The sequence below is a fragment of the Homo sapiens genome, chromosome 9 (genome assembly GCF_000001405.40).
Source record: "Homo sapiens chromosome 9, GRCh38.p14 Primary Assembly".
Lineage (NCBI taxonomy): Eukaryota > Metazoa > Chordata > Mammalia > Primates > Hominidae > Homo > Homo sapiens.
The window spans coordinates 88,099,603-88,171,527 of record NC_000009.12 but is presented as its reverse complement, the minus strand read 5'-3'; the positions used below and the strand labels follow the sequence as shown (position 1 = coordinate 88,171,527).

The window sequence follows — 71,925 nt, the reverse complement described above, 5'->3', positions numbered from 1 at the left end:
TGACCAAGGAGCCAATGTACTTTCTTTATCTTTTTTTCCTTGAGAGGGAAAGGAGTTGGGTGTATTTAATATTATTATGTATTTAGTATTATTATAAACCAATATGTTTAAACATATTTGATGTGCTTCAATCAATTGTGATTATTGAGCATCAAATTGTTCCACCATTTATCAGTGGGAGGTTTTTAGGTTGGCTCCTGAGGCCTTCGGATGCCACTTTACTTCTTTGTTATGTGGTTGGCTAGATGTTTCAGGTCATTTCTGCCCCTGACCAGGAATCAGCCATCTTTCCAAGGAGCCCTTGTTCATTCAAGTGAGCAATGGCCACAGAGACCACAGTCTGGGGCAAGGGCTGCTTCTAGCTTCAGGGTTGGTCAGTGGTTCTCTATTTATCAGCAGACAGAAACAGGACCTAAGTTGAGTTATTTTTGTTTCTTAAGGAAAAAAATACATCATAAATTAATACTTATATTACCAGTTCAAGTTCAGCAGTTCTCCTGTAGCTGGGCACAGTGGCTCATGCCTGTAATCCCAACACTTTGGGAGGCCAAGGCAGGCGGATCACCTGAGGTTAGGAGTTCAACATGGCAGAAATCTCGTCTCTATTAAAAATACAAAAATTAGTGGGGTATGGTGGTGGTCACCTACAGTCCAAGCTGCTGAAGCTGAGGCAGGAGAATCGCTTGAACCCAGCAGGCGGAGGTTGCAGTGAGCCAAGATCGTGCCACTGCACTCCAGCCTGGGCAACAGAGTGAGACTCCATCTCAAAAAAAAAAAAAGTTCTCTTGTAGAGCAGCATATTCACAGGGATGATGCTGATGATGATCACAATTTGCTTTCTTAGGTTATGCTTTTTTTCATAATAGATTCTTTGTTTATCTGTTTCATGCTATGTTTTCTTTGCTTTATACTTTCTATAAAATGTTTGCTCAGTTACATACGTCACCTTACCAAATTTAGCTATTTAAATAGGTAATGTACATACATGCTATAAAATTAAAAATAAAAAAGGGTCCATGTGAAAGGAAAATATTACTACCCCCAGGTCCAGGCCCCTCCGTCCCCTCAAGTAGCAACCTTGGATATAAGTTTCTGCTGCATCCTTCCAGAGATAGTGACAGTGCATTCCAGTATATGAGCGTCTTTCGTTCATAAATTATAGCACTCAATAGAAATGACCTTTTGCTTTCCCTTAAAAGTTGTATCTTTCAAGGTTCAGGGCACAAAGAAAAACTGCTCCAGGCATTTTAAACAGAAAAGGATTTAATGGAGGGATTTAAAAATTGTTAGGCTTCTAAGAACAACTCCTAGAACACAGCCTAAATGACTTCTCAAGAAAGCTTCTACCTCTGCAGAAAAGGAAATAGTATGTAAGTGCTGCCTGTTACTATTTTTATTATTATTGGATAGACAGATAGATGATTAAAAAGATTATATGATAGTAGAGTAACAATAATAGCAATAATAGATAGATGAAGATCAATAGATAGTTTTTCATTGGTGGATCAATAAGTTACTCAAAGTTCCTCTGCTGATGAGTATTATGTTGTGACCCATTTTTGCTCTGATGAATAATGCTGCATTAAGAGCCCCTGTATATTCACCTCTGTGCTCCTGAAAGCATAGATGTTACAAAATTTCTGGGTCTTAAATCACATCCATGTTAATATTTGACAGATATTGCCAAATTGCTCTCCATAGAAACTATAACAAATATTTGAAATTACTTGTTTCTCCATACTTCCACCAACAGTGTGAACAGTTTTTTAAACATTTCAAAATAAAATGGATGAGATGATGGATCTCACTGTGGTTTTCCTTTTCATTTCTCTTTTGGAGGTTATTCTTACATTAAGGAAGTAATACTTTGTCACATGCATTCAGTATTTTCCCGTATTATATTTATCTTTTAAACTTTGTGTTCAGCATTTTTTTAATTTTATGAAAAAGTGTGTCTTATTTTTAGACTTCTAGGCTTTGTATTATAATCAGAAAGTCTTTCTCACTGATATTATAAAATTAAAACACAATCATTTTCCCTGAATGTTCTGTATTTTAATTTTTTACACCTAAATTTTTATCTGGGCTATATTTATATTTTTACAGGAAGGCTTTTGATATTTGTATATGAATTGTATTTCCACCACCCTACTGAAATGTCTTAATTTCTTTACCAGTGTTTTTCTAGTTCATTCCTTTCAGATTCCTTGATATACACTGTGTCTCCAGCACTAAAAGAATATTTGCACCACCTTCTCAATTTCCTTCCATTCGTCCTTCTCTGTTTTCTTCTTTTACCTTCTTCCCTCCCTTCCTTCCTCTGATTTTATCAGCTAGTGTCTCCAGAACAATACTAAATAATGGTGTATATCCTTGTCATATTTCTACCTTATTGGTAACCTTTCAGTACTTCTCCATTAAATATAATATTGGATTTTACATCAATTATAAGGAAAATATTTTTCCATTTTATTAAGAAGTTTTAAGGAATAGATTTCAAAATTTGATCAAATCTTTTTTCAACATCTATGGAGTTGATTATGTTTTTCCAATTTTATCTATAAATATGATTAATTTTATTGATAGATTTTCAGTATTGAGCCATCCTTGTATTCCACTTATGAAAACAATTTATCATGATATAAAATGCGGCTGGATTCGATTTCCTACTATTTTACTTTGAATTTCTGCATTAGTAATTATACTTCAAATTGCTTATGAGATTATTTCTTAGTGCTATCCACTTCAGAATTTGGTGTCAGCATTATGCTGACTACATAAAAATTTTATGTTTCCCTTTCCCCCTGTGCTTTGGAAGCCATTTAAATATCTTTGGTTTACCTCAACCTTAAAGGTCTGTAGACTTCATTTGTAAAACCATCTGTGTTCTTTTCTCCCCATGGGGGTAGTCTTTTGAAACCATTCTCTCATTACTTTTTGATACTCGAATTGTTAATATTTTCTAAATAGTTTCCATTTATTTTTCCTAGAAAATTATCAATTTTATTTACTAGGTATTCTAATATTCTTTTATATATTTTAGCTGATTTTAGGTTTATTAGTTTTTTTGCTTTTTGTTTTGAGATGGAGTCTCATTCTGCTGCCCAGGCTGGAGTGCAGTGGTTTGATCTCTGCTCACTGCAACCTCCACCTTCCAGGTTCAAGTGATTCTCCTGCCTCAGTCTCTGGAGTAGCTGGAATTACAGGCATGCCACCATGCCCAGCTAATTTTTGTATTTTCAGTAGAGATGAGCCATGTTACCCAGGCTCCCCTCAAACTCCTGACCTCCAGTGAACGGCTTGCCTCAGCCTCCCAAAGTGCTGGGATTACAAGCATAGCCACCATGTCCAGCCCCATCTTTTATTTTAGTGTTTCAGTTAGTTTATTTTAGATCTGTCTTTTACATATTACATATACATTAGGTTTTGCTTTGTGATTCCATCTGAGATTTAAAAAATTTTTAAATTGTGGTAAAACATACATAACATAAATTTTACCACTTTAACTTTTTTTTTTTTTTTGAGACAGAGTCTTACTCTGTTGTCCAGGCTGGAATGCAGTGGCACAATCTCGACTCACTGCAACCTCTGCCTCCTGGGTTCAAGCGATTCTCCTGCCTCAGCCTCCTGAGTAGCTGGCATTATAGGCGCCCACCACCATGCCTGGCTAATTTTTTTATTTTTTGATATGTTGGCCAGGCTGGTCTCAAACTCGTGACCTCAGGTGATCCGCCCAACTCGGTCTCCCAAAGTGCTGGAATTACAGGCATGAGCTACCTCGCCCAGCCCCACCTTAACCATTTTTAAGCATACAGTTCAGTAGTGTAAAGTACATTCATCAGTCATCGGAACTCTTTTCATCTTGCGAATCTGAAACTCTGTACCCATTAAACAATAACTCCCCATTCCCTCTTCTCCCAGCCCTTGGCAATCACCATTCTACTTTCTATCTCTATGAATTTGGCTAATCTTGGTACCGCACGTAAGTGGAATCATACAGTATTTATCTTTTTGTAACTGGCTTATTTCATTGAACATAATGTCCTCAGGTTTCATCCATGTTGTGGTAGCATGTGTCAGAATTTCCTTCTTTTTTTTTTTTTTTGAGATGGCGTTTTGCTCTTGTTGCCCAGGCTGGAGTGCAATGGCGTGATCTTGGCTCACCGCAACCTCCACCTCCTGGGTTCAAGCGATTCTCATGCTTCAGTCTCCCGAGTAGCTGGGATTACAGGCGTGCACCACCACGCCCAGCTACTTTTGTATTTTTAGTAGAGGTGGGGTTTCATCATGTTGGCCAGGCTGGTAACTGGCCTCCTGGCCTCAGGTGATCTGCCCACCTCGGCCTCCCAAAGTGCTGGGATTACAGGCGTGAGCCACCACGCCAGGCCTCCCTCTCCAGACTGTTTCTCCTCTGCCACCTGGATACCAGAGAAAAGTAAACCCTAGGGATGGGTGGATCTACATTCCAAAAGAAGCCTAAGTTACTGAATGACCACACAGAAGAGTAGTGAAAACATTGCTGTAACCTTACTAGGGAATCAGAAAACTATGGAAAGTATAATTTTCCTGCTTGGACTATGGGAACCAAGATAAACCAATGTGAAACTTACCATTGTGTATGTGTCCTTGGGGGACTAGTGAGTCACAGCAGATGGTCTCCATCCGTCCCCTAATTAATTGCTGCAAATGAATATGAGTGTTTTGTCCTTTAAGATTTTAAATTCTGTTTTGTAACCACCATATGGTGTCCTGTCATCTGCATAGTTATCTATCACTTGAACAGTGACTTATTTATTATATGGCAAAAATATTTGCAGAATGAATAATGACTTGATACTAGTAAAAATACTCATTAGAATCTGGTTTCTGAAAGCAATCACTGAGTGTCTCAGAGCATCACCCCATGTCCCCAAAACCTAATAACTCAAAAAGGGAGGGTTTGCTGTGGTGTGAAGTATGCAGCACACCTACTTTTATGTTTCAACGTCAGCTTCATGAGAACACCCTGTGCTTATTAATTTTTACTCATTTTGCACAAATCGAAATGAAAGCTTAGCTTAATCATTGGAACTCATGCAATCTCCTTGCCTATAGCAACCTCACACACTTGTCACCCGGGAAAACATTGGATTCCTGTTCAGCTTGTTCACCTCATCCCTCAGAGTCCTGCAGTGGCTAAGTTCCAGAAAAGCTGTTTCCTTATCATTCCACAAATGTAGCTCTCTTACAGCTGTGGTTTTGTTTGTGTTTTATCTTTTTCTTTCTTGAAATGGTGGGTTTGTGAGCATTAAGGCCCTTTCTTGCTAAGACCCACCAGCAAAGCTGCAGCTGTTCCTGATGGCCACTACATTGAGATGTTTAAAATGAACAGCTAGGTCACCTCAAGAAGCAAATCAAATCTGACTTTATTTGGACAGCAAAATGTGGAGGCAGGTGCTCACAAGATTAAAGTTATTGTGCCACAAACAATTTATTTGCTTGTTTGTTAACTAGCTCATTCTCTTCCTGGAAGTTTTGTTTGTTTGTTACCTAAAACTGATTTTGTTCCCCTGAAGTAATGCTAACTGAATTTGACTGTAGCATCAGTCTGTGCTGCATTTATTTGCATAACTGAGCTTTTCCACTTTCCTTTTAGGAAAATGGTAAGCGCTGAAGCACAGATGATGGGAGAGACAGCCAAAGGAGAAGAAATCAAGAAAGACTGCATCACACCTAGTGTTGCACTGTTTTCAACTTGGGCATGAAAGAGAGAGTCTTCCAGGGCATAGCTAGTTTTAGGTTATGCATGTGGTGGTGTGCTGAGACACTTCCACAGGCAAGGATGGGACTGTGGCACTTTTAGAAAAGAAAATAACTCCTTAAAAATATTATACTATTGGCTGGGTGTGGTGGCTTATGCCTGTAATCCCAGTACTTTGGGAGGCCGAGGCAGGTGGATCACCTGAGGTCAGGAGTTCAAGACCAGCCTGGCCAACATGGTGAAACCTCATCTCTACTAAAAATACAAAAATTAGCTGGGCATGGTGGCGTGTGCCTGTAATCCCAGCTACTCAGGAGGTTGAGGCAGGATAATCACTTGAACCCAGGAGTCGGAGGTTGCAGTGAGCCCAGATCGTGCCTTTGCACTCCAGCCTGGGTGACAAGAGTGAAACTCTGTCTCAAAACAATATATATATTATATATATATAAATATATAAAAATATATATAAATATATATATATATATAATCTAGAAAATCACATCTACAACTTCCAGAAAAAGAAGGCTGAGAGATGGTTGTAGGGTTATCTCTACAACATCTGACAAAATGAACAACAGAGAAAAGAAACAAGAAGCACACACACGCATGTGCACACACATGAGCTCTCATTCCTCAGCCAATGATGAGAAAGGAGACTTTATGGCCATGACCTCTGCAGAGTGGTGCTCACAGAAAGAAAGAAGCAGAACAGCCTGACTTGGTTTGCAGAAGTATCTAGCCTCAGAACACTCCCCCAAATAAGGGGAAAGAAGTGGGTGAACAAAATCTTGAGAATTTTCACTGATATTTAAAACTTTAGAGGAAGTAATGACATTGATTCTTGCCAACACACGTTATTGAGAAAGGGAGGGAGACGAGGGAAGATACAAAGAAAACCTTAGAAAGGAGACACCCTTCACTCTGACTGCAGGGACAGGTATAGGGAGAGGTAATTGGGATCTTCTGAACTCACCACTTTCGTTTCTTCAAGGTGGGGGGAAAATAAAGGCAAAATTATTAAAATCACAAAGATCTAATAATTCTCCTGAATAGATAGAAACCTAACAGAAGGGAAGAAAAATGAGAACAAAAATCACATCTGTAATCTCAACACTTTGGAAGGCTGAGGCTAGAAGATCACTTGAGCCTAGGAGTTTGAGATCAGCCTGGGCAACACAGTGAGACCCCCATCTCTACAAAAAATTAAAAAATTAGCCAGGTGTGGTGACACACGCCTGTAGTCCCAGCTACTTGGGAGGCTGAGGCAGGAAGATTGCTTAAGGCCAGGAGGTCGAGGCTGCAGTGAGCTATGATCACACCACTGCACTGTCACCTGGGTGACAGAGCAAGACCCTGTCTCAAAAACAAAACAAACAAAAATCTCCAAAAGTAGGAGAGATGGTGGAGGGGGAGGAGGAGGATAGATCTCAGGAAGGAGGTGAAATGTCAGCCCCAGCCCTGGAGGGACTGAGCCATAAAGGCCAACTCAGGTGGAAACGAAGGCGCCCCGTGGCAGGCCACAGGAAACTGAGTCCAAAACCCATGGGCTCAATCCCACAGCAATAAACATCTCTGACACAAAATGTAGCCAAATTGCAGAAGAAATAGGAGTCTTGGTAGGGCAGTCAAGGTTGTGCCCATTCCCAGCTGAGCTCCCTATCCTGAAGTGGCCACCATCCAAGAAGGCAGGGAAGACATTGAGGATGTGGCATATACAGGCCTCACTGCCTGTGGGAGTGGCCTCAGGGAGGCTTCAGAGGCAGTGGGAGGATAGTGGGGCCTGTTTCAAAGCCTCAGAGCTGCCTCAGGTGAGCAGGACTTAAATATGGCAAAGTAAGGACTTCTCAGACCCCTCTTTTCTCTTAAACCATAAGAAAATGACAAGGAGACTAAGAACAGAAATGGCAATCTTGGTGTTAATAAGAGAACATCTCTAATGCCCAACTTCAATATGCTCGAAGCAGGGCTGCCAAGGGCAGGGGAAACTCGTAAACCTGAGCACACAACAGGACCAGACCTTGTACACAGCTGGGGAGCAGGGAAAAGGCACAAGTGAGAAGGCACTCCCTACAGTGTGCAGATCCAGCATGGCATGGGAGATCACGGGAGGAGCTGGTGAGAAAACTTTAGAGGAAGTAATATGACATTGATTTAAGTCTTTTGAGAATTCAAGAACTGTGATGGCTACTGCAACTACCAGCAGAAATACAGTAGAGCAGGCTGGAGAATGTTCGCGTCTTGGTTGCCATGAAAGCACACTCAACAGAGACAGCAAGCCAGGCAGCACCAGGGCATGTACAATTCAAAAGCAGTCTTATCTTCAGTGTTTGCAAGAAAACCTCCCAGGTCAGGGGCTTTCAGACTGTTTTGCTCTAGACCATTGGTAAGAAATACATTTTCATCACACACACACACACACACACACACACACAATTTACATTACTAAATACAATTTTTATTTAGAAGTACATACTCCTATTACATGTGATACATTCTGGTATCTTCTATATAATCCTATTCGATTTTCTAAATATAGATGTGGTGATAAGACCCTAAGATGATCCCCAGTGAACTGTACCTGCTGGTGTTGACACCTTTGGATACTCCCCTCCCCTCAACTCTGGGCAGGACCTGTGACTTATGCTCCTATGGGTTAATAGGACATGACAAAGGTGATCATGTGCCACTCCCAGGACTATATTATGTCATCAGACTGGAGTAAGAGAGCATCCTTGCTGGCTCAGTAAATGGAGTGCCACGTTGAGGAAGCCCATGTGGTAAGGAGCTATGGATGGCCTCCAGCAACTGTGGGCAGCCTCTAGGACCAAGGGTGGGCTCCCACCAACAACCAACAAAAGGCAGGAGTCCTCAGCTATACAGCCACAAGGAAATAAATTCTGTCAAAGGCCTGAATGAGCTTAGAAGTGGATTCTTCCCCAGTTGAGCCTCCAGATAAGAATGGAGCCCAGATGGCATCTTGATTGCAGCCCTATGAAACCCTGAACAAAAGACCCAGCAAAGCTGTTTGCAGATTCCTGACCTACAGAAACTGTGAGATGATAAATATGTGTTGTTATAAGCTGCTCACTTTGTCATAATTTGTTATGCAACAGTAGGAAACCAATCCAGCAGATTACAATCCACTAAATAGATTTCATGACCCCATCATGAGTTGCAGGCTGCAATTTGAAAAACACAGACTTGGCTTGGTGTATTGTGTCACACCTGTAATCCCAGCACCTTGGGAGGTCAAGGCAGAAGAATTGCTTGAAGCCAGGAGCTTGAGACCAGCCTGGGCAACAAAATGAGACTTCATCTCTACAAATTTTTTTTTTAATTAAAAAATATTAGCTGAGCATGGTGTTATGCCCCTATAGTTCCAGCTACTCAGGAGGCTGAGATGGGAGGACTGCTTGAGCCCAGGAGTTAAGAGACTGTAGCGAGCTATGATCACACTACTGCTCTCCAGGCTGGGTGACAGAGCAAGACCTCTTCTCTTTAAAAACAAAAAATGCAGACAGTAAACTGAAAGCTACACATATTTCTATATTCTACAGGAATGTGACCTTGTGATAACAGTAAATCTTATAAGTGTATTTGTTTAAAAAAATGGATTTATGTGCCTATAGAAGAGGACTAAACAAATGTAACATGTAAGTATTTAGGATGATGATTCAAAATAATTTTTTTGAAATGAGAGAAGAATCAAATCTGCAGATTTAAAAAGTGCACCATGTTATGGAGGAAAATGATATAGAAAAGTCATCACTCAGCCATACCCTGGTAAAGCAATTAGACTTCAAAAATAAAGAGAAGATAATTTGGGCATCTTCTAAAAAAGATCAAGTGACTCAGAAAGAGAAAAATAATAAGACTTGATTCCGATATCTCCTCCTCCACCATGGCAGAGCCTGCCAGCTGTCCAACAAAACCCCATTTTCTCTGCTTCCTGGGCACATAGCTCAACATTCCTACCCCCCCACAACCTCCCCCACCCCCTGCCAATGCAGATAGGTGGCCAGTAGTGACTTAGTAGCAGAAGTGATTGTGCTATTTGGGGCCTAGTGTTAAGAAAGCTGCAGTCCAGTCCCCTCTCCAGACTCTTTTTTTTTTTTGTAGTGGGTGCTGAGGTCCTTAGGCTTGTTTTCAGGGTTTCTTCCTCTCCATGTTGTTTTTTTTTCTGTTCTGACTCAGATCCAAGGTTCTTTACCCCCTTGTATTCTTCTAGCATCTCTTCATGTCCCTTGGGAGGAGCCAGGGATAGAAGAGGAAGCACCTTGTTATGTTAGGTATAGCTTTCTTCATATTATCAGACATAAGAGCAGGCATTGAAAGAGATGCTAAAATGTGTATCATTGCACAAGACTTCCTGGGCAATTTGAATGGCGATAATGTACCTTCCGAGAAAAGGTCTCAAGTCCCAAGTATTTATCACGTCAAAGCTTTAATCTCCCTAGTGCCATATTGTTCTGCTCAGCGGGAGACTTCTAGGCTAAAAATACAAAGTCAAAGCAAAAAGGATTAGGGGAGAGGGCAAGCAATTACCTAAGCATCTGGTACTGTATAGGAAAATGTTAAAATGGATCGTTCAGGGGAAGGAAAGTATTCCTGTAACCTCACCCAAATGACTACGAATTTCTGCTTCATTTTAGCATTTGCATGTTTGTGTTCGTTTTTCTTGTCCCCCACGTTCCTATGGGGCTGGTCTGGAGCATCCAGATGACACCGGCACATAAAGTAAGTTGTACGAGAAGAATATGAACATGAGAAATCCATCGCTTTAATAGCAAGCAGCAAACAAGCCTCCTCTTTGTCCAGAGAGAGACATTACCCCATCCCTCAAGGTTGCCTGCTGCGAACAGCCCTGAGAAAAGACGCAGATAAAGCGTGATCGGGGTTTGGCATTTGTGGAAATCAGAGTAACCGGCAGTGGTGTGAGAGACCCAGGAGGGCTATCTTTCCTCAACAGGGAGGAAGTGGAGGTGGCAAGAAAAGCATTTTTAAATGGAAAAGTGAAGAGGCTGTGGGAGCAGGATGGTCACTCAGTACTGGTGGAGGCCCCAGGTGCAGCTTTTGAGGCAATGTGGCAGTGACTCCAACTGGTCTACCAGGCCTGACCTTTACCTGACAATGTCTAGTCATTGAGGGAGGGAGGGAGAGAGACGGGAGGGAGAAGATATAAGAACAATTTGGAAGAGTAGAAAGGAAATAAAGTGAATCTGAGGTGTTTGCAAAGGAGGCAGAATAATGTTTAGGGAGACACAAGATTATGGGAAGAGTGGCTAGGGTTTGCTTCTTGGATGTGAGTTATTCGGCAGAAAGTTCTGTCAGGGCATGGGAGAAAGTCAGGAGAGAGACGAGCAACAGCAGAGCTGAGGATACCAGTTGGCAAGGAAGGTATCTGTGCAGGTCCCCATGGCAGGGCAAAGACTTCCGTAATCATATGCACTAGAGGCTGAGGTAGAAAATGCCTGGGAACATGGCCCATGTGCCAGCCCACAATAGGTCACACACAGAAGCAAAGAGGAGCAGGGGCTGGAGGGAGCTGGGGCTGGGGAAATTCTGTGCAGGATGGAACCTGTAGGAGAAACGAGGGAGTCCCAGGGCCACCCAGTGACCTACACAGAGGAGCCAGCATTGGATGCTGCTGAGTCTGGAGATCTCAGGCTAAGGAAGGGGACCACAGACACGTGCCTGATTGCAGGAGCCCACAGGCCCTCCCTGCCCTCTGCTAATGAGCAATGGGCCCTTTCATACACCAGGAGGAAGGAGGAGAAGAACCAAGAGTGGGAGAAGACTCCCTCAGGAGCATCAAGAATGGGGGGAAAGTGATTAGGTTTGGCAGAAAAGCTCTCTGAAGGAGACAGCATTTTAAAACTCAAAGTGACTAAAGAACCAAAATGAAGCTAAAATATAAAATTGATTCCTCTTAGCAGAGAGAGAGACAAGAAAATTTCATTTTCTAAACACATCTTGACTTTATATTTTTAATTTTACTGTTCATACCTCTTTCACCCAGTGGTAGAAGGTGACACAGGCCCATGTAATCACAGTCCCCTCATCCCAGAGCAGAGGCAGCCCAGACAGGGGCTTTCCTCCCACAGTGGGACAGGTAGAGGTCCCTTTGGCAGCGCAGAGAAAAATAGGCAAGGGGCACACTGCCCTGCAGAACCTGATGCCTCCAGATCCCCTTTCACCTGCACGGACGATGAAAGCTGGCACCAGGTGGCTGAGAGCAAATGAGGAAAATGCTCTCGTCGCAAGTGCTGGTATTTCCCACCGACACCCAGTGTACCGGGGAAGTGCACTCCACCAGCTCGGACCAAGGGAAGGACACGGGCAAGAACAGCACCGCGGAGGTTTCGAAAACTCTACTGTCATTAGAACCACAGACCACAGGCCGGGCGTGGTGCCTCAAGCCTGTAATCCCAGCACTTTGGGAGGCTGAGGTGGGCAGATCACCTGAGGTCAGGAGTTTGAGACCAGCCTGACCAACATGGAGAAACTCTGTCTCTACTAAAAATACAAAATTAGCCAGGTGTGGTGGCACATGCCTGTAATCCCAGCTACTCGGGAGGCTGAGGCAGGAGAATAACTTGAACCTGGGAGGTGGAAGTTGCAGTGAGCCAAGATCATGCCATTGCACTCCAGCCTAGGCAATGAGAGTGAAACTCTGTCTCAAAAAAAAACAAAAAACAAAAACAAAAACAAACAAACAAAACACAAAAGAACCATAGCCCACAAAAGCAGGAATAGGACCTATGCACTAAACTTAAACAGGGTGACTGACTGCTAGGAAAGGAGATTTAAGTAGAATCTAAAGTCATAATGTGCAAATGTTTAGGATACAATCAAAATTCACTTGTCATACCAAGAACCAGGAAATTGAAAATGGAATGAGAAGAAACAATCAACAGACACCATACCAGGGTGAATCAAGGTTGGAACTATCTCACAAAAATTTTAAAGTAGCCATCTTACAAAAATCATTCAAAAGAGCAATTACAAATATACTTTGCAAATGAAAAAAAAATTAGGTCTCGCTAAAGAAGTAAAAGATGTAAAAAGGAACCAAATGAAAACTATAGAAATGAAAAGTACAATAGTTGAAAAAAAGAGACTTATTGGATGGGTGCAGTGGCAGAATGAATATGACAGAAGAAAGAAATCAATGAACCTGAAGATAAAACAATAAAAATTACTCAATCTGAACAACAGAGAGAAAAAGACTTAAAAAAAAAAAAAGAACAGAGTTTTCAGGACCTGTGAGACTATAACAAAAGATCTAACATTCATAAGCAGACAAAGAGAATAGGGCTGAACAAGTATGCAAAGAAATAATGGGCCAGGCACAATGGCTCATGCCTGTAATCCCAGCAGTTTGGGAGGCCAAGGCAGGCAGATTACCTGAGGTCAGGAGTTCAAGACCTACCTGGCCAACATGGTGATAACCCTGTCTCTACTAAAAATACAGAAATTAGCTGGGCGTGGTGGCATGTGCCTGTAGTCCTAGCTACTTGGGAGGCTGAGTCAGGAGGATCGCTTGAGCTTGGGAGGCAGAGGTTGCAGTGAACCGAGATTGCACCACTGCACTCCAGCCTGGTAATAGAGAGAGACTCCATCTCAAAAAAAAAAAAAAAAAAAAGAAACAGAGAGAGAGAGAAAGAAATAATTGGTGAAGACTTTCTAAACATGGCAAAAGAACTAAGCTTATAGATTAAATTACCTAAGTGAACCCTAAATAAGATAAACCCAAGAAAACTCATGCCAAAACACATCATAATTAAATGAAAGGCAAAGAAAAAATATCCTGAAAAGAGTCATCTGGAGCCATGATACTACAAGGAAGTGGAAACAATTTTTCAAGTTCTGGAAGAAAAAACTATTCATTGTGAGTTGTATGTTTGGTGAAAGTATCCTTCAGGAATGAGGAGGAAATAAAGACACATTCAGATGAAGGTAAAATAAGAGAATGTGTGGCTAGCAGACTGACTCTTAAAGAATGGCTAAAGAAAATTCTCTAAACAGAAAGGAAATGACAACAGAAGAAGACTTGGAAATCAGTAAGGAAAGAATAACAGAATGGACAAAAATAGGAGTAAATAGACGATCTTCCTTGTGAGTTTCTAAATCATATTTCATGGGTGAAACAAAAAATATAACACCATCTGATGGGGTGTTTAATGTATGTAGAGGAAATACTTAAGACAGTTAAACTTAAAAACTGGGCAAGATAAAAGAAACTAAGGAGGAGTAAGGTGTCTACAGTTCACCTGAAGTGGTAACACTTTGTGTGACAGTAGACTGTCACAATTTATGTATAAATACTGTAATGCCTAGAGAAACCACTAAGAAAACTATCCAGAGCAGTATACTAAAAAATCACATACATATTTATATATCTCATTAAAATAAAGAAAATGTTGGCTGGGCGTGGCTGGGTGTGGTGGCTTACACCTGTAATCCCAGCTCTTTGGGAGGCAAGGGGGGCAGATCACCTGAGCTCAGGAGTTCCAGACCAGCCTGGCCAACATGGTGAAATCCCGTCTCTAATTTTAAAAAATACAGAAATTAGCCAGGTGTGGTGGTGGGCGCCTATAATCCAGCTACTCGGGAGGCCAAGACGCAAGAATCACTTGAACCTGGCAGGGCAGAAGTTGCAGTGAGCTGAGACAGTGCCACTGCACTCCAGCCTAAGCGACAGAGTGAGACTCTGTCTGAAAAAAAAAAAAAAAGTTAAAGAGAAACAGAGAAATAAGAAACAGAGAGAACAAACAGAAAAAAAAAAGATAGTAAAATAAAGACTTTAGCACTAACATTTTAATAATTACTTCAAATGAAATGATCTAAATACACTAAACAGAGATTGGAACAGTGGGTTAAAAAAAAACACAACCTAACTGTATGTTGCCTACAGGAAACTCAGCTGAAAAGCAATGACATAGGTAGGTTAAAAAAACATGTAAAATGATTATGCAAACCTTCATTTTTAAAAAGTAGCCATGGCTATATTAATATCAGATAAAGTAGACTTCCAAGCACAGGAAAACATTAGGGACAAAGGAACATCACTTAATGATAAAAGGATTAATACACAAAGAAGACCTAACTGTGCATGCACCAAACAGCAGAGCATCAAAACACTGAAGCAAAACTGATAGAGCTGAAAAGAGAAAAAGATACATTCACAGTTAGAGTATGTTCTCTGATCACAGAATATCAACTAAGAAATCGGTAATAGAAATTCAATAAAAATATTCCCAAACTTGTATATTAAACATCACAATTCTAAATAATCCATGAGGCAATAAAAACTTTCAAATAAAAATTTAAAATACAGAGAAGAAGAAAGAAAAATGAAAATATCATGAGTTAAATTTCGTGGAATACAGATAAGGCAGTACTGAGAAGGAAATTTAAGCAGTAATTGCTTATGTTTAAAAGAGAAAAGATCTCAAATTAGTGATCTTAAGTTCTTACCTCAACAAGGTAGAAAAAGAAAACCTAAATTAAATCCAAACAAGCAGAAAGAGAGGAAATAATAAGAGCAAAAATCAAAGAAATTAATACAGGAAAACAATAGAGAAAATCAATGAAACAAAAGCCGGATCATTAACAAAAAATAATAGGTAATTGAAAAACCCCTAAGAAGGTTGATAACAGTAGAGAGAATATACGAATCTCCAATGTCAGAACAAAATGGAATATCACCGTATCTGTTGTAGTCATTAAAGAGAAAGTAAGGGACTACTACGAACAAGTTTATGCCCATAAATTCAAGAATATAGAAAATCAGACTAATTCCTTGAAAAGCACAAACTATCAAAATGCAACCAAGATAAAATAGATCACCTGAACAGTCACATAAGCATTAAAGTAATTTAATTTATAGCTGAAACACCTGTGAGAAAGTTTCCAGGCCCAGAGAGTTTCACTGGAGAATTCTACCAAACATTTAAAGAAGAATTAATAGCAATTTTACACACTGTCTTCCGGAAAAATAGAAGAGAAAGCCCTTCCCCACTCTTTGTGTAAGGCAAGTATTACCCTGATACCAAAATTACACAAAGACAGAAGAAAGAAGAGAGGAAATACAGAAAGAGAGCAAGGGAAGAGAGAAAGGGAAGGAAGGGAGGGAGAAAAGGAGGGAGGGAGGAAGGGAGGAAGGGAGGAAGGAAGGATCCATATCTTGTATGAACTTAGACATAAAAATCACCAAAATACTGGCAAATTTAATCCAACAATGAAAAGAATTACACGTTATGATCACTTAGGATTTATTTCAGGCATGCAAAGTTGACTCGATATTCAAAAATCAATCAACATATCACTAGGCTAAAAAACCATAAGGTTTTATGAGCATATCAGCTGACACCAAGAAAGTCTGACAAAATCCACCATCCACTCATGATGAAAATTTGCAAGACACTAATACTAGAAAGGAAATTTCTGAACTTGACAAAAAGCGTTCACCCAAAGAATTACAGCTAACATCGTAGTTAATAGTGAAGAACCAAATGCCCTTCCCTAAGATCAGGAGCAAGGCAAAGATGTCCAAACTTACTACTCATATTCAACGTAATACCGGAAGTTCTAGCAAGTACAACATGGCAAGAAAAAGAATTAAAAGGCATACAGACTGGAAAGAAAGAAATAAAACTGTCCCTATTGACAGATGACTTGATCATCTATACATAGAATCTAGAAGAATTTTCCTCAACAAACCTCTTAAACAAGAGAGTTCAGCACATTTGCACAATACAAGATCAACACACAAAAATCAACTACATTTTTATATACTAGCAACAAACATGTGGAAACTAAAATTAAAAACACAATGCTCTTTACAATTGTACCCTCCCCAATGAAAATAGGTATAATTCTAAAAGAACATGTACAGAATCTACATACTGAATGTTGCAAAAATGCTGACAAAAAAACAAAATAAAAGAAGAGCTAGTTAAATGCAGAGACATACTGTGTTCATGGATTGGAAGACTCAACATAATAAATATGTCAGTTCTCCACAAACTCATTTGAGGATATAACAAAATGCCTTTCAAAATCTCAGCAGTTTTTCTTTTTTTTCTCCCTCCCTCCCTCCTTTCTTTCTTTCTTTCTTTCTTCTCTTTCTCTCTCTTTCTTTTGAGATGGAGTCTTGCTCTATTGCCCAGGCTGGAGTGCAATGGCGCAATCTCAGATCACTGCAATCTCTGCCTCCCGGGTTCAAGCAATTCTCATGCCTCTGCCTCCTGAGTAGCTGGGATTACAGGCGCCTGCCACCACACCTGCCTAATTTCGTAATTTTATTAGAGACAGGGGTTTCACCATGTTGGCCAGGCTGGTCTCGAACTCCTGACCTCAAGTGATCCGCCTGCCTTGGCCTCCCAAAGTGCTGAGATTACAGGCTTGAGCCACTGTGCCCGGCCTCAGCAGTTTTTCATACTGAGACAGGAGGCCAAGCTGGTCTTGAACTCCTAACCTCAAGTGATCTGCCTGCCTCAGCCTCCCAAAGTGCTGGGATTACAAGCGTGAGCCACCGCGCCTGGCCTCAGCAGTTTTTCATACTGAGGCAGGAGGACATAGAGAAGCAAATTCTAAATGTGTATGGTAAGGCAAAGGACCTAGAACAGCTAAAACATTTTGAAAAAGAACTAGAAAATGGAGCTGGGTGCAGTGGTGCATACCTGGAGTCCCAGCTACTCAGGAGGCTGAGGTGGGAGAATCAGTTGAGCCCAGTCCAAACGTAGCCAGGCAACATAGCAAGACTCTGTCTCTAAATAAGTAAATAAATAAATCGAGTGGGAGAAATCACTTTACCTGATGTTTAGACTTACTATAGCTACAGCTGTTAAGACTGTGATATTGGTGAAGGTATAGACACATAGATTAATAGAACAGGATACAAAACCCACACAGCCATGCCCATCTGATTTTTCTTTTCTTTTTTTTTTATTTTTATTATACTTTAAGTTTTCGGGTACATGTGCACAACGTGCAGATGAGTTACGTATGTATACATGTGCCATGTTGGTGTGCTGCACCCATCAACTCGTCATTTAAAATTAGATATATCTCCTAATGCTATCCCTCTCCCCTACCCCCAACCCACAACAGGCCCTGGTGTGCGATGTTCCCCTTCCTGTGTCCATGTGTTCTCATTGTTCAATTCCCACCTATGAGTGAGAACAAGTGGTGTTTGGTTTTTTGTCCTTGCGATAGTTTGCTGAGAATGATGGTTTCCAGCTTCATCCATGTCCCTACAAAGGACATGAACTCATCATTTTTTATGGCTGCATAGTATTCCATGGTGTATATGTGCCACATTTTCTTAATCCAGTCTATCATTGTTGGACATTTGGCTTGGTTCCAAGTCTTTGCTATTGTGATTTTTCATAAAGTGCAAAAAATAATTAAATGGAGGAAGGATCACCTTTCAACAAATGATGCTGAAACAATGGGACACCCACGGGGAAACGAATGGACCCAAACCTCACATCTTATATAAACATTCACTGAAAATGGATCACAGACATAAATGTGAAAGGTAAAATTATAAAGCCTTTAGGAAAAATAAATAGGAGAAATCATCTGGATTTAGGGTTAGGTAAAGAATTCTTGGACTTGGCCCCCAAAGCACAATACATAAAAGGGAAAATTATAAATGGAACATCATCAAAATTTTAAAATTTTGCTCTGCAAAAGCATAAAAAAGAAACAATGCAATTAGAAAATGGGCAAGACTGGGTGCTGTGGCTCACATCTATAATCCCAGAGCTTTGGGAGGCTGAGGAGGGAGAATCACTTGAGCCCAGGAGTTTGAGACCAGCCTGGGCAACATAGTGAGATGCCGTCTCCACAGAAAAAAAAAAAAAAATTAATCAGCGGGGCATGGAGGCACACACCTGTGGTCCCAGCTACTCAGGAGGCTGAGGTGGGAGGATCAGTTAAGCCTGGGAGGTCAAAGCTGCAGTGAGCCCTGCCACTGCACTTCAGCCTAAGTGACACAGTGAGATGAAAGAAAAGAAAGAAAAGGAAGAAGGAAAGAAGGAAGGGAGGGAGGGAGGAAGGAAGGAAGGAAGGAAAGAAGGAGAGAATGAAAGAAAGAGGAAGAAAGGGAGAGAGAGAGAGAAAAAAGAGAGAGAAAAGAGAAAGAGAAAGAAAGAGAAAGAGAAAATAAAGAAATTGAGCAAAAGGCAATGAATAAACATTTTTCCAACGGCCTATGTGTCTGGCAAATAAGCACATGAAAAGATGTTTATCACTCTCCTTTAGGCAAATTAAGACCATGCTGACATATCACCAGACACCTATTAGGACAGCTTTAAAAAGCAATGATCCACCAAATGCTGGGGAGATTGCAGAGAAACTGGATCTCTCATATTAATATAAATGTAAAACGGTACCAGCCACTCTGGAACATAGCTCGATAGTTTCTTTTCAAACTAAGAAATGCACATAAGATATGATCAGTAATTTCACCACTGGTCCTGTATCCCAGAGAAGTGAAAGCCTATGTCCACAACAAAATACATACACACAGGTTTATAGCAGCTTTATTTGCAGTAACCCAAAACTGGAAATAATCCTGATGTCCTTCAGTGGATGAATGGTTAAACAAAGTGTGGGAACTTCCACACCACGGACTATTACTCACCAATAAAAAGGAATTCAGGGCCTGGTGCGGTGGCTCACGCCTGTAACCCCAGCACTTTGGGAGGCTGAAGCAGGTGGATCATGAGGTTAGGAGTTCGAGACCAGCCTGGCCGACATGGTAAAACCCCGTCTCTACTAAAAAATACAAAAATTAGCCAGGTATGGTGATGCGCACCTGTAGTACCAGCTACTCAGGAGGCTGAGGCAGGAGAATCGCTTGAACCCGGAAGGCATAGGTTGCAGTGAGCCAAGATCACACCACTGCACTCCTGCCTGGGCAACAGAGTGAGACTCCATCTCAAAAAAAAAAAAAAAAAAAAGAAAAAGAAAAGAAAAAGCAATCAACTACTGCTATGGCAACAACTTGGATACATCTCAAGGGAACTATGCAGAATGAAAAAAGCCAGTCTCAAAGGTCACATACAGTATGATTCCATTTATAAATAATCTTGTAATAGCGACATTATAGAGATGGAGAGTGGATTACTGGTTGCCAGGGGTTAGAGATGGGAGGCAAGGAGGGCAGACCTCTTATGTCTTTTCCCCCTAGCTGCTCTGAGCCCACATGAGCACTTTCTTTTAATTCCCCAAGACAGTTCTAACTTCACAGCATACGAATGGTGTGCTGATGTTTTCCAGCGAGAAGGACAGGAGAATCCGTATTGCACACTACAGTTAAGAAGCCTCATCGCAATCCTTCTCATTGGCTCCATGTTTCTTCCCATGGTTCTATCAGTTTTCTCACCTCTTGTCTCCTCCTCACCTCCACCCAGCATAACCTCTAAAATCCACATCATTGCCCATGGACACACGGGAACTCAATTCTTGCCTGTACTTTTCACACCCTACTCAGCAAAACAAAAGCGTGTAGCTTCTAAATGACTGCCATTTATGATTTCAGGCATACCTGGGTAGCAGGTAAGGATCATGCTTATTTGGGGTTGTTGGGGAGGTCTCAGTGCATCTACTTATTATGATTATTATTACATGAATATATCCCCTTCTAGCCCATATGCATCTTGAGTGCAGGGACTCTCTTATTCAACTTTTTATCACTCTCTCTTTTAAAAATCTCGAGTGCTTAGCACAGTGCCTGAAAATATAAGTTTAAAATATTTGCCATGGGAAAAAGTGATTAAGTGAATGAACACTATAAGGCACCTGTGACTTATCTTCTTTCCTTCCTTCCTTTTTTCTTCCTTCCTTCCTTCCTTCTCTCCTTCCTTTTTTCTTTCTTTTCCCCCTTTCTCCATTTCTCCTTTTCTTTTGACTTTGGTCTAACATATTGTTTCAGTGCCTAAAAGACGTTGACCAACTACAGCCCACTTTGCCTGTTTTTGTAAATAAAATTTTATTGAAACATTGTGATGTTCATTCATTTATGTATTGTCTATGGCGTGTTCATACAATAGAAGAGTTGAATAGCTGTGATGGACAGTAGAGTCCACGAAACCCAAAATATTTACTATCAAGTCTTCTACAGAAAAACTTTGCCAACCCCTGCTTTTCAGGGATTGGGTAATGAGAAATTTTATATTCCATTCCTGAGTGATAACTCAAGTACAAAACTCATTATCTCATAAAGATATTTTACATTATTTTTCCTACTGTGCCCAGAATATCAATCATTCATATAATTTGAGTTAAGAGGAATCTTCCACATCATCTATTCTGTCTCCCTTGTCTGCAGCTGAGGAAAATAAAGTCTGTATGGAAAGACTTTCATGAAACCTTCCCCAAAATCATCTTACCTGTTTTACGTGTGTTCCAACTTCAAGAAGCCTGTGTGAATTAGTCTTACTAGTAATTCCAAAAACTAAATTCGGGGCAAAATTTCTACCCATGCATTTGGATGGAACATTTGTACTCAATAGGAAAGCTAAGGCACAACCCAAACAAGTTGCAATTTGCCTCTGAACATTGTTGCCTCCAGAACACACGATGGCTTCCTACTCCAAAGGGAAGCAAAGGACCGCTAATGCTTCCTTGCCCCACTATTACTTTTATATTTTATTATTTCTAATCAATAAGATTCTATTAGTAATTTTTAAAAAGTTTTAGATACTCATGAGAAGTAGTTTTATCAAATGCAGCCTGTGATACTTCTGCAGCATATATTTTATTAATTGACATTACTTTTAGGTCAGTTTTAGGTTTATAGAAAGATGAGCAGGAAGTAAATATAGCCCTCTCTTTCCACTGCGCCCTAACCAGCAGTTTCCTGTATTGTTAACACCTTGCTTTGGGATGGCACGTTTGTTTCCATTGATGAACCAATATTGATGCATTACTATTAATTAAAGTCCATCATTAACATTAGGGTTCACTCTTGTGTTGTTCATTCTACAACCAAATGCATAATACCCTTGTGTCATCATTATAATACCATATAGAATAGTTTCACTGCCTTCAAAATCCCATGTGCTCTACTGTATTAATCCCTCTCCTCTTCCTCCTGTGCTTCCCAAATCCCTTTATATCATTGATGTATAGTTTTGCCTCTTCCAAAATGTCATATAGTCGAAACGATACATTACATAGCCTTTTCACATTGGCTTCTTTCACTTAGCAATACGCATTCGTGTGCAGGTTGTGTAGACATAAGTTTTCAACTCATAGGGTAAATACCAAGGCGTGTGGTTGCCTGATGTATGGGAAGAATAAGTTTAACTTTGTAAAAACACTACCAAATTTTCTCCCAAAGTAGCTGGGCCATTTTGCTTTCCCACTAGCAGTGAATGAGAGTACCTGTTACTCCGCATCTTTACTAGCATTTGGTATCATCAGTATTTTAGATTTTAGTTATTCTAATACGGGTCTCCTTATCGCTTGAATTTGTGTTTCTCTGATGTGTTACGCTGCATTTGCATCACTATAAAGAAATATCCGAAGCTGGCAATTTATAAAGAAAAGAGGTTTAATTGGCTCATGGTTCTACATGCTGCACAGTAAGCATGGCACTTGTACCTGCCCGTTAGGGCCTCAGGAAGTTTACAGTCATGGGGAAAGAGAAGGAGGAACAGGGGCATCACATGGTGAGAGTGGGAGCAGAAGAGTGGGGAGGTGCCACACTCTTTAAACAACCAGATCTCCCGTCAACAGAGTGAGAACTCACTCATTATTGTGAGGACAGCACCAAGCCATTCATGAAGGATCCCCCCCATGACCCAAACACCCCCCACCAGGCCCCACCATCAGCATTAGGGATTACAGAGATTACATTTCAACATGAGATTTGGAGAGGACAAGCATCCAAGCTATATCATCTAATAGCATATGATGTTGAGCATATTTTCCTATGCTTGCTTTTAAGCTGTATATCTTCTTTGGTGAGGTGTCTGTTCAGATGGTTTGTCAATTTAATTGGGCTGTTTTTTTTTTATTGTGAATTTTTAAAGAGTTCTTTGCATATTTTGGATACACGTCCTTTACCAATAGTGTTTTGCAAATATTTTCTCCTAGTCTGTGACTTATCTTTTCATCGTCTTAACAGTATCTTTCACAGATGAGAAGATTCTAATTTTTTTTTTTTTTTTTTTTTTTGAGATGGAGTCTCGCTGTGTTGCCAGGCTGGAGTACAGTGGCGCGATCTTGGCTCACTGCAACCTCCGCCTCCTGGATTCAAGCGATTCTCCTGCCTCAGCCTCCTGAGTAGTTGGGACTACAGGCGCGTGTCACCACGCCCAGGTAATTTTTGTATTTTTAGTAGAGACGGGCTTTTGCCATGTTGGCCAGGAAGATCTCAATCTCCTGACCTTGTGATCTGCCCACCTTGGCCTCCCAAAATGCTGGGATTACAGGCGTGAGCCACCGCACCCAGCCCAGAAGATTCTAATTTTAATGAAGTCCCACTTACCACTTATTTTTTTTTGTGGATCATGTTTTTAGCATCATATCTTAAAACTCATTACCAAAACCAAGGTCATCTAGATTTTTCCTCATGTCATCTTTTACATGTTTTATAGTTTTGTGTTTTACATTTAGATCTATGATTTATTTTTTTTTGAACTAACTTCTGTGAAAAGTGTAATGTCAGTGTCTAGATTCTTTCCTTTTCTTTTTCATAAGGAACTCCAGTTCCAGCACCATTTGTTAAAAAGACTGTCTTTTCCCTTTCTCCATTGAATTGGTTTTGATCTATCTATTCTTTCACCAATGCCACACTATTTTGATTATTGTAGCTTTATAGAAAGACTTGAAGTCAAGAAGAGTCCGACTTCTTTGTTCTTCTTCAATATTGTTTCGACTATTGCATCTTTTTGCCTTTTCGTGTAAACCTTAGAATCAGTTTGCAGATGTCCACAAAGTAGCTTTCTAGGATTGCATTGAATCTATGGATCAAATTGGAATGAACTGACACATAACAAGATTGAGTTTTCTTATCCATTAGCATAGTTTGTCTTTCCATTAATTTAGATCTCCTTTGATTTATTTCATCAGAGATTTGTAGTTTTTCTCACATACCTTTTTTACTTCTTTTGTTAGCATAATACATATTTCTCCCTCTCTCTCTTTTGGTAATAATATTAATGGTGTTGTATTTTGATTTCAAATTCCAATTGTTCATGGCTGGTATATAGGAAAGGAATTTACTTTCAGGTATTAAGCTTGTATCCTGCAACCTTGCTATAATCTAGAACTAATTAGTTCTAGATTTGTTTGTTTGTTTGTTTTGTCAGTTCCTCGGGATTTTCTACATAGACAATCATGTCATCTGTGAACAAAGACAATTTTATTTTCTCCTTCGCAATTCATGTACTTTTTATTTCCTTTTTTGTCTTACTGTCTACAGTGTATTTTCAAAGCAATATATAACTACAAATATGATTACAGATTACAAGGTGCATCCTTTAAGCCAAGGTCTATAGTATTTTAATTATCAGTTTTAAATGCAATTTCTAAACACTAGGTAAAGTTCTTAAAAACAGGGAATTTCTTTCTATGTATTTCCATAGTCTATCACAGAGTCTGTACATGGTAAGCATTCAATGAGTATGTAGTGGGAGTGAATGTACGACATAATTTTGAAACTTAACATCTATGTCTGGGGTTTAAGCAGAAAATAGAATTCACATCAGATGCTTCAAATGAAGAGACTTTAACACAGTGGACTCTCAACCATGACTGTCATTAGAATCAAAATCCCCCGTCTGAGAATGAGACATGGGCTTCTCGGTCATTCCAATGGCCAGGAGTAGTTAAAAATCAGTAATAAAAGGGCTACTTGTAGATGCGTAGACAAGATTAAGAAAGTCAAAAAGCGATGTTGAGGCACTTGCTTTATAAATGAAGAAACTGAAGCTGAGTGAGGAAAAGTAACTAGCTGAAAGTCATAAAGGTAGTTCATGGCTGAGATGGGCTTCAAGCCCAGGGATGTCTAATTCTATACTCCATGCTGCCTTCCAAATGAGTTTTTCTCTGGAACAAAATGTAATATTTGACCAAGCCCGAAGTAAAAAAACACTTTCAAAGTAAGCACAAGATGCTCCTTTACTTAAAACCACATCAAATAGATTAAGATCAAAGTTTCCCTTGTGTTCTCAAAAGAATTAGCGCCTGAAATAAAACCCATCCAGTTTTTGTGACTAATATAAGACATGTGATGCTGTCTCCTTTTCTCTCCATCTTGCAATAAAATCATGTCTGGATTTTTCTGGAAAGAGAATGAGAAACCAGAATGACAGATATTATATCTGCTAATGTGTGGTCTAGGAGACAGGACCCCTGGCGGGGAGTGGGTTATGAGGGCAGAGAAGATGTTGACCTCTGATTAGAGCAAATGCCCAGACCTGGATTTCAAAAGCTCTTTCCCTTCCAGTGTTGCCATGCATAGCATCCTAGCTTTACCTCTGAACTAAGAACTTCATGCAAATATATTTTCAGTTCATCTGCCACTTATTGTTGACTAGATTATAAATCACTTAAAGCTTCTGAGACCAGCAGGTACCTCTTAAAATGAAGTGGTCTCCTGGTTTTGTGTAACATGCATTTGTCTTTACAATGCTTTATATTTTTTATAAATTTCTCCCTCATATAACCTAATTCACAACTCCATTCTATTTTATACATCTTGCATGTCCCTAGACTATTCATGCTGAAGCCTCTTCTCACTACAGAATGAAAGATAAAATGAAATGATTCTCAGGAAGGTGCTCAGCTTAAACTGAAGCAAGTTCAGTGGATGCCAGCGGCACCCTGATCTGAAGAAACATCTCAGGGTCTGTGGCACTTGCACGTCAAAGGAAGGTGTGAGCCCAAAGTTCTGGACCCAGCTTATAGAAATGGGATGCCAGTCATCAAATACTGTAGAAGAAAGCAGAACTGAGAGACAGAGAGATAGAAAAAAAAAAGCACTGTAGATGGTCCTCATCGAGGAGTTCTTCAGATAGTAGAATATACAGGTGAAAGAAAGAAGGAAGGAAATCAAGATCAAAGTCAAAATCTTGGTCCAGAGATCTTCAGCCTTATTCGCATTCTTATGATAGAAGATGCAGGCATCAACCAAGGAGTAGCTCTCATGGCTCTAGAAGGAAACTAACTCGAAGTCGTTCAAGGGATGGAGAGAAATCCTATGGAGTTAAGAGGTCTAGGTCAAAAAGCAGAATAAGAAGATCTAGGTCAAGGCCTTGTCTGTGTTCTCACAGTCGGAGCAGTGAAAGGTCCAGCCACAGAAGAATGCATAGTTGGTCTCGGGATAAAGAACAACGTAAAGTCAGAGATAAAGAGAAAAGGGGAAGGATTAAGGGAAGGACAAGGATTACATAACATCAAATCTGGAATCTGGAAACATCAAAGCTGGATTAAACCATCTGCCACCAGCTGAAGAGGCCAAAGCCAGAATACAGCTGGTTCTTGAAGCTGCTGCAAAAGCTGATGAAGCATTGAAATCCAAAGAAAGAAATGAGGAAGAAGCAAAGAGAAGAAAGGAGGAAGACCACGCCACCCTGGTAGAACAAGTGAAAAAAGTGAAAGAAATGGAAGCTGTTGAAAGTGATTCCTTTGTTCAGCAGACATTCAGATCAATTAAGAAGTCAAAAAGTTAGTGGAATCTGGTGAAGCGAAACGTGCAACTTCAACATCAGGACCAACATTAGCAGGTGTTGATCCACCCAGTACTGAAAACGAAATACAACTGAGCAGCATCCCTACTTCTATCAAATACCAAGATGACAATTCCCTGGCCCATCCAAATTTATTTATAGAGAAAGCTGGTGCTGAGCAAAAATGATTCAGAGGCTAATTGCTCTCTGACAGGAAAGACTAATGGGCAGTCCTGTGGCCTAAGTAATATACATATGGTTGGATTGGATGGCCAGCAGAAACATTGGAAATGTAGGTTTTTAAATACCAATATTAACTTTTTGCCCTTAAAAAGAATTCAGCTGATTATATAAAAAGGTAATCTCATTTCATTCTTCTTTCATGTAGGCTTGAATATTTGTTGATTTGAATTAACATGCTTGTTATTAAACTGTATATTTTAAACTGTAATATTGTGAAAATTAAAACAAAATTTAAGAATTCATGAAAATGTTACACTGTTAATAAAGCTAATTACAGATTTTTAAAAAAGATTATCTGGGTGTGGCGCGTGCTCTGCAGTAGACTGCAGTTTCCAGAGCTCCCTATTAATGCCTAACAGACCCAGCTTGTCTATCTGGATGCCAAAGGCATATGTGTATGTATCTTTTGTCCCGCTTCAGCTAATTCCCTAGTATTGACTATGAAAGTCAGCAGATGTGTGTGTTTGGGGTTATGTTGTTTCGTTTTATTTTGCCATGCAGAATATGTATTTTAAAATGAGTTTGAATACATCTGACAGTGGACTAATATCCAGAATTTACAAGAAATTCAAACAACTCTACAAAAATACCTCTAAAGAATCCCATTAAAAAGTGGAAGAAGGACATGAATAGTGAGTTTTCAAATAAGCCATACAAATTGCCCACGGGCATTTGAAAAAAAGTTCAACATCACTAATCATCAGAGAAATGCAAATTAAAACCACAACGAGATACCATCTAACACCAATCAGAATGACTATTAAAATGACAAAAAATAACAGATGTTGGCAAGATGTAGAGAAAGAGAACCCTTATAACACTGTTAGTGCAACTGTAAATTAGTACAACCTCTGTGGAAGACAGAACAGAGATTTCCCAAAGAAACAAAAATAGAACTACTACATGATCCAGCAATCCCACTCCTGGGTATCTACCCAAAAAGAAAGAAAGAATTATATTAAAAAGATAACACGGCCAGGTGCGGTGGCTCACGCCTGTCATCCCAGCACTTTGGGAGGCCAAGGCGGATGGATCACAAGGTCAGGAGATCGAGACCATCCTGGCTAACACGGTGAAACCCCGTCTCTACTAAAATATACAAAAAAATTAGCCAGGTGTGGTGGTGGGCGCCTGTAGTACCAGTTACTCAGGAGGCTGAGGCAGGAGAATGGCGTGAACCCAGGAGGAGGAGCTTGCAGTGAGCAGAGATTGTGCCACTGCACTCCAGCCTGTGTGACAGAGCGAGATTCCGTCTCAAAAAAAAAAAAAAAAGAAAAAGATAACACGGACTCATATGTTTATCACAGCACTATTCACAATGGCAAAGATACAGAATCAACCTAAGTATCCATCAATGGCAGATTGGATAAAGAAAAGGTGGTATTATACACACTTGAATACTACTCAGTCATAAAAAAGAATGACATCATGTCTTTTGCAGCAACAGGGATGGAACTGAGGGTCATTACCCTAAGTGAAACAAGACAAACATAGAAAGACAAATATCACATGTTCTCACTCATAAGTGGAGGCTAAATGAGGTGTACACATGGGCGTAGAGTGCAGAATAATTGACAATGGAGACTCAGAAGGGTGAGAAGGTGGGGAAGGGAATGATGAGAAATTACACAATGGATACAATGTACATTATTTGGGTGACGGATACTTTAAAATTCCTGACTTCACCAGTATGCAATGGATTTATATAACAATATTACACTTGTACCCATAAATTTATATAAATAAAAGTTTTTAATAAAATAAAAATGAATGTGAATATTTATACTTTTATGACCATAGATTTGTTTTTGCTTTTTCTTGTCTGTCATTCTTCTCACTTGTTTCTCTAGATTATTATGATATTTAAACATTATATTCATAAATAAAATTCATGTGTGACATATTACATTACATGGGAATTTCCAAAATGTACCCAAATTATTTGAATTGAGAGAGTTTAATATGTGGAAAATATCATGAAATTATATAGGACTAAAAACTACATCAGCAATATTTAAAATGTCTAATTTTGATCAATAATTGGTCTAAATCAAATGGTTTATAATTATAAAAGGAATGAATTTCACATTAAAATAATCTCTATGCTGAAAATAAGAAAAACTGATTTTTCCACCAATGACTATTTTCAGTGCCACTTACTGGTGAATAAATCAAATTAAATACCTGCCTTCCCCACCTCAAACGATGTATTAAGAACAGATATCCAGGTATTGCTCTACTTTCTATTAGGAATTTGAGTTTAAATTGAATAGAATTCAGAATACAACTTAGCAGAGAAAAGAAAACTGATGTAACAGGACTGAAGAGCTGTGTGGGGACAGAAAGAAGGAAGGAAAGAAGGAAGGAAGGAAAAGGAAGGAAGGAAGGAAGGAAGAGAGGGAGGGAGGGGCGAAGGGAGAGAGGGAGGGAAGAAAGAGGAAATACATAGTTCGAACAGTTAGAACCAAACTCTCAGAACGTTGGTATGCCAAGAGTGTCTGGGGCAGTCTCCTCCTTCTTCCATCCAGGGCCTATCATTGCAGAAAGATTTTTCTTGAGTACTGTCAGTGAAGTCTGCAGGGAAGTCACCCATCCTTTCTTCATTATTTTATTTATTTATTTTTATTTTATTTTATTTTTTATTTTTGAGACAGAGTCTTACTCTGTTACCCAGGCTGGAGTGCAGTGGGGCAATCTCTACTCACTGCAACCTCCACCACCCAGGTTCAACAATTCTCCTGCCTCAGCCTCCCGAGTAGGCGGGATTATAGGCACCCACCACCACACCCAGCTAATGTTTGTATTTTTAGTAGAGATAGGGTTTCACCATGTTGGCCAGGCTGGTCTCAAACTCCTGACCTCAAGTGATCCTCCTGCCTCAGCCTCCCAAAATGCTGGGATTACAAGCATAAGCCACTGCACCTGGACCTTTCTTTGTTACTAATTCTTGTCAGTACCTCCTATCTGCTAAGCTTGGGAGCGTTTCCTAACGTCTAGCTTACATCCTTACTCTTTCAATTCAGGTTGGTTATCACCTTGTGCAAATGAAAATGCTCTCCTGGATTAGATGTCTAATTCATAGTGCCCTACCCCTCCCATCCTCTCTGCACACATCTCCAGCAGCGATCCTCAGGCAGGCAGGACCCAACTGTGTACACTGTACTTGGCCTCCACTGCAGGGTGTAGACCAGACTTCTCTCCCAGGGCTTGAGAACACTGCGGGAAGCTCTCTGGCACCCATGGAACGTGAGGGTGTTACCATCTTACAGGTCATTGGGAAACAGGAGCTGATGGAAACACCAAGATTCCACAGACAGTGGCACTAGGTGCCTGAAACGAGTCACTTGAGAATTCACCCTGTATTACCTTCCCATCCTTTCCTGTTGCAGTCCTCCATTTCTGTTCTCTGGAATTACCTGCATTCCTTTGGCTCAGCCCTTGCTTTTCAGGGGAACCCAACCCAATATGCTCAGCATCAGCACATATTCTTTATCTCAGCTCTTGAAGGCTAGTTATTTAACGTTGTTTGATTTGTGATAAATTAACTCGCCTTTTCACTCCGGAGAGAAAGCTTGTCCTGATAAAATGCTGAGATTACAGGTGTGTGATTGTGCTTTTCTGGTGTCATGTCTAATAATTATTCATCAAGTCCTAGGACCTGAAGAATTTCTCATTAAATTTCATATTTTTACATTGAGATATGTGATCTTTTTTTTTTTTTTTTTTCTTTGAGATGGAGTCTCGCTCTGTCGCCCAGGCTGGAGTGCAGTGGTGCCATCTCGGCTCACTGCAAGCTCCGCCTCCCGGGTTCACGCCATTCTCCTGCCTCAGCCTCCCGAGTAGCTGGGACTACAGGCATCTGCCACCATGCCCGGTTAATTTTTTTGTATTTTTAGCAGAGACTGGGTTTCACCTTGTTAGCCAGGGTGGTCTCGATCTCCTGACCTCGTGATCCTCCCGCCTCAGCCTCCCGAAGTGCTGGGATTACAGGCATGAGCCACCGCGCCCGGCTGATCCTTTTTTTTTTTAATAAAGACATGAGGTTAGATTGAGGTTATTGTTTTGTCTATGGTATCTAACTGCTCCAGAACCACTGTACTATTGAACTGATATTGCACTTTTTTCAAAAGTCAGTTGGTTGTACTTGTATGGAACTATTTCTGAGTTCTCAATTCTGTTTTATTGAACTGTCTGTCCCCCTGCCAATACCACACTGTCTTGATTTCTGTAGCTATGTAAAAAGTTAAAAAATTGGGTAGAATAATTCCTCCCACTTTATTCTTCTATTTCAGACTTGTTTTGTTGAGCTGTATTATAGAAAAAACTATTCGTGACACCTGTTAAAAAATAGTAAGACAAACGTTATTCAGAGGGATTATTGCAATAGATATAGAGATTACTGCAATAGGGTCTTGCAGTAATCTCCAGTTTCCATATATTCAGGTTTCCCTCTGAATAGAAATTTTATAGCCACAGAGCAGGGTGGAGGGGTGGTAGTGTATGGAAAATTACTAATAGGAGGGAATCTGGCTAAACTGACCTCACAGAATTCTTGCTGAAGCCATGCCAGAGTGATCAGATATCACCTGGGGATGGTAGACAATAAGAAAACCAATTAGATACCAATGGTGGTCAGATATGAAGATGGAGGAAGACTCCATCTCAAAAAAAAAAAAAAAGATCACATCTCAATGTAAAAATATGAAATTTAATGAGAAATTCTTCAGGTCCTAGGACTTGATGAATAATTATTAGACATGACACCAGAAAAGCACAATCAATTCTAAGAATTTATTAATTGGATGTTATCAAAATTTAAAACTTTTGCCCTGCATAAGAGCCTGTTAATAAAAAGACAGGGTAAAAACTGGAAGAAAAGTGCAAACCACACCTGATAAACCGTATCTGACAAGGAGCTCATATCTAGAATATTGTTTAAAGTTTTCAAAAGTCAACAACGACAACAAGAAAAAACAAGCCAATTAGAAAATGGGCTAAAGGCATGAACCGATATTTCACTGAACAGGATATATTGATGGAAAATGAGAAAATAAAATAACTTTCATCAGAGGAATGCCAGTCCTTTTAAATTATCAAGCCCAGAGAGACATTAAAATAAGACAGCAGGCCCGGCACGGTGGCTCACGCCTGTAATCCCAGCACTTTGGGAGGCCAAGGCGGGCGGATCACAAGGTCAGGAGAACAAGACCATCCTGGCCAACACGGTGAAACCCAGTCTCTACCAAAAATACAAAAAATTAGCCGGGCGTGGTAGCACATGCCTGTAGTCCCAGCTACTCGGGAGGCTGAGGCAGGAGAATGGCATGAACCCAGGAGGCACAGGTTGCCGTGAGCCAAGAGCGTGCCACTGCACTCCAGCCTGGGCAACAGAGTGAGACTCCATCTCAAAAAGAAAGGAAAACTGCAGGTCCTGCACATGTACCCCGGAACTTAAAATAAAATTACATAAGTACATAAATAGAATTTTTAAAAAATCTTAATTGTATGTGGGTAGGTCCCTTTGATTGAAAGTGAGATAGAAGGATGGGCGCAGTGGCTCATGCCTGTAATCCCAGCACTTTGGGAGGCAGAGGCGGGCAGATCACAAGGTCCGGAGATCGAGGCCATCCTGGCTAACACGGTGAAACCCCGTCTCTACTAAAAATACAAAAAGAAATTAGCAGGGCGTGGTGGTGGTGGGCGCCTGTAGTCCCAGCTACTCAGGAGGCTGAGACAGGAGAATGGCTGGAACCCGGGAGGCGGAGTTTGCAGTGAGCCAAGATCACGCCACTGCACTCCAGCCTGGGCGACAGAGAGGGACTCCGTCTCAAAAAAATAAAAAAAATAAAAAAAAAGGAAAGTGAGATAGAAATAATTTTTTAAAACTTACTATTCAAAATTTGCAAAACTAAATAAGAGTAAAAGAAATTTACATTTTGTCCCTGGATTCACAGAAGACAAAAACATTGTGTGGGAAAGCTGGAGTTGAGGACGAACGAGATTCTGAAAATAAAAATCCCTGGTACATAGCCAAAATTTCAGAGTCAACTACAGATTTTCAAAGGCTATGAAATAGGTAACCTCAAGCCACCGACTCCAACAGATAAAAGGAACCAGGTAATATCTGTGTTCCAGGGAGAAAGAATAGAAAACTGGCTGAGTTCTATCACTGACAAAACTTAGTGCGAAGGAGGGATCTGGAAGGCGGGAGGGTGAAGGGATCCCCGGCTTGGAGGGTGGGGAGGGGCTGTGCTTCGGCCTCCCCCTCCTACTGCCCCTCCCCAACAAAGGAGCCCTTTGTGATGTGAAGCCCCAGCTCTGTGATGCGGGCCTGGGCCCCAGTCCCTAGTCTCCACGAGGATGCCCAGAGCTCAGTTGCTAGAAAGCAATGCGCCTATTCACATGGAGAATCTTCCCTTTCCTCTAAAATTACTTAGTGCCTCATCACTAAACACCCCCAGCTCCACACCATGGGTGTTGGATATCTTCCTCACCTTGGTGTTTGCCCTGGGGTTCTTCTTCCTATTACTCCCCTACTTCTCTTACCTCCGTTGTGACAACCCACCCTCACCATCGCCTAGGAAGAGAAAGGTAAGGAGCTCTCAGTCCAGACCCACAGAGCTTGATTCTCTTCTTTCTTTTTATTATTAGTTCCACCTTTCCAAATCCAGTGGAGACTTCTGCGATGGGAAGTCTCAGGAGAGACCAGAACAGCATGCTTCCAGGGAGAGGCAGGGCAGCCAGGGGTTGGTAGGGGTAGATCGTGTACTGGGATTTCCATCCCAAGCTCTCAGTCCATCTGTGGGGGAGCGCAGGAGGCATGAAGGCAAAATCAAACCCGTGGGCTCAGCGGCCAGGACCGGTCATGAGACGGGGGAGGTCTCTGGTCATGAGACGGGGGAGGTCTCTGGTCATGAGATGGGAGGTCTCTGTCCGAGGCCAGGCCCTGAGCCCTGGCTCATCAGTCCCTTCCTGGGGCAGGTGGCTCGGGACCCAGCCTCTTCTGTGTGGGGTGATATGGGGCCTGTGCTGGGCCCCCGAGGGCCTCCCACCGGGGCCTGGCATCTCCTCTGGTCTCCTGGCAAGCAGAATGCTACCTGACAGCTCAGTGGTGCCTGCGGGCCTGAGCCTGGGTGTTCCTGGAGCAGAGGAACAGGGACTGATGGCGTCCATGGTGGACCTCATATTGAAAATCCCTGTGTGTGTGCGTGTGTGTTTGTGTGTTATTTTTATTTATTTTGTTTTTTGTGCAGGCTGCAGTGAAATGGAGCGATACCGGCTCAGTGCCACCTTTGCTTCCAGAGTTCAAGCTATTCTCCTGTCTTAGCGTCCTGAGTAGCTGGGGATTACAGGCGCCCGCCACCACGCCTGGCTAATTTTTGTATTTTTAGTAGAGATGGGGTTTCACCATGGCCAGGCTGGTCTCAAACTCTTGACTTCAGGTGATCCACCTGCCTCAGCCTCCCAAAGTGCTGGGATTACAGGCATGAGCCACCGCGCCCGGCTGATCCTTTTTTTTTTTAATAAAGACATGAGGTTAGATTGAGGTTATTGTTTTGTCTATGGTATCTAACTGCTCCAGAACCACTGTACTATTGAACCGATATTGCACTTTTTTCAAAAGTCAGTTGGTTGTACTTGTATGGAACTATTTCTGAGTTCTCAATTCTGTTTTATTGAACTGTCTGTCCCCCTGCCAATACCACACTGTCTTGATTTCTGTAGCTATGTAAAAAGTTAAAAAATTGGGTAGAATAATTCCTCCCACTTTATTCTTCTATTTCAGACTTGTTTTGTTGAGCTGTATTATAGAAAAAACTATTCGTGACACCTGTTAAAAAATAGTAAGACAAACGTTATTCAGAGGGATTATTGCAATAGATATAGAGATTACTGCAATAGGGTCTTGCAGTAATCTCCAGTTTCCATATATTCAGGTTTCCCTCTGAATAGAAATTTTATAGCCACAGAGCAGGGTGGAGGGGTGGTAGTGTATGGAAAATTACTAATAGGAGGGAATCTGGCTAAACTGACCTCACAGAATTCTTGCTGAAGCCATGCCAGAGTGATCAGATATCACCTGGGGATGGTAGACAATAAGAAAACCAATTAGATACCAATGGTGGTCAGATATGAAGATGGAGGAAGACTCCATCTCAAAAAAAAAAAAAAGATCACATCTCAATGTAAAAATATGAAATTTAATGAGAAATTCTTCAGGTCCTAGGACTTGATGAATAATTATTAGACATGAACCAGAAAAGCACAATCAATTCTAAGAATTTATTAATTGGATGTTATCAAAATTTAAAACTTTTGCCCTGCATAAGAGCCTGTTAATAAAGACAGGGTAAAAACTGGAAGAAAAGTGCAAACCACACCTGATAAACCATATCTGACAAGGAGCTCATATCTAGAATATTGTTTAAAGTTTTCAAAAGTCAACAACGACAACAAGAAAAAACAAGCCAATTAGAAAATGGGCTAAAGGCACGAACCGATATTTCACTGAACAGGATAGATTGATGGAAAATGAGAAAATAAAATAACTTTTATCAGAGGAATGCCAGTCCTTTTAAATTATCAAGCCCAGAGAGACATTAAAATAAGACAGCAGGCCCGGCACGGTGGCTCACGCCTGTAATCCCAGCACTTTGGGAGGCCAAGGCGGGCGGATCACAAGGTCAGGAGAACAAGACCATCCTGGCCAACACGGTGAAACCCAGTCTCTACCAAAAATACAAAAAATTAGCCGGGCGTGGTAGCACATGCCTGTAGTCCCAGCTACTCGGGAGGCTGAGGCAGGAGAATGGCATGAACCCAGGAGGCACAGGTTGCAGTGAGCCAAGAGCGTGCCACTGCACTCCAGCCTGGGCAACAGAGTGAGACTCCATCTCAAAAAGAAAGGAAAACTGCAGGTCCTGCACATGTACCCCGGAACTTAAAATAAAATTACATAAGTACATAAATAGAATTTTAAAAAAATCTTAATTGTATGTGGGTAGGTCCCTTTGATTCAAAGTGAGATAGAAGGATGGGCGCAGTGGCTCATGCCTGTAATCCCAGCACTTTGGGAGGCAGAGGCGGGCAGATCACAAGGTCCGGAGATCGAGGCCATCCTGGCTAACACGGTGAAACCCCGTCTCTACTAAAAATACAAAAAGAAATTAGCAGGGCGTGGTGGTGGTGGGCGCCTGTAGTCCCAGCTACTCAGGAGGCTGAGACAGGAGAATGGCTGGAACCCGGGAGGCGGAGCTTGCAGTGAGCCAAGATCACGCCACTGCACTCCAGCCTGAGCGACAGAGAGGGACTCCGTCTCAAAAAAATAAAAAAAATAAAAAAAAAGGAAAGTGAGATAGAAATAATTTTTTAAAACTTACTATTCAAAATTTGCAAAACTAAATAAGAGTAAAAGAAATTTACATTTTGTCCCTGGATTCACAGAAGACAAAAACATTGTGTGGGAAAGCCGGAGTTGAGGACGAACGAGATTCTGAAAATAAAAATCCCTGGTACATAGCCAAAATTTCAGAGTCAACTACAGATTTTCAAAGGCTATGAAATAGGTAACCTCAAGCCACCGACTCCAATAGATAAAAGGAACCAGGTAATATCTGTGTTCCAGGGAGAAAGAATAGAAAACTGGCTGAGTTCTATCACTGACAAAACTTAGTGCGAAGGAAGGATCTGGAAGGCGGGAGGGTGAAGGGATCCCCGGCTTGGAGGGTGGGGAGGGGCTGTGCTTCGGCCTCCCCCTCCTACTGCCCCTCCCCAACAAAGGAGCCCTTTGTGATGTGAAGCCCCAGCTCTGTGATGCGGGCCTGGGCCCCAGTCCCTAGTCTCCACGAGGATGCCCAGAGCTCAGTTGCTAGAAAGCAATGCGCCTATTCACATGGAGAATCTTCCCTTTCCTCTAAAATTACTTAGTGCCTCATCACTAAACACCCCCAGCTCCACACCATGGGTGTTGGATATCTTCCTCACCTTGGTGTTTGCCCTGGGGTTCTTCTTCCTATTACTCCCCTACTTCTCTTACCTCCGTTGTGACAACCCACCCTCACCATCGCCTAAGAAGAGAAAGGTAAGGAGCTCTCAGTCCAGACCCACAGAGCTTGATTCTCTTCTTTCTTTTTATTATTAGTTCCACCTTTCCAAATCCAGTGGAGACTTCTGCGATGGGAAGTCTCAGGAGAGACCAGAACAGCATGCTTCCAGGGAGAGGCAGGGCAGCCAGGGGTTGGTAGGGGTAGATCGTGTACTGGGATTTCCATCCCAAGCTCTCAGTCCATCTGTGGGGGAGCGCAGGAGGCATGAAGGCAAAATCAAACCCGTGGGCTCAGCGGCCAGGACCGGTCATGAGACGGGGGAGGTCTCTGGTCATGAGACGGGGGAGGTCTCTGTCCGAGGCCAGGCCCTGAGCCCTGGCTCATCAGTCCCTTCCTGGGGCAGGTGGCTCGGGACCCAGCCTCTTCTGTGTGGGGTGATATGGGGCCTGTGCTGGGCCCCCGAGGGCCTCCCACCGGGGCCTGGCATCTCCTCTGGTCTCCTGGCAAGCAGAATGCTACCTGACAGCTCAGTGGTGCCTGCGGGCCTGAGCCTGGGTGTTCCTGGAGCAGAGGAACAGGGACTGATGGCGTCCATGGTGGACCTCATATTGAAAATCCCTGTGTGTGTGCGTGTGTGTTTGTGTGTTATTTTTATTTATTTTGTTTTTTGTGCAGGCTGCAGTGAAATGGAGCGATACCGGCTCAGTGCCACCTTTGCTTCCAGAGTTCAAGCTATTCTCCTGTCTTAGCGTCCTGAGTAGCTGGGGATTACAGGCGCCCGCCACCACGCCTGGCTAATTTTTGTATTTTTAGTAGAGATGGGGTTTCACCATGGCTAGGCTGGTCTCAAACTCTTGACCTCAGGTGATCCACCTGCCTCAGCCTCCCAAAGTGCTGGGATTATAGGCGTGAGCCACCGCACCGTGAGCCACTGCACCCGACCCCCTCTTCCTGTTTTTCTAAGAAAAGCAGTTTATCATCCATTTAAACATGAGTGGGAGGGGAGGAAGCACACAGAGCTCCCTGAGCAAGACAGACAGAGCCATGCGGTTCATGAGTGCAGCGTGCTGCGGCTGGGCTGGGGGCAGAGAGGGAGAGCCGGTCCTAGCTCCTCGCCATTTCTTGTCTCCCAGCGTCATCTTGTCTCCCAGCGTCCAGCAGGGCGGAGGGGGAGGCCCAGAGGCAGGATGAAAAACCACAGTCTGAGAGGTAAGGCTCTGCCAGGGCACACTAGAGTTAATTTGATCTCATCTGTCCGGGAGGGAACTGACTCTGAAGAAGTCAGTTGAAAAAACCTGAGGTGGGGGCTCCTAGGAAGGAAATCAGAACCCTGGGTCCTTCTCAGATTCTGTGCCGCCGGAATGAAGCCATGGTGGGCCAGGGACTGAGCGTTACCCAGCAGGGGGCAGTGTGTGTGTCCTGGGGAGACCAATGCCTGCCTGGATGCGGAGGGGGGTGAGGGGCCTCCCGCTCCCTGGGAACAGCTGTTCAACTCTGCTAAGGCTGATTCCTCTCTGAGACCACCCCAGTCCTTTCTCCTCACAGGGCAGTTGTGAGGACCGTGGGGGTGGAGGGTCTGTGTGTGGAAGCCCTTTGTGAATGACAAAGCCCTGTCCTCTATGCCTTGCTATTACCGTCGGGGCCATGTGGCTTTGGACACAGATGGGTGGGTTCCAGGGTCTAATTCCCCATGGTCTTCCCTAAAGAAACATACACTCAGCCTCCTGTGAGATCCCAAGCCCCTCCCTCACTGCCCTAACCCGGTCTGATTTCCAGCTTGTAGAGAGTGCCCGAGAGGCCTGGAGGAGACTTGGGACCTGCTTTCACAACTGCAGAGGTGAGGCACTTCCCCTTCCCTGCGTCCTTCCTACCAGGGCTGGGACGTGACCCCAGGGCCACAGGCAGCCTGGAGCTGACCTGGGATGGAGAGACCAGGGGGACAGAGGATGGGAGTAAAGCCCTGGGGCGAGGGGTAGCAGGAGAATTGGGTGGTCAGGGTGTGGCGTGGTGGAGGGGCTGTGGCCCAAGCGCCCACTCTGCCCTCCGAACCCATCTGCTCCTGGCTGCAGCTTGTGCCTCCTGTCTCCTGCAGCCTCCTGGGGCCACACCTTGAAAAAGGTGACTTTGGTCAGCTCTCTGGTCCAGACCCGCCAGGTGAGGTGGGCAAAAGAACACCTGATGGAGCCTCCCGGTCCTCTCATGAGCCTACGGAAGACGCTGCTCCCATTGTCTCCCCGTTAGCTTCCCCGGATCCTCGAACCAAGCATCCTCAGGATCTGGCCTCCACCCCACCACCAGGCCCAATGACCACCTCAGTCTCCTCCCTAAGTGCCTCCCAGCCACCAGAACCTTCCCTTCTCCTAGAACATCCCTCACCCGAGCCACCTGCACTTTTCCCTCACCCACCACGCACTCCTGATCCTCTGGCCTGCTCTCCGCCTCCTCCGAAAGGCTTCACTCCTCCTCCCCTGCGGGACTCCACTCTGTTAACACCATCTCACTGTGACTCAGTGGCACTTCCACTGGACACCGTCCCTCAAAGCTTGTCTCCACGTGAGGATTTGGCGGCTTCTGTCCCAGGCATCTCAGGCCTTGGCGGCTCAAACAGTCAAGTTTCTGCCCTCTCCTGGTCGCAGGAGACTACCAAAACCTGGTGCGTCTTCAACTCGTCAGTCCAGCAAGATCATCTTTCCCGCCAAAGGGACACTACAATGTCCCCACTGCTTTTCCAGGCCCAGCCCCTGTCCCATCTGGAGCCTGAGTCCCAACCCTTTATTTCATCCACACCCCAATTCTGGCCCACACCTATGGCTCAGGCCGAGGCTCAGGCCCATCTTCAATCCTCTTTCCCAGTCCTATCTCCTGCTTTTCTATCCCCGATGAAGAACACTGGAGTAGCTTGCCCTGCGTCGCAGAATAAAGTGCAAGCTCTCTCCCTACCTGAAACTCAGCACCCTGAAAGGCCTTTGTTGAAGAAACAACTAGAAGGTGGGTTGGCTTTACCCTCTAGGGTCCAAAAATCTCAGGACGTCTTTAGTGTCTCCACTCCTAACCTTCCCCAGGAAAGACTGACATCCATTCTGCCTGAGAACTTTCCAGTCAGTCCTGAACTCTGGAGACAACTGGAGCAACACATGGGGCAACGTGGAAGGATCCAAGAGTCTCTGGATCTGATGCAGCTTCAGGATGAATTGCCAGGGACAAGTCAGGCCAAGGGCAAACCCAGGCCCTGGCAGTCCTCCACGTCCACAGGTGAAAGCAGCAAGGAGGCACAGACGGTGAAGTTCCAGCTAGAGAGGGACCCATGCCCACATCTGGGGCAAATTCTGGGTGAGACCCCACAAAATCTATCCAGGGGCATGGAAAGCTTCCCAGGGAAGGTTCTGGGGGCGACCTCTGAGGAGTCGGAAAGGAACCTGAGGAAGCCCTTGAGGAGTGACTCAGGAAGTGATTTATTAAGACGCACAGAGAGGAATCATATAGAAAACATCCTGAAAGCCCACATGAGCAGAAAGTTGGGCCAGACCAACGAGGGCTTGATCCCCGTGAGTGTGCGTCGATCCTGGCTTGCTGTCAACCAGGCTTTTCCCGTCTCCAACACCCACGTGAAAACCAGCAATCTAGCAGCCCCGAAAAGCAGGAAAGCCTGTGTGAACACAGCCCAGGTGCTTTCCTTCCTTGAGCCGTGTACTCAGCAGGTGCTGGGAGCCCATATTGTGAGGTTTTGGGCCAAACACAGGTGGGGTCTACCCCTCAGGGTCCTCAAGCCCATTCAGTGCTTTCAACTGGAAAAGGTTTCATCCTTGTCCCTTATACAGCTTGCTGGTCCCTCCTCAGACACCTGCGAATCTGGGGCTGGCTCAAAAGTTGAGGTGGCCACGTTCCTTGGAGAGCCACCAATGGCAAGTCTGAGAAAGCAGGTGCTGACCAAACCATCTGTTCACATGCCAGAGAGGCTTCAGGCCTCCTCACCTGCATGTAAGCAGTTCCAGAGGGCCCCGCGAGGGATCCCATCTTCGAATGATCATGGGTCCTTGAAGGCTCCTACAGCTGGACAGGAGGGCAGGTGGCCATCTAAGCCCCTCACATACAGCCTCACAGGCAGCACCCAGCAGAGCAGGAGCTTAGGAGCCCAATCTTCAAGGGCTGGAGAGACCAGGGAGGCAGTGCCACAACCCACAGTCCCCTTGGGAACCTGTATGAGAGCAAACCTCCAAGCCACAAGTGAGGATGTGCGTGGTTTCAAGGCTCCAGGCGCCAGCAAAAGCTCTCTACTCCCTAGAATGTCTGTCTCCCAAGACCCAAGAAAGCTGTGTCTCATGGAGGAGGCTGTTAGTGAATTTGAGCCTGGAAAGGCCACGAAGTCAGAGACCCAGCCTCAAGTTTCTGCCACTGTTGTGCTCCTTCCAGATGGGCAAGCATCTGTTGTGCCCCATGCTTCAGAGAATTTGGCTTCTCAAGTGCCCCAGGGCCATCTCCAGAGCATGCCTACTGGGAACATGCAGGCTTCCCAGGAGCTATGTGACCTCATGTCAGCCAGAAGGAGTAACATGGGGCACAAGGAGCCCAGGAACCCAAACTGTCAAGGCTCATGCAAGAGCCAAAGCCCAATGTTTCCCCCTACTCACAAGAGGGAGAACTCTAGGAAGCCCAACTTAGAAAAACATGAAGAAATGTTTCAAGGATTGAGGACTCCTCAACTTACCCCAGGCAGGAAAACAGAAGACACCCGTCAGAATGAAGGCGTCCAGCTACTGCCATCAAAGAAACAGCCTCCTTCAATAAGCCACTTTGGAGAAAACATCAAGCAATTTTTTCAGACGATTTTTTCAAAGAAAGAAAGGAAGCCAGCACCAGTCACTGCTGAGAGCCAAAAAACAGTAAAAAACAGATCATGCGTGTACGGCAGCAGTGCTGAAGCTGAGAGGCTCATGACAGCAGTTGGACAGATACTGGAGGAGAACATGTCACTTTGCCATGCGCGCCATGCCTCGAAGGTAAATCAGCAAAGACAGCAGTTTCAAGCCCCAGTCTGTGGGTTTCCCTGCAACCACAGACACCCGTTCTACTCAGAACACAGCAGAATGCTGAGCTATGCAGCCAGCAGTCAACAAGCCACTCTCAAGAACCAGAGTCGTCCCAACAGAGACAGACAAATCAGAGATCAGTAGCCCTTGAAAAGTGTCCGGTGCAACAATGAGCAATGGGGCCTGCGACATCCCCAACTCTTGCTCCCCAAGAAAGCTGTATCCCCAGTCAGTCCCCCTCAGCACCGGCCGAAGACACCCAGTGCCTCCAGCCACCATCACCACTGACCAAGGCACTGTCTTTTTCAGGGAGGTATCTAATTTGGTCAGTCACAAATTCCTTTTTAGCCTTCCCTAGAGAAAAACAAGTCACCAAGAAAAAATTCACTCTATGTAGAGGAAAAGTATTTTCTCTCATGTTAGTACACGCAGAACATTTAATATTCCACAATATATACGGTTTTTTATTCATAAGAGGGTGATGGCTTTTATTTGTGCTGTGCTTGGTGTGGGCTTGGTTTCTAGAAGCAACAGGACATGGAGGGAGGCTGACAGCGGTGCTGTAAGCCCACCTTCATCCTGAGTTCCTTCACTGAACCTTATGTTTCCGTAATACCATCTTTACACAAACAACAAAAAATTCTAAAAACAAGATGAGAAAAACCTATGAAGATCCCACTCTGAAATAAGGTTCAACCCATCTTTCCACTACTTACTGTCCACCTCAAACTTTATGCAACTATAGGGAGAAGGTTTGCAGAGATGTCACAGGGCTGAACATCTCCATGCAGGCTCCAGGAAGTGCCACAGCCGAATAACTTCATGTGTCACAAAATAGTGGAAGTTTGGGTGGGAGAGTGCTGGACCCTGAGTTCAGAAGTGGGAGAAGTCTTGACCCTGGGTATCCTGGTGAAGAATAGATAATGTCTGCCCTGGAAAGCCCCTTCTCTCCCTGACAAAGGCTGGGATGGAGATGGGCCCTCTTAGCTCAGCCAACATGTGAAGCACAGAGTCCCCATCCCACTGCCTCTCCCTTTCTCGCACTCTGGAGTGGTGGTGGGGATAGACCTTCCAGCTCTGTGCATGTGTAGGTGGGGGGCGGGGGGCTGGGGGGACGGCCTTCATGGAGGCTGCTGAGGGCGGTGAACTCCCCTGCCCCAGATGAGTGAATGACCCTGCTAGGAAGTCAGAGCCTGCAAGGGCCGTGGGGGTATCAGGTGGAGTGGGCTCCAGGTACACCCTCAGTGCACTGGGCAGGTCTCAGGCCAGGCTCTCTGGACCCCACCTGGGTGATGTGGTCACTCCCTGGGGGACTGCTGTCAGGCCCCGGCCACCCACCCTGGGCAGCACCGTCCCATCGCAGGACTGGACTTTCTGAGTCCTGAGACAGGACGGTGCTGCCCAGGCCTGACAGACTGGGAGGAACTGTTACGTCCTCCATCTCTAGACCAGCCTCCCACACAGCACGGACAGTCTCTTACCTTTACCTTCAGGAATGATCCTTCTCACTCTAAGGCAACCAAGGCAGAGCTGAGGACCTGTGCCAGGCTGGGAGTCAGTCCCCTCCCTAAACGGGCCTGAGGGAAGCACCATCCCTGTCCCAATCCACCACAAATTTCTGCCCAGGAGACACATAGGGAAGGGAGGACGGGGCCTCCCTGCTGGCTGACACTGGAAACGCGGGACCTGGAAGAAGAGGGAGCGCAGGGCTGGCAGGGGATGCTCCAGGTCCATGGAGATCTCGGGCTGCACCATGGGGCTGCCCCTCCTGGGCTGGAGGCTGTGCCCTCTGCAGGATCTGAGAAAGTCCAGTCCTGAGATGGGACAGCACTGCCCAGGGTGGGTGGCTGGGGCCCGACGGAAGTCCCCCAGGGAGTGACCGCATCACTCGGCCAGGGTGCAGGGAGCCTGGGCTGAGACCTGCCCAGTGCACTGAGGGTGCAACTGGAGCCCACCCCACCTGACGCCCCCACAGCACTGACAGGATCTGACCTCCCAGCATGTACCTGCCTCTCCCTGCACCCCAGCTGCCCACGCTGTCTGTTCCCTGGCTTCCTCCATCCCGTGCAGCCCATAGACTGTGACCATCTCACCGGCCACTCTGGCCCTTCCTTTGCCTTTGTCCTGTCAAAATCTCTGAGCAAGATCTCCCAGGTCCATCCAAACACCTGCTTTGTCCACTTTTGACTGGGCTTTTGGGCACCACTGGCCCATCCGAGCTGTCCATAGGGCCTGTGATAACGTGCATTGCACCTGGCATCTCCCAGCAGTGCTCAGCAGCCCCCGCACCAGGTCCCTGCTGACCAGATCCCGCACATCAGGTCCTCCCTGACCACACCCTCACTGATTAGAACCCCATGACCATGCCCCACTAACCAGGCCCTGCTGCCAGGCCCACAGTGACCAGGACCCTACTGACTGACCACGACCTTACACACCAGGGCCTCACTGACCAGGTCCTCACTGACAAGGCCTCATTGATCAGGTTCCACCGATCATGACCCCATTGCCTGGCCCCACAGATGAGGTTCTACTGACTAAGCCTCCGGGGAACAGGCTGCCACTGACCAGGCCCCTATTAAGCAGGCCCAAGGTGACCAGATACTTCTGACTATGACCCTAGTGAGTAGGCCCCACTCAATGGGCACCCACTGCTCAGATCCCTGCTGACCAGGTCACCCACAGACCAGTGCTACAAAAGCCACCACTGACCACGCTCTCTCTGAACAGGCCCCCACTGATTAGGTTCCACTGACCAGGCTGCCCTGATCAGGGCCCCACTGACAAGGGCCTCACTGATGAGGACATGGCCACCAGGTCCTGCTGACTAGGTCCCATGTGACCAGGCCTCCACTGAATAGCACCCATTGACCTGGTCACCAGTGACCCAGCTCATGCTGACAAGGCCACCACTAAGCCCCAGCTGACCAGGTCTCCACTGACAAAGTCCTGCAGCCTAGTTTTACACTGACCAGACACCAAACAAGTGGCTGCCACTAGGTCCCCACTCACCGAGACGCCCACTACTAGATCCCCCTAATGAGACCCTCTCTAAGCAGACCCCTGCTGACCATGCCCCCAATAAACAGGCCTCACTGACCAAGTCCCAACTGACTAGGTCCACTGACGAGGCCCACACTGATCAGGGCCCTCCTAACTATACCAGAAGACCAAGCGACAATGAGATATTTCATATGGCAGGAGTAGGAGCAAGACAGAGAGAGGAAGGAGGTGCTACATCCTGTTATACAACCAGATCTCAAGAGAACCCACTATCAGGAGATCAGCATCAAGAAGATTAACCATTGGTGAAGGAACCACCGCCCATACCACCACCCACTGTTGCCAGGCAGAAGCCTCCTGCAGAGGCAGAGCCTCTTGGGAAACTTCCACTATGGCAGTGCAGAAGGAAAATATGGGCTTGGAGCTCCCACACAGGAGGCCACCATCCTCCAGACCCCAGATTCATAAGCCCACCAACAGCTCGCACCCTCAGTATGGAAAGGCTACAGGCACTCCACACCAGCCCAGCCCATGGGAGCAGCCATGGGGGCTGAAGCCTGCAAAGCCACAGGTTCACTGTCCTAGTAGAGGTTTTCCACAAACCTCTGCCTCTACAGCAGACTACTCCCTCTTCCTACTACCCCCCACCCTCCCACCACCCTACTGCCAACCTACTCTCCACCCTACCCACCCCTTTTCCTTCCAACCCCAACCCCCTCTTGCCATGATTAAATCACCTCCCACCAGGTCCCACCTCCAACATTAAGAAGTACAATTCACATGAGTTTTGTAAATAAACACAGCCAAACCATATTATTCTGACCCTGATACCCCAGAATCTCATGTCCTTCTCACAGAGCAAAATACATTCATGCCTTTTCAAAAGTTTCCTTCCAAATGTCTTAACTCATTCCAGCATTAACTCAAAAGTAAAAAGTTCAACATCTCATCTGAGACAAGTCTACAGTCCCTTTTGCCTATGAGTCCCTGAATTTAAAAGGATGTTCTTTTCTTTCAGGGTACAATGATGGTAAAGGCACTGGATAAGCTTTCTCAATCGAAAGGGAAGAAATTTCCCAGGAAAAAAACACAAATAGGACCACAGGCCCAATGCAAGTCCAAAACCCAGGAGGCCAGTATCCATTCAATCTCACAGCTCCAAAATCATGAAGAAAACTCACTATCATAAGCACAGCAATAAGGAGGTGGTGTTTAATCATTTGTGAAGGATCCACCCCCGACCACCACTTTTCACCCCTCACCCCCACCATAATCCCCTCATTCTCCCTACCCCCACCTTCCAACCCCCCCTCTCCACCATGATTAAATCACCCTCCACCAGGCCCCACCTTTAACTTTATTATTCTGTCCCTGGCTCCCAAATCTCATGTCCTTCTCACATTGCAAAATACAATGATGCCTTCTCTACAGCCCCTCCAAATCTTATATCATTCCAGCATTTGTACAAATGTCCAAAGCTTAAAGTCTCATCTGACACAAGGCTACAGTCCCTTAGGTGCATGAGCCTCTGAACAATAAAGCAAGTTAACTACTTCCAAGGTACAATGCTTGTGCAGGCAATGTTACGTAAGCATTCTCAGCCGAAAGGAAGAATTCTGCCAGAAAGAACAAAACACAGGACTTACAGGCCCCATGAAACTCCAAACCCAGAAGGCTAGTCATTCAATCCTACAGTTCCGAAATCATCCTTTCTGAAACCTTGTCCCACATCCAGGGCACAGGGACGTGAGGGCTGGGCTCTGAAGGCCCTGGGCTGCTCTGCACCTTTGGTTTTGCAGGGTTTATGCCCCACGGCTGCACTCATGGGCTGGGCGGGTGTTGAGTGCCTGTAGTTTTTCCCGACTGATGGTACAAGCTATCGGTCGGTCTACGAATCTGGGGTCTGCATGATGGTGGCCTCCAGTGTGGGGGCTCCAACCCCGTATTTTCCTTCTGCACTGCCCTAGTAGAGGTTTCTTATGAGGCTCTGCCTTTTTGGGATGCTTTTTTCTGGTCACCCAGGCATTTCCATACATCTTCCAAAGTCTACAGAGAGGCTTCCAAGCCTCTAGTCTCAAGATCCGTCCACCCAGTGGCTTACCAATATGAGGAAGTTACCAAGGCTTCTAGCCTGCACTCTCTGAAGCAGTGACCCAAGCTGCATCTGTGCATTTTCAGCCATGGCTGGAGCTGGAGCTGCAGGGATGCAGGCAGCAGTGCCCTGAGGCTGCACATAGAGGGGGGTCATGGGACTGGCCCAGGAAACCATTCTTCTCTCCTAGGCCCCAGGGCCTGTGACAGGAAGGGCTGCTGCAAAGTTCTATGAAATGCCTTCAAGGCCTCTTCCCTATTGTCTTGGCTATTAGCACTGGGCTCCTTTTTATGCAAATTTCTGAAGCCTTCCTGAATTTTCTCCCTGAAAATCAGATTTTCTTTTTGACCACTTGGCCAGGCTGCAAATTTTCCAAACTTCTGAGTTCTGTTTCTTATTTAATGTAAGAGTTGGGACTTGTTTAATGGAAGTCCCATCCAGAGGTCATTTCCTCAGTCACACATCAGAGCACAGGCTGTTCAATGCAGACAGGACACCTCTTGAGCTTTGCTTCCTAGAAGTTCATTCCACCAAATATGTACTAAGTCATCACCCTCAAGTTTAAAGTTTCACAGATCTCCAGGGCAGGGTCACCGTGCCACCACATTCCTTGCTACAGCAAAACAAAGGTAACCTTGGCTTCTGTTCCCAATAAGTTCCTCATTTTTATCTGAGACCTTCTAAGTCTGGCTTTCACTGACCATTTTCCTGTCAGCCTTCTGATCACAAGTATTTAACAATTCTCTACAAAGATCCAAACTTTTCCTCATTTTCCTGTCTTCAAAGCCCTTCAAACTCTCCCAACCTCTGTCTGCTACCCCCTTCTGAACCTGCTTCTACTTTATCACCTATCTTTGTCACAGCCTGGCAATGTGGTAAAGGAAGGCAAGTCCATTTTCAGGGGGAAAATTCAAGGCTTCAGATACTTGAATGAAAAGAAGCTGAGTGCTGATTGCCAAGACAACAGGGAAAAGGCCTTGAAGACATTTCATACATCCACTTTCCAGTACTAATTTTCTCTATGATCATAAAGAATCTCATGATTCTGCAGGCTGTAAGGAAACATAGTGGCTTCTGAATCTGGGAGGACTCAGGAAGCCACCCAGTCATATCAGAATGTCAAGGGGCAATGAGATGATTCATGTGGCAGGAGTAGGAGCAAGACAGAGAGAGGAAAGAGGTGCCACACCCTATTATACAACCAGATCTCATGGGAACTCACTATCACAAGCTCAGCATCAAAAAGATGGTGCTTAACCATTGATGAAGGATTCGCCCCCCACCCCCAACTCCCACTGTTTCCAGGCAGAAGCCTGATGCAGAGGCAGAGCCTCTGGGAAAACCTCTCCTAGGGAAGTGCGGAAGGAAAATATGGGCTTGGAGCTCCCACACAGGATACCATCATCCTCCAGACCCCAGTCATAGACCCACCAACAGCTCCCACCCTCTGCATGGAAAAGCTACAGGCACTCAACACCAGCCCAGCCATGAGAGCAGCAAAGCCACAGGTGCACTGCCCTAGTAGAGGTTTTCCATGAGCCTCTACCTGTGCAGCAGGCTACTCCCCCTTCCTACTACCCACCACCCTCCCACCACCCTACAGCCAGCGTACTCCTCCCCACCCCTTTCTCCTTACACCCCCACCCACCTCCCATCCATGATTAAATCACCTCCCACCAGGCTTCACAACCAAAATTCGGGATTACAATTCCACATGAGTTTTTCTAGCAAAACACAGCCAAACCATATTATTCCGACCTTGACCCTTCCGAATCTCATGTCCTTCTCACAGGGTAAAACACAATCATGCCTTTTCAAAAGTTTCCAAAAGCCTTAACTCATTCCAGCATCAACTCAACTATAAGAAGTTCAAAGTCTCATCCGAGACAAGGCTATACAGTATCTTCTACCTATGAGTCCCTGAAGTTAAAATGGAGTTCTTTTCTTTCAAGGTACAATGATGGTACAGGCATTGGGTAAGCTTTCTTAATCCAAAGGGAAGAAATTTCCCAGAAAAATAACACAAATGGGACCACAGGCCCAATGCACATCCAAAACCCAGCAGACCAGTATTCAATCTCACAGCTACGAAATTATGAAGAGAACTATCAGAAGGACAGCATTAAGGAGATGGTGTTTAATTACTTGTGAAGGATCACCCCCACCCCTGCCTTTCACCCCCAACCCCACCATAATTCCCCCCAATTCTCCCCACCACCCCCACCTTCCAACCTCCACTCTCCACCATGATTAAATCACCTTCCACCAGCCCCCACCACCTTTAACATTTCCCGTTACAATTTCACAGCAGTGGGACACAGAGCCAAGTCATATTATTCTGTCCCTGCCCATGCAAATCTCGTATGTCTTTCTCACGTTGCAAAATACAATGATGACTTCCCTACAGTCCCCCAAATCTTAACTCATTCCAGCAAATGTCCAAAGCCCAAAGTTTTATCTGGGACAAGGATACAGTCCCTTCTGCCCATGAGCCTCTGAATTATAAAGCAAGTTAACTACTTCCAAGGTACAATGATTGTACAGGCAATGGGTAAGCATTCCCAGCCAATAGAAGAAAAATTGCCTGAAAGAAAAACAAACACCGATGGGACTCATAGGATACACGAACATCCAAAACCCAGCAGGCCAGTCATTCAATCCTACAGCTCCAAAATCATCCTTTTGGAATCCTAGTCCCCAGCCATCTGGGGCTGTAGGGCAGCTGGCCACAAGCTGCCCTGGCTTCTTCCATGTTGTGCTCATCACTACCCACCAAGGGAGGTCAGATGCAGGCATCAAGCAGGGCGGTTGTCTCTGGACCTGCGTCTTGGTTATCATGGAGCCAAACTGGGCCTGGTGACAGGGCCATGATGGGGTTGTTCTGGTGGTCCTGTGGGTGTCCAGAAGAGATGCAGAATGGAATTGCTACCAGGATGAATCAGATGACTGTCAACACAGAACAGGCACCTGGTGAGTGCTCAGGGTTTACCCTCAGTAGCTGCCCAGAGGCCAAAACCATCCACCTGATAGCGACTGTCCCTAAGCCAGGAGGAAGAGAAGAGAGCAGGTTCCACTCACCTAAGTCTGATCAGTGAGCTGTGCTGAGATGTGCCTCTCACCTAGAAAATGGCCCTTCATGCAGAGCCACTCACAGACACTGCTGTGTGTCTCTAACTGCTCCACAACGCATAGGCAATGGGGGCTCAGCAACAGTGACATCGTGGGGTGACACAACACACCACAACGGGAGCCTGCTTGGGTCAAGAGGGCCCAGAATCAGTGTCCTCTATCCCCTGAACTCACATGTGTGCATGCAATGTGTTTATGCATGCATGTGTCTATGTGCATATGGGTGTATTTGTCTTGCTTCTCTGGCCTGGCCTAGCTGCTCCACTCACAGGTGCACCCAGGTCCTCATCACTATCACCACCAGGGCCCCAGGACCAGGATTAGAGAATCCACAGGTGCTCCCCAATCTCTGCCCTCCCCACCGAGTGTGGTACTGGGGATGCAGACAGAGGAGGGGCGCCGAGCAGAGTAGAGCGGGCTGGTACCCTCTCTAGGTGGAACCCAGGTTGTGTGTAAAGTTGGAGGTCTGCCAAGCAGTGCTGAATTCAACACATCTTCTCACATTCTCTTTCCAGCAACGCTCCAGGGTGCCCTGACTCACCTTCCTACACATGGAAGCAAGGAGGCTCCACAAACCCCCTGCCTAAGGTCACACAGCGGCCAACTGGCCAGGTTCCTACTGACCAGGCGCCCCCCAAACCAGGTCCCCACTGACAAGGCCCCTAATGACCACTCCTCCATTGACCAGGTCCCACTGACCAAGTCCCCACTGGCCATGTCTCCATAACCAGGAAGAGGTCCCTATTAATAGGCCTCACGGACCAGACCCCACTGACTGGGTTCCCACTGACAAGACCACAATTTACCAGGTTGCCCCTCACCTCACCCCCACTGAACAATTCTCCATGGATCAGTCCCCAGCTGACCGAGCCCCCTCTGACCAGGCCCTCACTGACCAGGCTCCGAGCCACTAAGGCCCCACACTGACCAGACCCCTAATATACTGAATAGACCCCACCGGCCAGTTTTTTATTGTTTATGTTCCAACCGATCAGGCCCCACTAATAAGGCCACCACTGACCAGGTCCCCACTGACTAGGCTTCCAATGACTAGGTCACCAGATCCCTACTGGTGAGGCCTTCACTGAGGAGGCCACCCCCTAGCCAGGTCCCTGCTGATCTGGTCCCAACTGACCAGGTCCTGATGGCTAGGTCATCTCTGACCATGATCCACTGACGAGGCCCCTGTGCAGTGGTGCTCAACGTCTCATTACAATGCCCCAATCAGCCCACAGACCCTCCCTCCCTGCATGTGTGCCCAGAGATCAGGCCCGGGGGGGTTTCTTGGGCCCCAAGGCCTCTCCTCCAAGACATAGGAAGGGACAGTCAGCCTCAGGCTCCAGGTACCCAGCTTCACACTCGCCCCCCAAGGCCCTCTGGGCCCATCTCAAAGGAGACAATGAGGTGGCCTGGCACTGCCTGGACATGCCATCTACCCTATTCCTGAGTGTCAGAGTGGGAGAAGGGAGGGACATTTGGCAGACGAGACACCCTGTGCTGCTGGGTCTCCCAGGGCCCTTCCCACAGAGCCCCGATCTAGAGACACAGCACAGAGGCTGCAGACAAATTAATCCAGAACCCTTGAGGCTGAGCCAGGGACCACATGAGGACTGTCCCCAGACAGCCAGAAGGCCCTTTGCTAGTTTCTTGGTACCTCAATGGATGCAGCAACAGTTCTTCTGTTGGGGACTAGCGAGTGTGTGCTGGGGAGGGCTCACCTGTGCTTCCTCAGTGGTTCCAACTCTGCTTCTAAGAAAAATTACTCATTCTAGGGCTGGAACAGAGAAAATACAAGATTAGTTTGGAACATCTTGTGCCAGAAAGTAAAAAAGTGCTGACAAGAGTAACAGAGACAAATCAAAAAGACATAAAGTCAGACATAAAGAAATGTCTACCACTGGCCTCATCTTGGGGAATTGGAGCACCAGAATCATGAGCTTTCCCTTCTCCTTTATTTATTGGTTTTATTTCTCCATGTAGAACAAACAAGAGAATACGAAAATAATCATCTGGCAACCATCACAGTAATACTTGTTCAAAGACAAGACATCAATGAAATACCGAATCTAGTGGGTTTTTAGGAGTAACCAGATATTTACAGAGCCTCAAAGTATCTCCACACAAAATACGGTTGAACTACAAAAAGAAATTCATAACATTAGTATGGACAAACCTGGCAGGTACTCTTTAAGTCTCCTACTATATATAGTAATAAAACCTGTAAAATGCAAAGAAGGCTTCGATGACCTTTACTAAAGTATCAAGGATGACTTGGTTGTTTGGCTTTTTAAACAGCTGACATTTGGGCAATTTGAGTATGTCAAACTCCATAATACTGGTGTTCATTTGCAAGATCCACTTAAAACTTAAGGGGGCTAAAAAACATCATTTAAAATACCATACTAAATGTTCATCATACATATGATATGAAAATATTCTACTTTAGTAAAGATTGTGATGTTATATATTTTATGAGAAGCAATTAAAATTTCATGTCAATAGCCCAGTAATAAAGTTTTATGATCTTTTAAATCACACAACTTTTCCTTAAGATTTTATGGTTAAATATTCTCTTTATTAGATGTGGCTTACCAGTGGATTCTAGAGAAGCAAGCAGATGGGAGCAAGTGCCCAACACAGCAAAAGCTGGAAAGAAAAAGAAAGGATTATGTTCTTTACCCAAAACATTTCAGTTAACTAAGTGTGAGTTTAAAATCTAAAGAGTTGAGAACGTTATCAGAGTTAAAAAGAATGAGAAATATGTACGTATAATTACAATACAAAATTACTATTAAATAATTAACGCATGGCATTAATTCTAATTGTGGTTAAATATCACAGCTTTTCCATTCTTTATTCATGTACTCAACACCCACGTGCTAAGGCACTAGAATCAGTACTGGAATTACAATATGAAGATGGCATGGTCCACCTCTCAACAGTCATATGCTATAACCTAAAACAACAGACAGGCAGGCAATGTCCGTATAGAGTCATAGACACTATGACAGGTATAAAGCAGGGCACTACTGGAAAACACAGAAGGGACATCTACCCCACTTTTGTGTCAATATCATGGGCTTTGTGGAGGAGATAAATAGGTTGATACCTGAAGGACAAGGAAAAGCTTGCCAGATAGAGAGACGAGGCGAAGGCAAAGAGCCTGAGGTGAGGAAGAGCCCTACAGAGTTCTACTCCGCCCACTTTGGTGCTAGAGCAAAGGGCAGAGTGCAGTAAGCGGCGAGAGATAAGGCTGAGTAACCTGACAAGAATTACATTGACACAGGTGTTTTTATTTCATGGTGAAAATTTTGGAACTTTTCCTGAGAACAGATGTAAGCCAATGGCACAGTAAATGACAGGAGATTTAAAATGTCACCTGTCAAGCCACTGCTTATGAAGGGTTTTTCCTCAACTAAGTATTTCTAAATGAGTCTGAGGTCTGTTGGTCTTCAACTCCACCAAAACCCAGAGAACCTGATGATGACTTTGTTTTCAGAGAATCCTTTCAACGTGCTGGCTGACAGTTCCATGAGGATGGCAAAAGTGAAGAAATTGTAGAGCCAGTAAAAAAGAGATGGATACACTTCTTGGGAATTTTTTAAGCTATCGGACATGATGAATTAATGGTACATGAGTATACTCTTCACTGTGAAAGTTTTTGTTTTCACATCTTTCACTAGATGTGTGTAAGGAAAAGATACTGAACGTAGTATCTACTAACCCAATAATGAAAAGGAATGCCATTTGCTATTTACACTTTATTACTAAAATAAACCTAAATTTAATTAATAAATTTTGGAAACATACTTTTCTTTGTTTCTGTAATTATTTGTTCTACACAGTCCGGCTCCATCTAAAATACATTAAAAAAATAATAATGTTTAAGTTAAACAAGAGACATTATCATGAGAATAATATATCACTTACAAAATGTGGCCTTTAGTATTTTTAGGGACTAGACGTAACATGAAGTTTGCTTAAAAAGAAAAGTAATCACATAAATAAAGTAAAATTCCTGCTTATTTTAAGTTTAGATAATAGAGGATGTATCTGTGCAATGCTGTTTAGAGTAATCTGACAAAAATAGATAATATTGGTCTATTGGATATACATAATTTTAGAAAGGTGTTGTTTTATTAGTACAAAGGTTAAATAATGGCCGGGCACGGTGGCTCATGCCTGTAATCCTAGCACTTTGGGAGGCGAAAGCGGGCAGATCATGAGGTCAAGAGATCAAGACCATCCTGGCCAACATGGTGAAACCTCGACTCTACTAAAAATACAAAAATTAGCTGGGTGTGGTGGTGCATGTCTGTAGTCCCAGCCACTCGGGAGGCTGAGGCAGGAAAATTGCTTGAACCCAGGAGGCAGAGGTTGCAATGAGCTGAGCTCGTGCCACTGCACTCCAGCCTAGTGACAGAGCGAGACTCCATCTCCAAAAAAAGAAGAAAAGAAAAGTTAAACAATTAAAGTCATATTTTGCAATGAATGCATTGCTTTGAAATTCTTAGCAAAACTCTGTCCTTTGTAAAAGTTTAATCCATTTTTTTACTTCAGTAATTTTTTCTTAAAAAGAAATTTATATTTACTTACAGAAAATTTTTTATAGTAAATTTTTCTTTTTTTTTTCTAGTTTGTATTCTAAATTAAAGTGGTACCTGTGTAAGTTTCTTCCAAAGGTATATCGAGGGATGCTGAGGTTTGGAGTACAATTAAACCCATCACACAGGTAGTGAGCATAGGACCCAAGAAGTAGTTTTTCAACCCTGGCCCATCCCCGTTCTTATTTCCCAGTGTCTATTGTTCCTATGTTTATGCCAATGTGCACCTAATGTGTAGCTCCCACATATGAGTGAAAACGAGACACTTGGTTTCTCTTTCTGCGTTAGTTTGCTTAGGATAGTGGATTCCAGTTGTATCCATGTTGCTGCGAAGGAAATGATTTTGTTCTTTTCATGGCTGCACAGTATTCCATGGTATATATATGGAATTTTCCAATCTACCTTGGATTTTCAATCTATCTTCGGTGCACCGGGATTGACTCCATGTCTTTGCTATTATGAATAGTGCTGCAATGAACATACATGTGCATGCATCTTTTTGTTACAATGAGTTATTTTCCTTGAGGTATACCCCTAGTATAGTAATGGGGTTGCTGTGTGTGGGATTACATGTGCCTGCCACCACTCCTGGCTAATTTCTGTAGTTTTAGTAGAGACAGGGTTTCATCATGTGGGCCAGGCTGGTCTCAAACTCCTGACCTCAGGTGATCTGCCTGCCTTGGCCTCCCAAAATGCTGGGATTACAAGCATGAGCCACCACACCTGGCCAAGCACAAAGCCTTTAACAGAAAAATGGAAATGAACCTTTCAGTGTTTTGTTTATTTAATTCATAAAATGCACTTATTTTGGATTCTATTAAATAATAAATATCTACATGTCATTAAGTGTTTGGTTGTCATTCACTTGTGATTATGGGTGGAAAGAGTTAAGATGATGCAAAGAAACTTTAGAAGTGGTATAGGCTGGGCATGGAGGCTCACCCCTGTAATCCCAGCACTTTGGGAGGCTGAGGCGGGTGGATAACAAGGTCAGGAGATTGAGACCAGCCTGGCAAATATGGTGAAATCCCATCTCTAGTAAAAATACAAAAATTAGCCAGGTGTGGTGGTGGGCACCTGTAGTCCCAGCTACTCAAGAGGCTGAGGCAGGAGAATCACTTGAACCCAGGAGGCGGAGGTTGCAGTGAGCCGAGATCGTGCCACTGTACTCTAGCCTAGGCAACAGAGCGAGACTGTCTCAAAAAAAAAAAAAAAAAAGTGATGTGAACCACAGACAAACTACAATCAAGTAGAGTAAGACCCTAGGTGTACCACCACCACTGCCACCGAGGCCTTCGTTACAGCACCCACAGGTTCCTCCCCACCCCAGAACGGGATGGGCCCTGCAGTGCTCCTACTCCCCCTTCCTGGCCCCCAGACTTCCTACTGCTACCACCACTAGCGCCGATGCCAATACAACCACCGTCACCCTCAATGTACCAGCCCACCCTACCAGGCTCCTACCACCTGGCCCCCGTGGGTGTCCTCCTACCGCTCTGATCGAGCTGCAGTCTCCATCACCACCACCAACCACATGAGGCAAGCTGCAGAACCACGTCATCTGCAGGCTAAACCGTACCACAGGCAACTCCTCCTTCTCCTCCTTCAGCCTGGCTTGGAGCAGCTGGGCAGGCAAAGCCCGAAAAGCCCAAAACAGGATTCAGGGAGTGGAACCGTTAGAGCCTCACCTTGTCACACTGGTGACTGGGTGGCAAGGATCAGTTTCATTGAAGGCACTCACACCCACCTTCCAAAGTCCAGCCTCTCCTTCTGGCAAGAGCTGGCCAGGAACTGGGGCCTGGGGTGGGAGTGAGTGCCTTCACTGAAACCAGCCCCTGGCCAGGTCCACCCGGCCAGGAATTACTGGGCCCACCAGGGCTGCCTTCCTCGGGGAGCCTGAGTAGGAGAAACTCAGACCCAGCCAGCCCTCCCCACCCAAGGGCTGGTTCCCATTCCTGACGCCTCCACCCACAGTGCCCTGTCCCCCACTTCCCCCGTGGTGCCTACTACTCCCTGCCCAGTAGTCCCAGGTGGTCTCTGCAACACAGAGCATGAGGGCGGGACGGGAAATCACAGTGGGTGTGGGGGCCCTGCGGTGCAATCTAGCTCAAGCAGGAGAAGATCTCCTTCTAGAGTCTGGAGTCCGGCAAGAAGAGAACGATCCCTTACTTGGAAGCCACCAGAAGGAAGAAGGAGGCCATTACTGTTGCTGCCTTTGCCACCTCCTCAGCTCGCCAGCACCGCTGGCAGTGTAGCCCCCGTAGCACCCCTAATCTGCCCCCTGCCACTAGCAGTGTAGCCCCCAGATAGCACATCCAACACACCCTACAGTTTCAGGCAATGTAACCCCAATACTCCCCCCCAAAGCACTCCCCCCACACCGCAGGGAGTGTACCATCCGATAGTGCCCACAATCTGACCCAGCCACAGGTGTTGCTGCACTGGATAGCATCCCAAACCCGCCTCCCCCCACTCCACCCCAGCAGTTCAGCTCCTGATGGCGCACCCCCCAGTCACAGGCAGTACAGCACCCAACAACGCCCCTAAACCACCCCCCACTGCCAGCATTGTAGCCCTGGGTAACGCCACCCAACCCACCCCCTGCTGCGGGAAGTGCAGCAGAAGATAGCACCCCTAACCCTTCCCCAGCCACCAGCAGTACACGTTAGTGTACACAACCTGCCTCCCGCCACCACTCCTGCCACCGCGGGCAGCATAGCCCCAGATAGCCAGTCAACCTGCCCCACCACCAGCAATGCAACCCCGGAGAGTGCCCCCAACCAGACCACTACCACAGGCAGTGTAGCCTCTAGCAGTGAGCCCCAATAGGACACCCAACCCTTGCCCCCAGAGACGTACAGGGCAGCCCCGGAACACTCACCTACCCCAACACATTTCTACCACTGTGGCCGAGCTGCAGTCTCCGACGTCACCACCAACCACAGCAAGGCGAGCTGCCACCAACCACATCGAGGTGAGCCACGGTGGCACAGGCTCCAGCCTCCAGCATGTGGCGTTCCCTCTCCCTTCTCCTAGTCCTCCAGCCCGGCAGAAGAAGCTCCCGCTGCCAGCCGCCCTCCTACTGGTCTGTGGCCACCACCAACCGCAGCGAGGTAGTGTCCCAGGCTCCAGGGATCCAGGTTCCATCCGTTCTCCAGCCTCCATCAGGCGGAAGGTGGCTCCCCCTTCCAGTTCTGTAAGCCGGGCACAGAGCAGCTCCTCAGCTCGACACAGAAGAGCTTGAAATGATCTGACATGACCTCAGCATGCTTTATCTACTGAGGTTATGCAAAAGCGGTTCCTGGACTACATGTTCTGATTGGACGAGAGAAAAACCTCTAGGCCTACTTTGATTGGACTTTATTTTCATGCTGTGGTTGGTTGTTAAGACTTGCTCTCATCCAATCAGAACATGATCATGAAGTCCAATCAGAGTAAGCCTGGAGGTTTTTTTCTCATCCAATCAAAACATGCAGTCCAGGATCCTCCGTGGGCATAACGGCAGTATATAAATGATGCTGAAAAGAAATCTGGTCTTTTCAGGTTCCCGTACTGACGTGTCGAGGTGGTCGCATCCCGGCGTAGAGGACTAGGAATCGGGAGTCACTGGCCGTATGCTGGAGGCTGGAGACGCGGGAGCGTGGCTTGCCTCGCTGCGGTTGTTGGCAGCGATGGAGATGGCGCGGCTGGAGAGGTAGAAGAAGGAAAACAGTTTTGGGATAGTTGGAGGGGGGTAAAGAGGGTAGTTAATGCCAAGGGGAAAAAAAGGATAGCAGGAGAAGGGGTTGCAAAAAGATGGCGGCGAAAAGATGGTGGGGAAAAAAGTTTTTGGGTACATGGAGGCAGAAAAACAGGGTGGGGAGCGGGAGGGAGGGAAGGTTTTGCAGAAAGCCGGTGGGTAAAAAGTGTTTCGATAGATGGAGGGGGGAGAGAGTGACGAGGAGGAGGAAAGAGGGTGGGGAGAGGGAGCAGGGATTAGAGGGTTGGGAAAACGACGGGAAAATAGTTTGGGGTAGATACAGGACAAAAAAGAGGATGGCAAGCAGGATTGGGGAAAGAAGAGCACGAGTGGTAAAGGGGGGAGACTTTGAAAAGATGGTGGGGAAAGTTTTGGGGGGTGGATGGAGGGGGGAAAGAGGAAGATGAGCAGCAGTGGGGAGAAGGCTTTGTGAAAAGATGGGGGAAATGTTTTTGGGTAGATGGAGAAGGGAAAGAGAAATGGCAAGGAGGAACGGGGGGAAAGACGATGAAGAACACAGTTTTTGGGTGGATGAAGGGGGAAAAGACGGTGGTGAGCAGCAGGAGTGGGGAGAAGGTTTTGGGAAAAGGCGGGGGAAAATGTTTTTGCTTAGATGAAGGAGCAAAAGAGTGTGATGCGGGAAGGGTAAAAAGAGGGTGGCCAGGGATAAGAGGAAAAGACGGTGGGAAGAAACAGTGGGGAAAGGGTTTGGGTCGGTGGATGGGGAAAAGGGTGTTGAGCAGGAGAGTAGAGAAGGCTTTGCGAAATGATGGTGGAGAAAAATGGTGAAGAAGTTTGGGGGCAGATGGAGGAAGAAAAAGGGTGGCCAGAGGGAGGGGGTCAAAGGTGGTCGGGAAAAGAAGGTGTAGGGAAATGATGGTGGGGGACAAAGGTTTTGGGTAGATTTTTTTAATAAGATCGTTTGTATTTTTTCTTTTGAGTAGTTTGAATTCTTTATATATTTTGTGGATGAACCCATTGTCTGATGCATAGTTTGCAAATACTTGCTTCCATTCTCTGGTTGTTTCTTCATTTTTAAAAAATTTTAATTTAATTTAATTTTTTTTAGACGGACTCTCGCTCTGTCGCCCAGGTTGGAGTGCAGTGGCACGGTCTCGACTCACTGGAAGCTCTGCCTCCTGGGTTCACGCCATTTTCCTGCCTCGGCCTCCTGAGTAGCTGGGACTACAGGCGCCTGCCACCACACCCGGCCAATGTTTTTGTATTTTTAGTAGAGACGGGGTTTCACCGCGTTAGCCAGGATGGTCTCGATCTCCTGGCCTCATAATCGGCACGCCTCAGCCTCCCAAAGTGCTGGGATTACGGGCATGAACCATTATGCCTGGCCTTAAAAGGCTAATTTTTGTCTTAAGATTTGTGGTAAGGAAGGAGAAAGAAACAAATTAGTAATCACAAATATACATATAATCACAATATGCAGTAGGTTCTATAAAGGAAAAACAGGGTGTTATGTGGAGTTTAACAAGGACAGTGAATTATAATAGTAGGTTCCATGGAGAAAGTCACCTAAGAAAGTTATACTTTAGCTCCAACATGAAGAATAAAGACAAATGAGGCAGGTACGGTGAGTGAGGAGCAGTGGCCCAAACAGACCAGAGAGTGAATGGCCTGACCGGAATTTTTTGGAAAGAATTTGAAGGAGGTCAGTGGGACTAAATCACAAAACAAAGGAGGATGCCAAAGAAAGGGTGTGGACATTGGCTGGGCCTCGTCAGCTACTATAAAGATTTTTTTAAGAACCCTAAATGCAAAGGAAATCGTTCCCAGGCTTTTAAGCAGGGGCATGATATTATCTGAATTGCATTTTAAAAATCTCACTCTGGACATTGTATAAATGATAGATAGCAAAGGAAAAGGAGTAGCTTTGAGGGAAAAAACGAGGAGCCTGGGAAAACAGAGCAACTCTAGGTGTGAGATGAAGACTGACAGTGCTTCAGAGTGTATTAAGAACATAGGGCACAAAAACATATTAAAAACGTGAAATAAAAAGCACACATCTTAGGCCGGGCATGGTGGCTCATGCCCATAATCTCACACTTTGGGAGGCCAAGGCAGGCTGATTACTTGAGATTAGGAGCTCGAGACCAGCCTGGCCAACATGGTGAAACCCCATCTCTACTAAAAATACAAAAATTAGCCAGGCATGGTGGTACACACCTGTAATCCCAGCTACTCAGGAGGCTGAGGCACAAGAATCACTTGAACCTGGGAGGCAGAGGTTGCAGTGACCCAAAATCACGCCACCGCACCCCAGCCTGGGTGACAAAGCAAGACTCAGTCTCAAAAAAAACATAATAAGATGGGGAGGACTAAAGACAATGAGGATCTTAAAAGTAGTCAGAGGAAAACATACCAGGAATAATCAGTTGCATTTTTATATACCAGCAAAAAGTTACATTAAGTAGATTTTTAAAAAGATACTTAGAATAACAAACACATGATCAATCTATTATATACATGGCATGATAAATTTAGACTGTTCAAAATATATAACACTTTAGTCAGAGGTATTAAAAGAAAAACAATAAAGTTATGATAGATGATCATGGATGGGAAGACAGTAACATAAAGATTTTGGTTTTCAAATATGATCATATATGCAATACAATTTCTGTCAAAATAATGACATTTTTATGGAAATTCCAAAAATATCTTAAATTTTATATGAAAGATAAGAGGGCCAAACATAGCCAAGACAATTTTGAAGGAGAACAAGGCAAAAATTAGCACAGAGAGGGCATGATTTAAGTTTATAATAAATTTGATAGGTGATAATAGAGCAAAGATAGTGGTTGTATAAGAGAAGAGAATAGAGGCTAAGGAACAGAATCACAATCATAAGGAAATTTTATATATGACCAAAGTGGCATTGAAAATAATTTGGGGCTGGGTGCGGTGGCTCACACCTGTAATTAAAAATTAAATTATAATTAATTTTTAATTAAATTATAATTAAAAATTATATTATAATTAATTAATTTTTAATTAAATTATAATTAAAAATTATAGGGAGATACAGAGAATAAAGATACAGAGAATAATGTCATAAATACTTTTGTACTTATTACACAGAAAAACAAATCTAGACATTTCATTTCGGACACATTTATCAAAGAACATAAAACCATTGGAGAGAACGTTGAAATCTCTATTTTTAATTTTCTAAGCCTCATTCCCCTACATCAATCCCCAGAAGCTGCCACTACTCTGAATTTGGTATTTTTTTAGCCTTATTCTGTTTGCAAAATATTATTTTGCACGGTTTAATATTTATACCATTATTTCAATTAAAATTTACTTTAAAATTTACATAAATGGTATCACACCTTATGTTTCATTTTGAAACATTTTTATCCATTTTATTTGTGTAAAATGTATGCATGTTGATACACATGGTTCTGGATCATTTCTCTTATTTACTGAAATATTCTACTATATGACTATAATTTATTCATCTGTTTCTTCTTTTAGACATTTTTGCATGTCCCTGGGGCTTTTCCCTCTTATGAATAGCACTGCTGCTATGAACACATTTTTGTGCACATCTTTTGGTACACATGTGCAAGTTTTTTTTCAGGTGTTTTCTTGGTCATAAGGAAAAGATGTTTCTAACTCCTCTATATGTTGCCAAACTACTCTTTTGAGTGGTTCTTCCACTAGCAAAATGAGAATTTCTGCTTTTTCATATTCCAGACATCATTTGATATACTAAATTCCTTTAAAATACTTTGCTAGTCTTATGAGTTTGAATGGATCTCCTTTTGTTTCATTTTGTATTTCCCCAATTATTAGTGAGGTTTAATGTCTATTCAATTATTGAGCCATGAGTTTTCTTCTTTTAAGATTAAAATGTCTGTTTTGTCCGTTGGACTGCTTTTGTCCAATTGATGTGTAAGAATTCTTCAGATCTTTTTATACCAAGCTTTTGCTTATTGTTGCTGTTGCAAATCTATTTCTCGATATTGCATCCGGAGTTGGTTCCTTTGGGTGGGTTCGTGATCTCACTGACTTCAAGAATGAAGCCGTGGACCTTCATGGTGAGTGTTACAACTCTTAAAGGTGGCACTGACCCAAAGAGAGAGCAGCAGCAAAATTTATTGTGAGGAGCAAAAGAACAAACAGTCCAGAGGGTGGAAGGGGACTGGATTACAACTACTGGCTGGGGTGGCCGAGCTTTTATTCCCTTATTTTCCACGCCCATGTCCTGCTGATTGGTCCATTTTACAGAGTGCTGATTGGTCCATTTTACAGGGTGATGATTGGTCCAGTTTACAAACCTCTAGCTAGCTACTGAGCACTGATTGGTGCATTTTTACGGAGCACTGATTGGTGCATTTTACAAACTTCTAGCTAGCTACAGAAAAGTTCTCCAAGTCCCCACTCAACCCAGGAAGTCCTGCTCCCTTCACCTCTCAATATGTCTCCTATATTTAGTTTGTCTAGCATGTCTTCTGTAGTACTCAATTTTTTAACTTTAAGTCAAATGTATCAATTTTTAGTTTATCAGCTAATTAATTTTCATGTCAGATTTTCCCATGAGTTAATCAGTCATTTTAAAGAATCGTCTTTCATTTTGGTTTGTCCGCTTGGTTTGTTGGTTTCTCTTTCTCTGATTTCTGTTCTTATATTTACTAATCCTTTCCTCTCCTTATTTCAGCAGACTCTATTTTTATTTTCTAGCTTTGACTACTACCTTCATCTTAGTCTTTCAGCAAATTCATTTTAACTCACTTTGTCTGCGTTTTTCATATTTTGAAGTATACAGTACTTTTAGTGACAACAGTTCTAGAGATTTTCCTTCTTAAACCATGGTACACTTAAAATTTTTAAGTTTAAATGAAATAATTTATATACATACTAGAAAAGGAAAACAAGTTATCTCCCATTTCTCCTGTCCCTCTGTTCCCTCCCCAGATGAGGGCAACCAGATTATTAGAGTGCTAACCTGGGTTACTTAAACTTTATGTTATGTAAGATGAGAAAAATTGGTGTTTATTTGAAATGATACATATTATTTACTTTTCTGTTACATAAATGCTATCATTTAAACAAAGTGAAATGATGAATTTATTATTTAAACAAAAACAATAGAACTAGTTAACAGTGGCAATTAGTAGTAGGGCTGATTAAACAAAAAATATGTGTGAGGAAAATATAACAATATTTTCATAATTTTTTTATTCTCTGACAACTTATTTTACTCTTTATTACATTTAATAAATTTTGTAGGTCATATAATTGTGTATTCTCAAGATACATGTGAATGTTTTAACAAGGAGAATGTACAATAGGACTAACTAAAGAGAGACTACCTATATTTAGTTGAAAACAACAATGACATCTTTTTTCTGTACCATGAGACAGTGGGATATTTTTACTCTTTCTGTTTCATTTTTCTTAATACTTCCCTGAACTGCTGTACCCTTAAGTCACATCAGTCACCTCACTCGCTCCTCACTTAATGCCCCATTGCAGGGAACCCCAAGTCGTGGGTGCCAACATCAGTGGGCAATGGCCATGGTAGCAGGGGATCTGTGCTGTACTCAGCCCCTATTTTTTAGGATGCTCTATGAGTTTTGTACTTTTCCCTCAACTTTCCTCATCCATCATGAAAAACTGAGATGTCTTGTATCCTAGGACTGAGGACTTTTCCAGAGTGTGGGACTGACAGTCCTGAGCAAGCCTGGACACTTGGCCACCACAGCAAAGTAGTAATTTTAGCTCTCTTAGCTGGTTCTCTTGGTCTTAGTCTCCATATTGCTAAATAACATACTTATATTGCTATTTCTTGATTATTCTATCTCAGATATCATTTACTGTGTTTTAGTATGAAAATGAGGATTTGACTCTCTTTCCAAATCCTTTTTTCTTAGCTCCAGTGTATTTCTTTTTGTTGCTTTACACATTCACTTTTTTTGGAGAAAACTATGCAGTGGCTTCCCAAGAAGTGTTGCATGCGAGGGGAGTCTTTTAAAAAATAAGTGTTTGTGCATGACCCCCACCCCTCACCCCATTGTTTCCCACCTGGAAAAAGCACACAGAATTGTTTCCAGATACTCTAAAACAATGGCTTTACAAAGGAAAAGAGTCTTATCCCAAAAACACACTCTTTTCACTTATCCCCAAAGGAGACTAACCATAAAAAGTTTTCAAAACTGAATCAAGATGTCAACACCTTCATTTTTAAGAAGGACTCTAAGGTACCTATGCTGCCAAAATGCCTGCACCATCCTCTCGCTCCATTTCCACATTCACAGGGGCTTTGCAGCATTCTTAGGACAAGATCTTTTCAAGGCAACTCTTATTAACATGTGTTAGCTATTTCCTTATAGAGCATCAAGGTAAGAAAGGTTGATAATATTATTAACCATGCCCCTGCTTTGATGTGGTTATGGGAAATTGAGCGGCTCAGCTTTCCTGGTCACTGGCACTAACCTTTCACACCAGGATTTCCTGCAGTTTAAGGGTGAGAGACTGGCTAGGGGAATGGTGATGTCTTACAGCAAGCCTCATTTGCTTTTTACACGTGGTTTCTACAGACTACTCAATTTTGTCCAAAATCTAATGCTCACCTTTCTTTACAGTGCCATCTGCTGCTGCCTCTGACTACTGCATTTTCCCCCGTTTGCTTAGTCCACGCCCAGTGTGGTAAAAGATGGGAAAGAGAAAGCCATCCTCTCATTAAAGTAATTGGTCCGGCATATACTAAGCGTCAGGCACTTTTTTTTCAGACACTACAGAAATATATCGACACAGGCAAAATGTATTTTCTGTACCCTATAGTCTCACTTAATAATGGGTACATTAGGCTGGGCACAGTGGTTCACGCCTATAATCCCAACACTTTGGGAGGCCGAGGCGGGTAGATCGCCTGAGGTCAGGGGTTCAAGACCAGCCTGGCCAACATGGCTAAACCCCGTCTCTATTAAAAATACAAAAATTAGCCGGGCATGGTGGCTCATACCTGTAATCCCAGCTACTCAGGAGGCTGAGGCAGGAGAATCACTTGAACGTGGGAGGCGGAGGTTGCAGTGAGCCGAGATCGCGCCACTGCACTCCAGCCGGAGACAGAACGAAACTCCGTCTCAAAAATAAATAAATAAATAAAATGATAGGTACAATAAGTAACATCAGGGGATGATATCAAAGAAAAATTTAACATATAAAATGCAGAGATACTGATGGGGTGCTGTTTTATACAGGGTGGTCATGAAAGACCTTTCTGCTAGCTATTTCTGAATGTAGTGTAGGCATTGAGCCATGTAGATGTCTGGGAGGAAATTTTCAGGCCTAGGATCAGCAAATGTGGAGATCTAGGAGGATCATTCAGCAGAGGGAACAGCAAATACAAAGGTCCTGAAGTAGAAGCACATGGGGCATTTTCCAGGCTGTGGGAGGAGGTGGTGCCCGAAAGTAGAATGAGGGAGTGAGGCGTTGCTGATGGGGGCTGAAGTGGAAGCCATGACCAGGTCATGGAACATTATGTTGGCCACAGTGAGGACCCCGAATTTTTCTAAGTGTGATGGGAAGCTACTGGGCAGTTTTGAGCAGAAGAGTATCACAATCACATTCAGATTTTGAAAGAATTACTCTGTCTGTTACGCAAATAGCCAAGAGCAGAAGAGTAGACAATGATGCCATCCTGAGGGCTAGCAATGGAGGCGAAGGGAAGAGATTCTGGGTTTTGGATATATGTGAAGAGAACGCTGAAAGGATTTGCGAGCAGGTTAAATATTGAGTGTGAAACAAACACAGATGTCGATGATGCAGAGGTTTCGCCTGAGCAGTAGCGTGAATGGCGGTGCCACTTTCTGAGACTGAGAATCCTGCTGGAAAGCAGGTTTGGGGACAAGAACAAGAGTCTGGTTTTGGATGTCGATTTACTTTTGCATTTTGAACCAACATTGCATTCTAGGAATAAATCCCATTTGGTCATGACGTGTAATCCTTTTAATGTGCTGTTGAATTCAGTTTGCTGGTATTTTGTTGATGATTTTTGCATCAATACTCATTAAAGATATTGGTCTGCAGTTTTCTTGTAGTATCTTTGGCTTTGGTATAAGGGTAGTGCTGCACTCATAAATATGAGTTTGGGAGTGTTCCCTCCCTCCTCTTTAATTTTTTGAAAGAGTTTTAGGAGGATTGGTATTAATTCTTCCTTAAATATTTGGTAGAATTCTCCAGTGAAGTCATCTGGTCCTGGGCTTTTCTTTGTTGAGAGGTTTTTGATTATTGATTCAATCTCCTTACTAGTTTTAGGTCTCTTTAGATTTTCTATTTCTTTATGATTCAGACTTGGTAGATTGCGTGTTTGTAAGCTACCAAGATTATCCATTTTGTTGGTTTATAATTATTCATAGTAGTCTCTCATAATTGTTTTTATTTCTGTGGCATTAGTTGTAATGTCTCCTCTTTCACGTCTGATTTTAATTATTTAAGCCTTTTCTCTTTTTTTCTTAGTCTAAGGATTCATCAATTTTGATCTTTTCAAAAAACCAATTTGTAATTTTATTGAGTTTTCTCTATTTTGTCTTCCATGTATTATTTGTTTATTTATCTTATTTTATTAATTTTTTATTGAGGTGGAATGTGGCTCTTGTTGCCCAGGCTGGAGTGCAATGGCACAATCTCAGCTCATTGCAACCTCTGCCTCCCGGATTCAAGCGATTCTCCTACCTCAGCCTCCGGAGTGGCTGGGATTAGAGGCACCCGCCACCACACCCAGCTAATTTTTGTATTTATAGTAGAGATGGGGTTTCACCACGTTGGCCAGGCTGTTCTCAAACTTCTGGCCCCAGTTATAAGGCGTGGTGGTACGTGCCTGTAATCCCAGCTACTTGGGAGGCTGAGGCAGCAGAATTGCTTGAACCCTAGAGGCAGAGGTTGCAGTGAGCCAAGACCATGCCACTGCACTCCTGCCTGGGCGACAGACTCCGTCTAAAAAAAAAAAAACTACTCTTCCGCATAAAATATCTCCCTGGGTAACAGACCACTGCAAAGATGACTACAGATCTCTCTTGTTGTGTATCTATATGGAGAATACTGAAAAAACCATCCTTCTCATCAGTTTCCATTGGGAACCATGTTACAAACTACTGCGGTTTCTGTGTGTGCATGTGCGTGTTTCTGTAAAATTCTGCTACATCAGTCTTTTCCATACTATGCACTGAAAAACACCAATGTCAGAAACAACTCAAATATCTACCAACCCAAATATCTACTGAAATGGATAAACTGACTAGAGTGTGTTGATACAATAAAATACCACTGAGCAATAAAAATCATTAACTATGATACATACAACAACACTGATAAATCTCAAAAACACTGTGTATTATGAGGCCAGGTGTGGTGGCTCACACCTGTAATCTCAACACTTTGGGAAGCTGGGGAAAGAGGATTGCTTGAGCTTAGGAGTTTGAGACCTGCCTGGGCAACAAAGTGAGACCCTGTTTCTATTTAAAAAAATTTTTTTTAATTGGGCTGGGCTCGATGGCTCACGCCTGTAATCCCAGTAATTTGGGAGGCCGAGGTGGGCAGATCACCTGAGGTCAGGAGTTCAAGACCACCCTGGCCAACATGGTAAAACCCCGTCTCTGCTAAAAATACAAAAATTAGCAGGGTGCGGTAGTGCGCACCTATAATTCCAGCTACTTGGGAGGCTGAGGCAGGAGAATCACTTGAACCCGGGAGACAAAGGTTGCAGTGAGCCCAGATTGTGCCATTGCACTCCAGCCTGGGGGACAGACCGAGACTCCAAAAAAAAAAAAGAACCTCTGAACCTCTGATGCACGTGGAAATATGAGGAAAGAGGAGGAAGATGGAAGATGGAAGGACTCACGGAGCATGCAGCTGTCAGTGCTGTGCTGTCTATGTGGAGCTGCCTGCCCCAACCAGCATCTAAGTGTATCCAGGATGCAGATTCTCTGAGCAGCACCATGGTGCTTTATATACTTTATATTTTTACAGGTATTTTATGAACCACTTCAGAAAGCTTTCATCAAGCTCAGGTTTAAGCTGATGACCTAAAATTACATGAAGTTCCTAAAATTATATGAAGAAAATCTATCCTGTTATGAGGCTGGCCAGAAGGATAACCGGAGAATCTCCAGCTATGTCATCAGCTTCCCAGATAAGCCATGGTCAGGGGCCCTTCCTCTAAGCTTCCTGGGACTCCATGGATAGGTGAGGCTTCTGGGCAGCAGTCGCTCATCTTTCTGTCCCACTTCAGCTGCAGTGAGAAGAGATAAAGGGAACACTGCATATTGAGCCTCATTTAGTTTTGTCATGCACTGTGCTTTTGAAAAAAGGCAAATAATTGTCAACATGTAAAAACTGAGAAGGTTCATACTAAAAATAGATTCTGATTTTTCTAAAAAAAAAAACACTGAGTTTGGATTCATGCTGTCTTGGATAATAGACATCAATTTCTTTTTTTTTTTTTTTGAGACAGAGCCTCACTCTGTTGCCCGGGCTGGAGTACAATGGCACAATCTCGGCTCACTGCAACCTCTGACTCCTGGGTTCAAGTGATTCTCCTGCCTCAGCCTCCTGAGTAGCTGGGATTACAGGCATGTGCCACTACGCCCAGCTAGTTTTTGTATTTTTAATAGACAGGGTTTCGCCATGTTGGCCAGGCTGGTCTTGAACTGCTGACATCAGGTGATCCACCCGCCTCAGCCTCCCAAAGTTCTGGGATTACAGGCGTGAGCCACTGCGTCCGGCCCAGACATCAACTTCTAAAAAGTCATCGGGTAAATTGATGGAGATTGCATACTTAGATCTAAGAGTTTAATTGCTGACACTACTTCAGCTATAAGCATTAGCAGAAAGTAAAAAATGTATGCTTTTGAAGGGGTTCAGAGTTTGGGGGTTCAGAGTATGATGCTCCAAAACATGCCACTGTAGCATTGGATTTATTCTGAGCTAAAGGCAGTTGAGAAAAAGCAGACACAGGATGAGCCCTTTGCCCTCCCTCTCTATGCCTGAAAAGTAAAATACAAATTCCCCTTGAAAAGAAGTCCCTCCCCATTCCTGTGTCAAGAAGGGAATAATGACCTTATCACTGGAGATGAGATGGCACCCAGAAAGAGCCTAGACAAACAAACCCCGCTAACTAGCACTTACTGTCCATTAGCTTCCCTGTAGATTTACCCCCTCGTGATTGGCCATCCCTAGAAACTCAAAGGTTTTTTTCCTTTGTCTTATTACTTCTCTGCAAATGTATTGTTCTTTATGAAGATGCCACATAAACCCACGATGGAACCACTCCTTTGAGTTACTCATCTCTGAGTGCTCCCATGTGAATACATGGTGCATATGTTAACAAACTTCTCTTCGTTTTCCTCTTGCTAATCTGTCTTTTATCAGTCTAATTTGCAGGACCCCATTCAATGAACCTAAGATGAGCAGAGGAAAAAAATAACAGTTTTCCCTTCCCTATAGTTTCTTATGAAATATTCTTTTGTTGAGCAACTGACTTGAATATTTTGATACTTCCAGATTAAAAGTATTCCTTATGTGCAAAGAAATACAAATGGTTATTGTTAGAGGAGGTATTAAATGCATTGATTGAATTATATTATTTTATAGGTCTTATTCATCACATTAAAAGTTTTGAAAGATCAATATGTGTTCTTGTTTAACTAAAAAGAGAAGACAGATGTTAATAACAATTCACTTATTAAACTAATTCTGTTATGTTGTTAATTAAATTTTTTTTTCTTCAAAATAACCCCTAGGGACGCATTAAAAAAGTCATTAAGGGCCAGGCACAGTGGCTCATGCCTGTAATCCCAGCACTTTGGGAGGCCAAAGTGGGTGGATCACCTAAGGTCAGGAGTTCAAGACCAGCCTGGCCAACATGGAGAAACCCCATCTCTACTAAAAATATAAAAAATTAGCCGGATGTGGTGGTGGGTGCCTATAATCCTAGCTACTCAGGAGGCTGAAGTAGGAGAATCACTTGAACCTGGGAGGCGGAGGTTGCAGTGAGCTGAGTTCGTGCCATTGCACTCCAGCCTAGGCAACAAGAGCAAAACTTCGTCTCAAAAAAAAAAAAAAAAAAAAAGTAACTAAGTGCTTGCCAAATACCCACCTTCGCATGAGACTGTAGCAGTATCCACCTGCTGAAGTTCCGGAGCACCAACATGTTTTCACTTGCATTTTCTTTTCCAGAGACTATTATGGGGGGATTTAATTTGATATACCAAATGTATCTTTCCTAGAGAAAAAAATATGCACTCAAGTAACTTCAAGAGCACATCAGAACAAAGTTTTAGTAAATTGCTAAAATAATAGTTTCTTATTCTGTACTCAGCAAGACCATAAATAAAACTGTCATTTAAAAAAATGTAGAAAAGGGAATAAATTCTGTAGCATCAACTCCTGCTTGAGTTTCCAGCCTCCTAGTCTGCCCTACAATTTCAAACTTACCTACCCTACAGACTTTGGACTTGTCAGTCCTCACAATTGCATGAATCAATTCCTTGAAATAAATCTCTAGCGCCTCAGGAGGACAAGAATTTTTGTTTTGTTCACTACTGGATCTCCAGTGTTTAGAACAGCGCTTGACAACAGAGGTTCAATGAGTGAAGGAATAAAATGACAACTTTCTTTTTAAAAATATGGAAAAGTATCTGCTAGGTGAAAGCAGATGAGTATAACACAGAAGAATTCTGTTTATGGGGTGGGGCAGTTGCAAGAGACCCTTCTTTTCCTTGAAATAAATCTCTAGCGCCTCAGGAGGACAAGAATTTTTGTTTTGTTCACTACTGGATCTCCAGTGTTTAGAACAGCGCTTGACACATAACAGAGGTTCAATGAGTGAAGGAATAAAATGACAACTTTCTTTTTAAAAATATGGAAAAGTATCTGCTAGGTGAAAGCAGATGAGTATAACACAGAAGAATTCTGTTTATGGGGTGGGGCAGTTGCAAGAGACCCTTCTCCAGTCCTCACTGGGGAGACAGGCATCCACAGAACCCACTGGATTGTGCCTTGGGCCCTACTGCTTTCATTCTGTCTGGTGGGGCTTCCAGTCTTGCCTTTTCTTTTCTCATATCCATATTCCAAAAACAATATAAAATAAATGGTGGATCTCCCCTCAGGGCGAAGGCCCTCATTTTCTGGCTGCTGGGAGTATCGGTTGCTAATGGCTCCCTCCTCGGGAACTGCCCTCAGCAGAAAGACGCTGCCTCACTCAAGTCATGTTCTTTTCATTGGGGGGCAGTCAGAAAAGCCATCCCAGGTCAGAACTCCTTATGGTCCACTGAGGCTGCTGTTGCACCCACATCACAGCCCAACTCTGCCTCTTCCCTTCTGCTACCCACATTCCTTCACAGGATGATTCCCATGAGGGTGCCTCAAAGATCTTGGTGTGCAAATCTCCTCAAAAACTCTGTTCTAGGGAACCTCAATTATAATGAGGCTTCTGACACTTCATTTATGTTGTCGTTGTTGTTGAGACAGATCTCGCTCTGTTGCCCAGGCTGGAGTGCAGGGGCACAACCTCAGCTCACTGCAACCTCCACCTCCCGGGTTCAAGCAATTCTCCTGCCTCAGCCTCCTGAGTAGCTGGGATTAG

At 43.9% G+C, this 71,925-nt stretch overlaps 1 protein-coding gene, 2 long non-coding RNA genes and 1 pseudogene across 5 annotated transcripts; 3 read left to right on the top strand and 1 right to left on the bottom strand.

Moving 5' to 3' along the window:
• RSRC1P1 (RSRC1 pseudogene 1) lies at positions 25,539-26,851 on the top strand (annotated as a pseudogene).
• Positions 33,053-42,223, top strand: SPATA31C2 (SPATA31 subfamily C member 2). Of its 2 annotated transcripts, none has more exons than NM_001350978.3 (4): positions 33,053-33,270; positions 37,859-37,934; positions 38,502-38,562; positions 38,818-42,223. In NM_001350978.3, exons 1-4 carry the CDS (start codon positions 33,082-33,084, stop codon positions 41,894-41,896), a joined length of 3,405 nt encoding a protein of 1,134 aa, NP_001337907.1. In that variant the 5' UTR covers positions 33,053-33,081; the 3' UTR covers positions 41,897-42,223. The 2 variants fall into 2 exon arrangements, with proteins under 2 accessions (NP_001337907.1, NP_001159609.1); NM_001166137.1 differs by lacking the exon at positions 33,053-33,270 and adding an exon at positions 36,543-36,760.
• Positions 42,224-49,801: 7,578 nt separating this feature from the next.
• Positions 49,802-57,827, bottom strand: LOC124902203 (uncharacterized). Its single transcript, XR_007061650.1, has 4 exons — positions 57,466-57,827; positions 53,787-53,832; positions 52,569-52,622; positions 49,802-51,750 (listed from the first exon to the last, which is right to left on the bottom strand). It is a non-coding gene; the product is annotated as an uncharacterized LOC124902203 (long non-coding RNA).
• A 236-nt stretch (positions 57,828-58,063) lies between these two features.
• On the top strand, positions 58,064-65,043 carry LOC124902202 (uncharacterized). Of its 2 annotated transcripts, XR_007061648.1 has the most exons (3): positions 58,064-58,274; positions 62,315-62,377; positions 64,925-65,043. It is a non-coding gene; the product is annotated as an uncharacterized LOC124902202 (long non-coding RNA). The 2 variants fall into 2 exon arrangements; XR_007061649.1 differs by lacking the exon at positions 62,315-62,377.
• The last annotated feature ends 6,882 nt before the right edge of the window (positions 65,044-71,925 follow it).

Bases quoted from the DNA above. Each gene is read 5' to 3' on its own strand.
- SPATA31C2 (NM_001350978.3), top strand. From the start codon at position 33,082: ATGGAGAATCTTCCCTTTCCTCTAAAATTACTTAGTGCCTCATCACTA. The intron at 33,271-37,858 runs GTAAGGAGCTCT...CTTGTCTCCCAG, and splicing joins CATCGCCTAGGAAGAGAAAG to CGTCATCTTGTCTCCCAGCG. The intron at 38,563-38,817 runs GTGAGGCACTTC...TGTCTCCTGCAG, and splicing joins CTGCTTTCACAACTGCAGAG to CCTCCTGGGGCCACACCTTG.